A 72,089-nucleotide genomic window follows, 5' to 3' on the forward strand; every position below is an offset into this window, starting at 1 on the left:
TTTGTAGAGACATGGATGGCCCTAGAGTCTGTCATACAGAGTGAAGTAAGTCAGAAAGAGAAAGACAAACATTAAATATTAACACACACATGTGGAATCTAGAAAAATGGTACAGATGAGCCTATTCACAGAGCAGGAACAGAGAGGCAGACATAGAAAATGGACATGTGGGCATGGAGAGCAAGAAGGGGAGGGGTGCGTGGACTTGAGACAGTAGCACTGACATAAAGCCACTGCCATGTGTAAAATAGACAGCTAGTGGAAGCTGCTGTGCAGCACAGGGAGCTCAGCTCGGTGCTCTGTGATGACCTGGAGGGGTGGGATGGGGTGGGGTGGAAGGGAGGTTCAACAGGGAGGGGACGTAAGTATGCGTATAGCTGATTTGTGTTGTTGTACAGCAGAAACTAACACAACATTGTAAAGCATTTATACTCCAATTAAAAAAACAGAAGTGACTTATGAGCTGAAGAAGAAGCTAAGACCAGACGTAACAAAGAACACAATGCATGCTGCCCCTCCAGAGGGGCGTCTCCTCCTTGGAAACACTCACTCAACACTAGCTAATCTAACACCCGTGGGTGCTGAGCACTAAACGCCCAGTCTTCCACTCTGCAATGGCAGTAACACATAGTCAAAGCATCCAGGGGCCCTGCCCCTTTCTCCTGAGTGAGAAAAACAATTTGCATTGCAAACATCTTGGCTGGGGTGGAGGGCACTTTAGAGCAGGTGTTCCCGAGCCTAAGCATTTTATAATCCAATTCAAGGCTACTCCCATCTCTGGCCAAGTGAAAGCCAGCCTTTGACATGAGCTGTGTCAGGAAGGCCCATCTAACCCCCAAATCTCCTGCCAGAAAGAACCCTGTCATCTGCCTGGAGGTGGACCATGAGCATCATTCGGAGTCTTACTTTGAAATCCTAGTCTCCTGTGAAATGCCCCCTGATTGGAATCACAGAGTCTTAACCACAGGACCCCAGGGAAGTCCCCTCCTCTCCTAATAGTTGCTAAATATTGTCCCCATTTGGAGTCTGCTCTGCCTACACCTGTAAAGTGCCAGCCATGTCAGGGCACAGATGTCCCCAAACTCAGAACCCAGGCCTGCCTACCCAGGGTTCTGGAAAGATGGAACAACACATGGAAGGGAGCTGTTTAGCTGGGGATCCTTCTGTTCAGCTCCTGAGCCCAGGCCAGCCTTCACAGCTTTGAGCGGGTGGCTTAACCCTTTCCTCCTCGGCTTCCCAGTCTGTAGGTTGGGGCTAACACCTCCTCCAGACTTCTAGATCTGTCCATCCACAGTGGTTGCCTGGAAACTCTGAGAGGTCCTGTGGGGACGAGGGGCGGAAAACCATCAGCCCTCAGGGGACTTCCAGTAAAGCTGGGAGATGCTCAGACTAGTGCCCTGTTGGAGGAGGAACTTACACAGGGAGTGAGAAAGTGCTGGTATATGGTGCCCACTCTTCCTCTGGGGTTCTTTAAAGGCTGGGGGGATGGAGGTCTGGGGGAGTGACCCACAGTGGCTAAAAGAGTGAGGAAAGGCTCTCGCAGATCTGAGACGTGAGCTGTGGACTTTGTCATTCAAGGCCCCATGTGGAATCGGGAGCAACATGGGGTCTTCCTGAATTAGAGGTTAGCATGGGTCCTGTCAGAGGTCAGTCATTTAAGACTGACATAATCTTAAGACTTCCCTGGTGGTCCAGCGGCTAAGAATCCACCTGCCCACGCAGGGGACATGGGTTCAGTCCCTGGTTGGGAGATACCTGTGGTATGTGGTTGAGATCCCACATACCACGGGGCAACTAAGCCCACGTCTGAAACTACTAATCTTACGAGCTCTGGAGCCCACACACCATAACCAAAGATATCTCATGACGCAACGAAGAACCAGTGTGCTGCTGCAACTAAGGCCCGACACAGCCAAATAAATATCAATAAATAAAAATAAAATGAAGCATAACCTTAGAACTTCAGTGTCCCCTAATTCAGTGGATGAGACACCACCAGGCTCATTCTTTGCCCAAGGTCCCCTTTGCAGCCACCGGAGTCCCCTGTTGCCAGCTGTTCCCAGAACTTCTAAGAACTGTGGGCTACACGGCCAACATGTGTCCCCAAAGAATATTTGAGAAACACAGCACCTGAAAGGCCACGGATGCCCCAGCAGAGTAGCTAATCAGAGCTTCCTAGTGTTTTACACACCAAATAAACCAAAAAAAGCAAATAAACACTCCCAGTCTGGCCCATAGGAGAACAGATGAGGCAGTTATGAAAGATGGGATGTGACTCTTCCAGTACAGCTGGGGGAAAAACTCTCTTTCAGAGAGAATCATTACTTAGCTTGCTTGGTTTCCTGGGGGTGGGGGGTGGGGCAGGGAAGTGGGAGGACACATCAATTAATGATTAGTGATTGCAGGCATAAGCAGTGGAAATGGGACCTATACCTCCTAGCTAAACTCTCTCTACCCAGTTACTTGTAGCTACTCATCTGTCTCTATCAAATTGTACACTTTTAGCTGGTGCCTAAATAAACAAGTGGAAAAAGTTAATTTCCTGGCAGGAAATTCCTGTGTAATTAGTCAGCAGCTTCAGCCCCTGCCCTGTCACTCACCAGCACAGTCACCTTTATCAGAGCCACCTCTCTCCATCCCTGAAACCGTCACCTTAAGCCAGGCCACTGTGGGCCACACAGCTTCCTATTGATCTCTGTCTCTAGTTCTCTTCCCTCAAGTCTCTGCCACTCTGGAGATCTTCAGTATAGAGACCTTCCTAGATCCCAAATCTGGTCCACCCTCCCATGTTTAAAATCTGCAACATCTCTTCATTTACTCTAGGATAAAATTCAAACAACCTTGCACAACTTACAAAGCCATGCTCTGGCCCCTGCTTACCATTCCAGACTCCTATCCCCCCTTCCCCATCTGGAGTCTATGGGATCGCAAAGAGTCAGACAAGACTGAGTGACTGAGCACACACATGGCTAATTACAGAAAAAGAATACAGTCCAACAATAACCTGAGCTTGTCAACCTTCCTGTCAAACTAACACAGTAGAAAATTTCCTCTAGACATGTGACTTTACATCCACGACTGAATTAATTTATTCATTATATTCCATTTACTAGAAAATCCATTTTGTCTTTACTTTGGGAGAGCATGAAGAGAGGAATTATTCCTTAGACTTTGGTGCATATTAAACTGTAGACTGGGGCTCTTCCTTGGTGGCTCAGTGGTAAAGAATCCCCCTGCCAAAGCAGGGGACATGGATTCAATCCCTAATCCAGGAAGATCTCACAGGCCAAGGAGCAACTAAGCTCGTGCATGCTTAGTGGCTCAGTTGTGTTCAACTCTTTGTGACCCTGTGGACTGCAGCCCACCAGGCTTTCTCTCCAGGGGATTCTCCAGGCAAGAATGCTAGAGTGGGTTGCCATGCCCTCCTGCCAGGGATCTTCACAACCCAGGGATTGAACCCAGGTCTCCCACCTTGCGGGTGGATTCTTTACCATCTGAGCCACCAGTGAAGCCCAAGAATACAGTGGGTAGCCTATCCCTTCTCCAGGGGATCTTCTCAACCCAGGAATCAAACCAGGGTCTCCTGCATTGCTAAGCTACCAGGAAAGCCCAACTAAACTCATGCGCCACAACTACTGAGCCTGTGCTCTCGAGCCCAGGAGCCACAGCTATTGAGCCAATGAACCCTAGAGCCCCTGCTCAGGAACAAAGACCCAGCACAACCATAAATAAATAAACATTATCAACAGGAGACTGGACTAGCCACTCGCAAAAGTGAATCTTGTTCAGCCTCATATCTCCATGCTGATAAAAGCACTTGGTATGAGGAGGCTGCTGAATGATGATGAGGCTGCTGATTAAGGATGAGCTGAATGAATGAATGAAGGAGGGGGTTAACTCACAATACGAAGTGCAAGAACTAGGCTGTGTTTTACCTAGAATACCTCACTTACTTCTCACAACCATCTGTGATACAGGCTATGTAGCTACTTCCGATTGAAACCACTCTCTAGCATTCAAACATTGTTTCTTTCTCTTTCGCCAGGGAGCGAACCCAGACCTTCAGCAGGGAAAGTGCAGAGCCCTAACCACTGAACCACCAGGGCATTCCCTCAACACCTTGCTTCTCACTACTTGTATCATGGAGTCAGGGCTGATCTTTCACAGAAAGGAAAATTGTGGTATCATTTAATTGGCTAGAGAGAAGACTTTCACTGCCACACAGAATTTATCTTCCAATCGTTACAGAAATATGTAAATAAACTTTGAAAGGTACGATAAGCTGGTGAAGGCAATCTAGCTGAGATAACTGTTGAACAACAGGAACAGAATGAGGGCCAGGTATGCAGATGCCTTCAAGACCATAACTGAATATTTGCAATTCATGGATGAAAGAAATCCTAGTCTGGGAGATCAAACAAGATGTCAGGAGACAAAGAACCTCTGTTGTAAAAGAGAAGGCTCTGCATGTTAGCTCCCTGTCAAAGAGATGTATGTATATCAACCTAGGTCCCATTAGGAGGCAAAAACCGATGTCAACAGGAAATGTTTAACATAAAGAATTATAGGAACTTCCTGGTGGTTCAGTGGTTAAGTCTCCACACTGCCAACGCAGAGTGTGCAAGTTCAATCCCTGGTCGGGGAACTAAGATCCCACGTGCTGTGCATCATGGCCAGAAGATTTAAAAAAAAAAAAAAAGAATTATGAAGCTATGACAGGAGTGCAACTATAAGTTGTCAAAAGACCTCTAGAGTGTACTTCAAGGCTGAAGGAGAATACCCAAGAAAAGACAAAGGTGGAGGGGAGCTCCCCGCCAAAGGCTGGGCTTCTGATCTCGTTGGAGAAGCTGTGTTTGCAGCCCACTGGGTGGTGAAGTTCACCAGGCTGATCAGGCCAGAGTTGGTCCACAACTGCTGGGCAGGCAGGAAACAACTCCCCAGGGTGCCGGCCCGCTGAGGCTGGTGGACAGGAGGGCAGAGGAGCGTTGGGCACCACTGCAGGCCTGGAGTGGGCAGAACCAGTAGGGAGGGCTGCAGGAAGGCAGTCACTGGGCTGGAAGTTCTCCAAGAGACCAGATGTTCTGCGAACACTCTGAGGCCCAGCACCACTGTGTTCACAGACCTGCACCACCGACCATCCATGTAACAAGAGACAGAAAGGAGGGAATTCCCTGGAGAACCAGGGAATTAGGATTCTGTGCTCTCACTACAAAGGGCCCGGGTTCAATCTCTGCTCTGGGAACTAAGATCCTGCACGCTGCAACTAAGAGTCTGAATGTGAAACTAAAAAGGTCCCATGTGGCAAAGAAGATCCTGCGTGCCACAACTAAGACCAGACACAGCCAACCAAATAAAATAGATAAATAAATATTTTTAAATAAAGAATAAAAATTTAATTAAAATAAAAAGAAGAGCAGATGCCACAGTGCACTTAGAAACTAACTGCTCAGGACCCAGAAACAGAAATCATCATCATCATTAATATTTACCAGTGTCTATTCTTGGGATTCCCTGGTGGCTCAGACGGTGAAGAATCTGCCTGCAATGCAGGACACCGGAGTTCGATCCATGGATAGGCAAATGGCACACCACCCCAGTATTCTTGCCTGGAGAATCCCATGGACAGAGGAGCCTGGCAGGCTACAGTCTATGGGGTCATCATTATCATTAATATTTATTGGTGTCTATTTTTGGTTAGTTGTTGTTGTTTAGTTGCTAAGTCGTGTCCGACTCTTTGCGATTGTAGCCTGCCAGGCTCCTCTGTCCATGGGATTTCCCAGGCAAGAATACGGAGTGGGTTGCCATTTTCTTTTTCAGAGGATCTTCCCAGCCCAGGGATCAAACCCACATCTCCTGCATTGGCAGGTGAATTCTTAGCCACTGTACCACCAGGAAAGTCCAGCCATCCCCATTTTATAAGAAAGAAAGGCACAGCAGTGCACAGAGCTTAAACACCCAGTGTGACGTAACTCACACGTAGCACAGCCATGTCACTGAAGCATAGAGGACGCGTGGTTTCTGTCACCGCCTTAGGTACGCACAGGACTCTGTTCACCTTCTCTCACATGTAGCGGTGTGTGGCCCAGAGCAGTCGAGGTTGTGTTCTGCTCCACCTTTCTAGAGGTTTAAGGCAACTCACCTGAATTCTCCCCTTGCTGTTTCCTAATCTGAAAAACAAGAGGTGAAAAGAAGGGATTGTCATCAGAAATCGTCAGTTCCGCAGTGCAGAAGTGAGCCAAAGCTGCTCTCCATGTTTACCTCTCAACCAGCGGGGTGGGCTCAGACAGGCTCTGGTGCCATCTATTTCCGGAATTTGCCAGCCTCCACAATCCCACTGCATCCCCTGCAGCTAGTGACTTGGTTTAGTGCTTTGCTTTGGCATCTGATAAAAGTTAAATCCGAAAACTTTAATGCGGCATCATTGTATTTATTTTGGCTTCTAACTTACAAAGGAGAGGCTCATTTTATTTTTCCAAAGTCAGGTGATGAAGAGGAAAACGAGCCAGGCCACTCCAAGCTGAACTGACAGAGAGCTGGAGGCAGAGATGAATGAGTAGTATTAGCCCCCACTTAGGCAGCTGTCCCAAAGGAAGGTGGGATGGTCATGCAACATTTAACATGGCCACAGTCCCAGGCTCAGGTTCAACATCAGCCAAACCTATCCTGACTCACAAGGTGTGGCAAAAGCAGATGCTGCCTACAGGACAAACTGCGTTGAAAATAACAATATGAATTCAGAACTTTTCCCTCTTTAAAAAATATGCAAGGAAAGGCAAGCTGATAGGAACAGAAGGCAAATGACCATAAGGAAATCTATGGGGGTTGTTAGTGTTCTAAAACTGAATTATGGTATGGCTACACCAATTACCAGAGTAGAAAGAAGAAGGATAAAGTAGGGCAGGAGGTGGAGGGAGGGGAAGGGGTGTCTGGAACAGAGCCAAATCAGCCTAAGCTCCTAAATCTGCTAATCAACAAAAGTGAAATGTCCCAAACCGTTAGGAAATGGATCATATAACTCGCCCACTTCTAACTAGGGCTTCCCTGGTGGCTCAGATGGTAAAGAATCTGCCTGCAATGCAAGAGACCCAGGTTCAATTCCTGGGTTGGGAAGATCCCCTGGAGAAGGAAATGGCAACCCAGTCCAATATTCTTGCCTGGAGAATTCCACAGACAGAGGAGCCTGGTGGGCTACAGTCTATGGGGTCACAAAGAGTTGGACATGACTGAGTGACTAACTTTCACTTTCCTATAACTAACAATAAGCCATTTGGGAGATATTTGCCTCTATAGTTTTTCATCTCTCTTTGATATAGCCAATTATCACTGCATCCACTGTATTATAGTAACTTGCATACTTATCTTTTTACTCTCACTAGGCTGTAATCCTCTTAAGTGTAGGCACTGGGAGTAACTGGGTTTTATTATTATTATTATTATTATTATTATTATTAATTTGGCCGTGCTGGATCTTAATTGCAAAGGATCATTAATCTTTGTTGCAGTGCAGGATCTTTAGTTGCAGCATTCAAACTCTGAGTAGCAGCATGTGGTATTTATAATCATTCCCTGACCAGGGATTGAACCCAAACCCCCTGCATTGGGAGCACAGAGTCTAAGTTACTGGGACCACTAGGGAAATCTCAGATTAATTATTTATGTACTCCACAGTGCCTAGGTAACTGAAAATATTCATTCAATAGGTTATATTAATATTTACATATCACTTATTTTTATTTGTTTATAGGTAAATGTATTCACATTGTTCAAAACTCAAAAGTTACTTACTTAAGGGCATACATATATCATGAAGCGTTCCCTTTCCTCATCACCCCCAGATGTACTGGCAACAAATGTCCTCAGTGTTTGACTACGGAAGTCTTTATTTCTCCATTTTTAAAAATAATTGTATTCATTTATTTATTTTTGTCTGCTCTGGGATGCTCTCTAGGTGCTAGCTGTAATACGAAGCTTCTCATTGAAGAAGCTTCTCTCGTGGAGCGTGGGCTCTAGGGTGTACAGGCTTCCGTAGTCGCATCACGTGGGCTCAATAGCTGCAGTTTCCTGGCTCTAGAGCAGCAGCTCAATAGCTGTGGTGCACAACTCATTGCTCTGCAGCATGTGGGATCTTCTCAGACCAGGGATCGAATCTGTGTCCCCTGCATGGGCAGGCAGATTCTTAACCACCGGACCACAGGGAAGCCCCTATAATCAAACTTTTAAAAGGTGAAGACAAAGTTGAAAGCATCAAGGGAAACATGAATCATCACATACAGTAAGATTAGCAATATTATTGATCCTCAGTAAAATAAGATGATCAGTATAGTTCTCATCAGAAACTCTGGAGGCCAGAACACAGTGGACTGATATTCATATTCAAAAATGCTAAAACAACCACCACAAAGCTGTCAACTATGAATCCTATATGTGGCAACTGTCCTTCAAAAGTGAGGGAGAAACTGAGACATTCCCAGATAAACAATAGCTAAGGGACTTTGCGGCCAGTAGACCTTTTCTGCAAGAAATCTTTAAGAGATTCCTGTAAGGTGAAATGAAAGGAGACTAGATAGTAGCTAGAAGCCATACGGAGAAATAAGGACACCAATGAAAGTAAATACATGGAAAATTATAAAAGCTAGTACTAGTGTAATAATGTTTTGTAATTGTACTTTTTATTTTCTACATGAGTTGAGACTAATACATTTAAAGTAAAATATTGTGTAAAAGCTATTATTGCCATAACTTTGGTTTGTAACTTCAAATCTTGCTTTCTACATAATTTAAGAAACAAATGCATTTTAAAGAATTATTAGCTCATGTTTTGGGGCATACAACATATAAAGGTGTAATTTTGTGACATCAGCAACAGAAAGGACTGGGGACAGAACTGTAAAGAAGGAGAAGTTTTTATGTTATTGAAATTAAGCTGGTATAAATTCAAATTAGAGTGTTATAACTTCAGAACTTTAAATGTAATCCCCCCCCCAAAAAAATGTAATCCCCATGGTAACCAAAAAGACAATAGCTAAAAGGAAACAAGAAGGGAAATTAAACACTTCACTACAAAAAATCAACTAAGCACAAAAGAAGACAGCAATTGGGAAATAAGGGACAAAAAAAAAAAAACCCTAAAGCATACTGAAAACAAACTGCAAAATAACAGAAGTCCCTCCTTATGAGAAATTACTTTAAATGTAAATGGGTTAAACCCTCCAAGGACAGAGATTAGCAGAATGGATAAAATCACATGATCCAACCATGTGCTATCTACAAGAGACACACACGAGCTCCAAAGACACAGAGATCGAAAATAAAAAGATAGAAAAGACATTCCATCCAAAGAGTAACCAAAAGAGAGCAGAGATGCTATACTAATATCAGACGAAATAGATTTTAAATCAAATAAGTTTACAAAGAAAAGCATTATATGTTATAAAATGTTCAATACAGCAAGATGATGTAACAAGTATAAACATTCGCATGCCAAATGATAGACCATCAAAATAAGTGAAGCAAAAGCTGGCAGAATTTAAGGGAGAAATAGTTCTAAAAAATATTGGCAACTTCAGTACCCCACTCATAATAATGGATAGAACAACCAGACAAAAGTAAGGAAGCAGAGGACTTAAACCAAGTAACTCTAACAGACATAGTGTACAGAGCACCCTACCCAACAGCACACACGTTATTCTCAAATGCAGGCAAGACATTGTGCAAGCCAGGCCACAGATTCAGTCTCAGTATGCTATCTGACCATAACAAAGTTAGAAACTGGTAACAAAAGGAAAGCTAGAAATTGATGAAACTGTGGAGAAACCAAATGACACATTTTTAAACAACCAATGGATCAAGGAAGAAATCACAAGGAAAATTAGAAAGTAGTTGCAGGCGAGTGAAAATGAAAACACAACTCACCAAAACATGGAAAGTGGCCAAAGTGGTGCTTTGGGGGGAAATTGTAGTTATAAACATATTTTTTTTAAAAAGGAAGGAAAGAGGCGGAAAGAAAGGAAGACTAAAAACAGATCAAAGTACAGTACAATGATAAGAAAATAGTTAGGGATTTCCTTGGGGGTCCAGTGCTTAAGAATCTGCCTTCCAATGCAGGGGACTGGGGCTCGATCCCTACTCAGGGATCTAAGGTCCCACAAACTGAGGAGCAACCAAGCCGATGTGTCACAGCTGCTGAAGCCCAAGTAGAGAGTCTGTGTGCCGCAAGAAAGGACCCTTCATGCTGCAACTAAGACCCAGATGCAGCCAGATAAATAAATATTTTTTTAAAAAAGAAACAAAAAACCAGAAAACAGTAGGTTTTGCTGAGGATGTGGAAATTGGAATGCTTGTGCACTGTTTGTGTAAATATAAAGTGGTATGGCTGCTATGGAAAGTAGTTTAAAGCTTCTTCAAAAAATTAAAAATTATCTGTGATCCAGCAATTTCACTTCTGGGTATATACACCTGAAAGAATTGCAAGCTGGGTCTCAAAGAGGTATTTGTATACCCATGTTCATAGCAGCCTTATTCACAATAACTAAAACATGGAAGCAATCCAAGTGCACACTTAACAGATGAGTGGATAAGCTAAAAGTGGTCTATACGTACAATGAAATATTATCTTGTCTTTAAAAGGAAGGAAATTCTGCAATATGCTATAACATGGATCAACCTTGGGGACATTATGCTAAATGAAATACTCCAGTAACCAAGAGACAAATACTGTAGATTCTACTTACATGAGGTACTTAGACAAGATCATAAGGACAAATAGTATAATGGTGGTTGCCATGGCATTGAGGGGAGGGGAGAATGGGGAGTTGTTTAATGGGTAGTTTCAATTTTGCAAGATGAGAGAGTTGTGGGGACAGATGGTGGTAGCGGTTGTACAACAATGTGAATGTGTATAATATCACCTAACTGTATACTTTAAAATAGTTAACATGGTAAATTTTATGTGTATTTTACCACATTAAAGGAGAAGTGGGAGGGGGAAAAACCTGCCCAGGAATGTTTACAGCAACTTTATTCATAATTCCCAAAACTTGGAAGCAACATAGATGTCCTTTGATAGGTGAGTGGATTAACTATGATACATCCAGGCAATGGAATGTTATTCAGTCCTAAGAAACGAGCTATCATGCCATGAAAGCTAATCTCAATAGCTAGAGAGGTGGACCATAAAGAAGGCTGAGTGCAGAAGAACTGATGCTTTCAAATTGTGGTGCTGGAGAAGATTCTTGCGAGTCACTTAGACAGCAAGGAGATCAAACCAGTCAATCCTAAAGGAAATCAACCTTGGATATTCACTGGAAGGACTGATGCTAAAATTGAAGCTCCAATACTTTGGCCGTCTGATGTGAAGAGCTGACTTTTTGGAAAAGACCCTAATGCTGGAAAAGATGAAAGGCAGGAGGAGAAGGGGATGACAGAGGATGAGATGGTTGGATGGCATCACTGACTCAATAGACATGAATTTTAGCAAGCTCCAGGAGATGGTGAAGGACAGGAAAGCCTGGCGTGCAGCAGTCCATGCAGTCCCAAAGAGTCAGACACAACTTAGTGACTAAATAGCAACAAATATATATATATATATATACTGCATGATTCCAACCATATGACATCCTGAAAAGGGCAAAACTATGGAGACAGTAAAAATAGTAGTGGTTGCCAGGCTTTTAGGGCACAGGGCGGGATAAACAGGTGGAGCGAGGATTTATAGGGCAGTGAAAATAAAATATTCCAGTGGTAGACAGATACAAGTCATTATACATTTGTCCAAACCCTTACAAGGTATAATACCAAGAGTGACTCCTAAGGTAAACTATGGACTTCAGGAAATTACGATGAGTCAATGTGGCTTCACTGATTGTAAAGTATGTCCCACTCCGGTTGGGGATGTTGATAATGGAGGAGGTTATACACATATGGGGACAGCAACATATCTCTGTACCTTCCTCTTTATTTTGCTGTGAACTTAAAACTGCTCTTAAAAATAATTTTTTTGTATTATTATACAAAATAATACCGTTCAGTTCAGTCGCTCAGTCGTGTTCAACTCTTTGCGACCCCATGAATTGCAGCATGCCAGGCCTCCCTGTCCATCACCAACTTCCGGAGTTCACTCAAACTCATGTCCATCAAGTCGGTGATGCCATCCAGCCATCTCATCCTCTGTCATCCCCTTCTCCTTCTGCCCCCAATCCCTCCCAGCATCAAGGTCTTTTCCAATGAGTTAACCCTTCGCATGAGGTGGCCAGAGTATTGGAGTTTCAGCTTCAGCATTAGTCTTTCCAAAGAACACCCAGGACTGATCTCCTTTAGAATGGACTGATTGGATCTCCTTGCAGTCCAAGGGACTCTCAAGAGACTTCTCCAACACCACAGTTCAAAAGCATCAATTCTTCAGCACTCAGCTTTCTTCACAGTCCAACTCTCACATCCATACATGATCACTGGAAAAACCATAGCCTTGACTAGACGGACCTTTGTTGGCAAAGTAATGTCTCTGCTTTTGAATATGCTATCTAGGTTGGTCATGACTTTCCTTCCAAAGAGTAAGCGTCTTTTAATTTCATGGCTGCAATCACCATCTGCAGTGATTTTGGAGCCCCAAAAAATAAAGTCTGGCACTGTCTCCACTGTTTCCCCATCTATTTGGCATGAAGTGATGGGACCAGATGCCATGATCTTCTTTTTCTAAATGTTGAGCTTTAAGCCAACTTTTTCACTCTCCTCTTTCACTTTCATCAAGAAGCTTTTTAGTTCCTCTTCGCTTTCTGCCATAAGGGTGGTGTCATCTGCATATCAAAACTGCTCTTAATAATAATTTCATTTGGCTGTACTGGATCTTCATTGTATGATCTTCAATCTTTGATTTCATTATATGGAATCTAGTTCTCTGACCAGCAATTGAACCCCAGCCCCCTGCACTGGGAACTCAGATCAGCAGGAAAGTTCCCAAAATACTTTTTTTAAACCATAAGGATATATCAGAGTTTTGTTTGAAAATTAATTTCAGAATGAAACATAATTTTTCTAAAAGGGCTATTATCAGAATAAGTCTCAAACTTCCCCAATATGCACCCCTATTTGACATATTTTTAAATACTTTCATCCTTGTATACAAGTTGTCATTAAAATAATGCTTTATGTGCATTATAAAAACATACAGACATAGAAATCCAAAAAGGATGAACTTTTAAAAATAAATAGAAGTAAAAATTCCAGTATCTGCTGCCCACAACTCCTCGAGGTCAGAGGGAAAGGAAATGAGCCCTGGCCGCAGGCCACTGGCCATCGGGTGACTCAGGGAGTCTGCAGAGTCGGGGAGAAGGGGCAGGAAATGACTGCACTGCTGCTCAGTACCATAAACTCCAAGCCGACGTCAGACTATCAGTCTCAGGAAACACTCACTCTTCTTCCTCGCTCCTCCCTCTGGAACCCTACCCAGGTGACCAGCACAGAGGTGGCTCTGCTCTCTTTCCCATGTAAGCTACCGGCCTGAACTTTGTCCTGGCCGGGCTTTTGGCCTCCTTCCAGACCGCCCTTGGTGATCATACATCAGTTGGAGTTCACCCAGGCAAACACACTAAAGAGGTGAGCTGTGAAATAAGACTTTATCTGTACTCCTCCCAAGATAGCACCTGGAACCTGGCTGGGGACAACACTGGCATTGTTAGGAAAATTACACTGACCAGAGCCGTCTAAAATACATGTTTCTTCCTCAATGTCTTCTACCACGCTTCTGAAAAAAGGCGACTTCAGTCGAAAGCTGTTATCCTGAAAAACAAAAGATTTTTTTCCCCTTGCTATATGCTATGCTATGCTATGCTAAGTCACTTCAGTCGTGTCCGACTCTGTGTGACCCCATAGACGGTAGCCTACCAGGCTCCCCTGTCCCTGGGATTCTCCAGGGAAGAACACTGGAGTGGGTTGCCATTTCCTTCTCCAATGCATGAAAGTGAAAAGTGAAAGTGAAGTTGCTCAGTTGTGTCCGACTCAGGCAGGTATTAGAACTTTTTTGAAAAATAGTGTCTCCTTTTAAATTGCTATAACCTTGTGAGTACATTATAAAACAAACATAAACTTACACATTATAAAACATATACAAACCTACAAAGGTACACATACTGCCTTTAACTATCCTCAAAGGAAAAAATGAACAATCTGGTTTGTCACCAAGGTCCTCTCAACCCTAAAGTTCTGATTTGGGGTGAGGTTTCACATGAATATTAGAGCTTCCCTGGTGGCTCAGATGCTAAAGAATTTGCCTGCAATGTGGGAAACCTGGGTTTGATCCCTGGGTCAGGAAGATAGGAATGGCAACCCACTCCAGTATTCTTGCCTGGAGAATCCCATGGACAGAGGAGCCTGGCAGGTTCATGGGATCGCAAAAGAGTCAGACAGGACTGAGCTACTAACACTTCTACATGAATACTATGGCAGAGTCCAAACGTAAAATGTATTCATTTTCTAGAGACTTGCTGAAAATATAAAACTACGGAGGAGAGGAGAATCTTTTCCACTCCCCACCTCACCCTCAGTCCTTTGAATTCCACTCACATCAATGAAATGGACACAGAAGCCACAGATTAACTAGAATGTGATCAAATCTCTACTTCATTTTGTCAGTATAAGCTCACCATGCTAATTTCCTGAACATCCTTGGATGAATTTAAGAAATCATGGGGACTTCCCTGGTGGTCAAGTGGTTACGATTTTGCGGGAATGCAGGTTTGAAGCCTGTTTGGGGAGCTAAGAACCAAAAAACCCAAACATAAAACAGAAGGAGTACTGTAACAAATTCAATAAAGACTTTCAAATAGTCCACATTTTTAAAAAAAATCTTCAAAAAAAAAAATCACTGAAGATGTAGAATAAGGAATGAATAAGGAGTGACCACGCTGTGGTTTCAAAATGCCACGAAGAAGCTTTTCTGTTTCCTCAAGAAATGACTCATTACATCAAGTTACTGAAATAACAGATGCCAAGCAGCTAGCACATGCCTAGCACACAGCAGGCTCTCCAAATCCTTATGTAAAGAACCACAAACAAGCCATTACAAATACACAAATAGAAGCATGTCGAATTAGAAACCTTCTCATGGTCTCCATGCTCTTGACCCACCCAGAAAACACAATAAGGATGTTGGTTTGAAGTTGGCTCTGGAGGGAACAGCTTGAGTTGGGGAGTTTCAAAGAGGTTGGGTATTGGGCAGGAGCCACCTGTGGATTCCTCCCCTGAAAGGAATGTGTGGGAAAAGCCAGCACTGAAATCAGTTACAGTGGAGTTAGCACACCTCACCTGTATGCTGCTACCCCTCTTTTGGAACCAAAAAGACAATTCCTCATCACTTGGAGCTGAAAGACACGTCTTCAGTACAGAATGGACGAGCAAGTGACTCATTAGCTAACCAGCAACAGGCTTATTGGACAAAGGAGTGCGGGCTTAACAAAACTTGGTGATGGTGGTTTAGTCGCCAAGTCGTGTCCGACTCTTGCAATCCGGTGGACTGTAGCCCGCCAGGCTCCCCTGTCCATGGGATTCTCCAGCAAGAATACTGGAGTGGGTTGCCACTTGCTTCTCTAGGAGATCTTCCCGACCCAGGAATCAAACCCAGGTCTCCTGCATTACAGGTAGATAACTTACCAACTGAGCTATGAGGAACTAGATGGATATGCAGTAAAAGGAGGCTTCCCAGGTGGCGCAGTGGTAAAGAACCCACCTGCCAATGCAGGAGATGCAAGAGATGCAGATTCAATCCCTGAGTCAGGAAGATCCCCTGGAGGAGGAAATGGCAACCCCCTGCAGTCTTCTTGCCTGGAAAATTCCAGGGACACAGGAGCCTGGCGGGCTACAGTCCACGGGGTCACAAAGTCTTGGACACAACTGAGTGACGCACATCAGAAGAGGGATTCGTGGCTTAGCAAATTCACATTCAGAAACACAAGCATGCAGTGGGTAAGTGGTGATACGGGGGGGCGGTGTGTGAAAACATCAACAGTACCCTGAGGTTACAGACCGGGGTGGGCGTTGCAGGGGGCATCAATGGATGGCAAGGGACTTTATCAAAATCCCAGGAGGGAAGGGCAGGCTTTTGAAAAGAACAAAGCTGCTTGTGGGCTGAAAAGGAGGGAATGCCAGCTGGGACTGTAAGCAAGAGATAATAGAGGAATGCAACTTTTTCTTCTTATAACATCTGAATTTCAGTTTATTTTTATCTCCCAGTCCCCATCTTCTGGGTCAACCTAGTAGATCCTCATGAAGGTTGACACCTTCAAATACCTGAAGGTGGTTCTCATAGCCACCCTGACCCCCAGCCCTTCATCACTGTGGGCCAAATATCAGACAAAGAGCCCTTTAAATAGGCCACAGTGAAAACTTCCCATTCTGGGGTATTTTTCTCCCTTCTGCCATCTACTGGTGAAAATGAAAATATCATAGCCTCCCACCGAAGGAGGATCTGCAAGGATCTGGAAGTTTGGATCTGCAAATGGGTTTGAAAGCCCTTTTGTGTCATATACTTCTTTATTAGGTGGAATAAATTTTTTTTCAAAGGAAAAAAATATAAACGATGATTCGATCTTCAATCAGTAAGCACTTGCTGAATGAATAATATGAAATTATACATGTACACATAATACAAAGTGTATTTAGGATAAAGAGTAGAAACTTGGCATCAAATTGGGTCCCTTATGAGCTGTATGGCGAGCTGTATGGCAAGCTGTATGGGCAAGCTATTAATGCTTATCCACTCTTCATCTGTAATAATCCTAACAATAATGACAATCACAATGGCTAACACTTAGTAATCATTATAAGGAAGAGCCACAGTATAGTTCATTTAAACCTCACAAGGTAGCTTTATTACTATCCGTGTTTCTTCAGATAAGGACATTGAAACAAGAAAAGTTGAATACTTTGCCCAAGGTCTCACAACTGGATAGTCCAGCTCCTTAGCTTATAATGCGGACAATAATACCCACCTTTCAGGATTGTTCAAGAAACTAGAGACAAGTGAAGTTGCTGATACATAGTTTGTTACAGAATATGATAGATATTGAAACTTCTGTGTGCCGGGCTCTGCAGGATGTTAGGAATCACATCCACTAGAAGGCTGCGGTCCCTGCCCACTGGGTGAGCACAATCACAATACAACATTAAGACTGAGTTCAGCCCAGACAGCACCCAACTTTTCAGTATTGTCTTCCTGCTACCTGCCACAGTGGCTGCGAGAGAGCAGATGCTGGAAAGGAGAAAGGGAGGGGACAGAGTTAAAAAACAAATAAAACCCGGTTCAAGACTCTGTGAGGCAGGACTTCCCTGGTGGTCCACTGGTTAAGAACCCACCTTTCAATGCAGGGGATGTGGGTTCAATCCCTGGCCAGGAAACTAAGATCTGACATGGCTTGGCCCAACTAAGCATAAGGACCTCCAACCAGAGAGCCCACATGCCGCAACTAGAGAAGGCTGGGCACCCCAACGAAGACCCAGCACAGCCAAAATACAATTTTAAAAATTTTTTTAAGAATTTTTTTTCTAATTTTTAAAAAAGACTCTGTGAGGCAGACGGGAGAGATGCTCTTATTTCCGTGTTAACGAGAGAAATCGAGGGTCAACGACTCCACAAGGTCACAGAGCTACGATCAGTCTCTTGACGGAGACTGTGTTCCCACACTCCGCTGTGCTCCATGTCCCTCCAGTTTCTTCCAGTCCCTAGATGGCGCCCGTGGGTTAATGAAGGATGACATTTTGGGAAGGTACTGGGTGGACCATGAACAGACAAAAACTTCAAGAATATGAACAGATATGAGGTCCACCTCCTAGAGATTCTAGTCTCTATATGAGCCCATATTTTCCCCTCATCTCTCTTCCACTTGACACAAGTCAGCTCTTCACTCTAGGTGAGACTGCTTAGTACGATTTCTCAGAGTTCAAGTTTCTGCAGTTATTTTTAGCTGGCGTTTATAGTGCATACCTGGGACAGGTGAGGCATGAAAAGGAATGTGGGTGTGGGTAGCCCTTGAGTCTCTAGTGCCAGGGTCTGGGTCTCTTGTCATTCCAGCTAAAGAGGGGTGACTCACACCCTGATTTATTATCGGCCCTGAGGCTGGATTTCACCCTAAGAACTATGTGGATTAAAACTTGTCTACTCTCTGATTCTGCATTCAAGTCTTTGGAGCATACTTGCTTGATGTTATTTTGTTACCTGCTTTTGATAACGTGGATGCCTTCATTTTCTGTAACCAACACCACAGTCTGTGGTTCTTTCTGGTCTCATTCCTCAGGGCTTTGAAGGACCTGGGGCAGATAGTCTCGGATTTGGATTTGGGGCTAGATCTGTAGGTAGGAACTTACCTGGAAAACACTCTGGCTATAAACCAGATGTTCCTATAGAGTCAGCCAAGTTCCAGGAGATCCACTTTTCTTGGCTGCACTGGGTCTTCATTGCAGCATGTGGGCCTGGTTACCCCGTGGCAGGTGGCATTTTATTTCCCTGGTTAGGGATCGAACCTGCTGTCCCCTGCATTGGAAGGTGGATTTTCAATCACTGGACCACCAGGGAAGTCCTTCATCACATTTTTGAAGGGCTGGGAAAATAATAATCATAATCCAGTTGAGTCTAGATCCCTCCCAGCAACTTCTAGAATCCTCTCAGACGGCCCTTAAATTCCAGACAGCCTGGAATTCTGGGCCTGCTTTAAGCTTAGAACCACCTTCTCGGCTGAAACCCCAGCACTGGGATCCTGTGTTGTTCAGTTTCTAACTCATGTCTGACTCTGTGACACCATGGACTGCTGCACACCAGGCTTCCCTGTCCTTCACTATCTGCTCGAGTTTGCTCAAACTCATGTCCACTGAATCAGTGATGCCATCCAGCGATCTCCTCCTCGGTTGCCCCCTTCTCCTCCTGCCCTTAATCTTTCCCAGCATCGGGATCTTTTCCAATGAGTCGGCTCTTCGCATCAGGTGGCCCAAGTATTGGAGCTTCAGCCTCAGCATCAGTACTTCCAATGAACATTCAGGGTTGATCTCCTTGCTGTCCAAGGGACTTTCAAGAGTCTTCTCCAGCACCACAATTTGAAAGCATCAATTCTTCGGCACTCAGCCTTCTTTACAGTCCAACTCTCACATCCATACATGACTGCTGGGAAAAGCATAGCTTTGTTTGGGATCCTAAGACCCCTCCCTTCATAAGGTAAAGATACTTTCCTCATTTCACTTTGGCTCAGCACGGAGGAAGGAAGTAAAACTAGGTTGGTTAGTATCATGAAACCATGATACAATGAATACTGTATAAAGTGGCTCTATGATTCAGACGAGAAATAAGGGAGAATTTTCTCTGGGGCAGCATCACTGACTACTGCAAGATAATCCCTCTAAGTCATATAAGTTAGGTGTGGGAATTGATTGCAACTGGCAGGCAGGGGAAGATAGTTAATTATTTTAAAGCCCTCAGTGTCCTAAATCAGGAAAGCAGAACTAAGAAATTACACCAAGATGGGACTAGAAGAAAGGCTAGAGGCCTCCTTCCCCACTTCTAAAACTAGACCCTTTGGGACCTTTACTGCAAAGACAATTTACATTTAAGAGGATGTCACTGTAAATTTCTGTACTTCTAGCCATCCTCCCATTTCTGAAGACTCGTGTGCATACATACTCAGTACTGTCTGATCTGCAACTCCGTGGACTATAGCCCACCAGGCTCCTCTGTCCATGAGATTTCCCAGGCAAGAATACTGGAGTGGGTAGCCATTCCCTCCTCCAGGGGATCTTCCTGACCCTGGGATTGAACCCACGTCTCCTGCGTTGTCAGGTGGATTTTTACCACTGAGCCACTGGGGAAGCTACTTCCTGTCTTTTCTCCACTTTCTTTGTAATTAATTCTACCAGTTGAATTCCACAACACAATCTTGTCAGTTCAGTTCAGTTCAGTCACTCAGTCGTGTCCGACTCTTTGTGACCCCATGAATCTCAGCACGCCAGGCCTCCCTGTCCATCACCAACTCCTGGAGTTCGCTCAGACTCACGTCCATCACGTCCATCGAGTCAGTGATGCCATCCAGCCATCTCATCCTCTGTCATCTCCTTCTCCTCCTGCCTCCAATCCCTCCCAGCATCAGAGTCTTTTCCAATGAGTCAACTCTTCACATGAGGTGGCCAAAGTACTGGAGTTTCAGCTTTAGCATCATTCCTTCCAAAGAAATCCCAGGGCTGATCTCCTTCAGAATGGACTGGTTGGATCTCCTTGCAGTCCAAGGGACTCTCAAGAGTCTTCTCCAACACCACAGTTCAAAAGCATCAATTCTTTGGCGCTCAGCTTTCTTCACAGTCCAGCTCTCACATCCATGCATGACCACAGGAAAAACCGTAGCCTTGACTAGATGGACCTTTGTTGGCAAAGTAATGTCTCTGCTTTTGAATATGCTATCTAGGTTGGTCATAACTTTCCTTCCAAGGAGTAAGCATCTTTTAATTTCATGGCTGCAGTCACCATCTGCAGTGATTTTGGAGCCCAAAAAAATAAAGTCTGACACTGTTTCCACTGTTTCCCCATCTATTTCCCATGAAGTGATGGGATCAGATGCCATGATCTTCTTTTTCTAAATGTTGAGCTTTAAGCCAACTCTTTCACTCCCCCCCAAAATGTAGCAGTCCAGAAAGACAGTCTGTACCGGGTTGAAGTGTCTCCCCAAAATCCATGTCTACATGGAATGCAAGTATGTGACCTTATTGAAAATAGGACCTTTGTAAATATAATGAGTCAAGATGAGGTCATACCAGAGTAGGGTGTGACCTAAATCCCCAGTGCTGGGAAAGATTGAGGGCAAGAGAAGTGGGTGACAGAGGAGGAGATGATTGGATGGCATCAACGATTCAATGGACAGTTTGAGCAAGCTCCAGGAGATAGTGAGCGACAGGGAAGCCTAGTGTGCTGCAGTTCACGGGGTCACTAAGAGTCAGATACAACTTAGCAACTAAAAACAGCTAAATTCAACTACTGCATCTGTACAAGAAGCCCATGTAAAAGCACAGACACACAGAAGGGAAGGTTATGTGAAGACGGGGGCAGAGACTGGAGCTACGTTTTCACAAGCCAAGGACCACCAGCAAGCACCAGAAGCTAGCAGAGAGGACAGACCCTTCTCGAGAGGCTTCAGATGCAGCATGGCCCTGGTGACAGCTTGATCCTGGACCTCTAGATTACAGAACTGTGATCCAGCAAACTGCTGTTCTTTTAAGCCCCCCTCTGTGGTACTTTGTTACATGTACATTGTACTCTGTGACCCCATGGACTGTAGCCCAGCAGGCTCCTCTGTCCATGGAATTTTCCAGGCAAGAACACTGGAGTAGGTTGCCATTTCCTTCTCCAGGGAATCTTCCCAACCCAGGGATTGAACCTGGGTCTCCTGCATTGCAGGCGGAGTCTTCATTGTCTGAGCCACCAGGGAAACTCACTGTTACAGGAGCCCCAGGAGACTCAAGACTTCACAATCTTGCCTTGGCGGACAGGGAGCATGAAAAACAGCTTGATTAGTGATATAAACCCACAGCTTCGTCCTCATTTGCACCTGAATCACATTCATTTCTGTGCCTGCTGCCCTTCACAAGGATCTCTCTACTCATTCTGCCTGAGACTCTATAGTTTATGGTCTGGACCCACCAATATGCCTGAAGACACATCATCCACCTTTCTTCCCTTAGTGGCCCATCTTCCCAACCTAGCAAAGCATACTCTAAAGTACTTCAGAGAAAGCAGCCAAGCTTTAGAAGGTTTCTACCCTTTTTAGTCTCTGCAGAAATATGCATGTACCTGAAGGGTCCACAGACCCTAGGTTTGGAATCCTATTTAAAAAGTTCAGACTTCTTCAGAATAATTCATCTCTTCTTACACACCACCCACAAAGTGCTCAGTCGTGTCTGACTCTTTGTGACCCCATGGACTATAGCCTGTCAGGCTTCTCCATCCATGGGATTTTCCAGGCAAGTATACTGGAGTGGGTTGCCATTTCCTTTTCCAGGGGATCTTACTGACCCAGGGATCAAACCTGAGTCTCCAGCACTGCAGGCAGACTCTTTACCATCTGAGCCACCATGGAAGCCCACCACCCACAATCTGATTCAAATTAAGCCTGCTTCTAAAGTCTTCCACTGAGTTGAAATAGCAATCATCCATTGGCTTTTATCCACTGGCTCAGAGGGAGACAGAGCTACCAGTATCTAAGCTGCTCTGAGAGTCCCAACAGGAAATACACTAATGGAGAATTAGCCCCCAGTGGTGGGCACCCCACCCACCATATTTACAAAGATCTTCCTGCAATCAACGGTCCACACTTGATTCCCACAGAGAATTTTACTGACATCTACTTTTCACTTACTGAACACTTCAACTTTAAGAAACACAACACGCACTTTCCATTAAGATGTACATCGAAGACTTCCCTGGTGGCACAGTGGGTTAGGAATCTGCCTGCCATTGCAGGGGACACAGGTGTGATCCCTGCTCCGGGAAGACTCCACATGCCTTGGAGCAACTAAGCCCGTGTGCCACAACTACTGAGCCCGTGAGGTGAAACTACCGAAGCTGGGCACCTAGAGCCAGCGCTCTACAACAGGCAAGGCCACCGCAACGAGGAAGCTGCGCACCGCAGTGAAGAGCAGTCCACACTAGCCGCAACCAGAGAAATCCGCGCACAGCAAGTCTTCTCCTATGAAGTCTTTACCACAAAAAGGTCTTGAAGGAGTCTGAACTTTTTTATAATAATATTTAAATTTATTATTTCCCATTCAGAGTCATGAAACACAAGCTGAGACTGCTTGAGTTCCACTGTTTTTTAGATATAAACATCCCTTTCCTTTGCAATTACAGGCTGAGGGCTTCATTAGCCCAGTCCTTGATTTGCAGCTGAAAAAAGCACAGGTCTGTGTGAAGGGTGTGAAGGGACAGGAGAGCATGTGCTCCTCATGTCAGGAACGAGTAACCACAGTGGAAGGCCAGTCCGAGTCTCGACATCAGCTCTGTGACAATGTCCCACAGCAACAATGCTTGAACACACAGACGGGGGCCCAGTACTGTAGGAGCAGGGCCGTCTGGACACGTGCTGACGGACTGGCCTGAGGAAGAGGTCCCGTTCTCTCCTTCAGTCATCTCCACAGCACAGAAGGCAGAAATCAAGTCTTTATAAAAGAGATTAACGGCCTTTCCGTTTCTTCATTTTTCCTCCAGCCACCTTGTTCCTGACACCGATCGCACCCTCCGTGTCATCATTGTCCCCAGCATCCTCCCGTGAGCGCTTCTTCTTCTCTCCATGCTCCCTTAACTCCTGCAACAAACAGAAAGGACGGGCTTGATCGTGAACTGCTGTCACTGAGGGGAACACACCCTGGTCTCCACTCCATCAAGTCAAGCCCTCTGCTTCCCTGGCGGTCCAGTGGCTAAGAGTCCCTGCTTCCAATGCAGCAGGCTCAGTTGGATCCCTGGTCAGGGAACTATTAATAGACCTCACATGCTGCAACTGAAACCTGGTGTAGCTGGCAAGCTAGATAAATAAAATCTTGATAAATTAAGAGAATTCATTTATTTAAAACAAACAAACCAACCCTAAGTAATTCCCTAACACCTCACATTAGCAAACAAATAAAACCAAAATCCCAATATACAAAACTGTCATCAAAGATAAAAAAATGAAAACAGGGAGCTACTATTTTCATATGGCAGACTAGCAAAGATTTAAGAGAACGGTAATACCTAGAACTGGTCAGGGCAGTGGGGAGACACAGACACTGTCCCGCGTACAATGTCACATACGTCGTGTAAGCTGCTATAGCTTTCCTGGAGAGCAACTGGGCATTCTGTATGAATTTGAACTGTGTGTTCTCCACTCAACAATTTATTCTATGGAAACAAGTGTGCAAAGCTGTACATAGTAGGATGCTCAACACAGTTATTAACTAAAATATATAAAACTGGGAAAAGCATGAACACATATCAATGGAAAGCACGTTATATATTCATAACAGAATCATTAAGAAGGGATGGCATGAGAATTTTAAAAAGCTAGCATTTAAGGTAACATCTCTAAAACCTACAAGTGGTGCTGTTTTAAAAAACTGAATTCATCCTCCTCAGACTACTAATTGTCTAGCACACATAATCTGGCCCCTTGCCAATTGAAGGTAGTGAAGGAGCTCTCAGTGACTCTAAGAAATCAGTCATGCCGCTATGTTTAGGCAAGTTTGGTAACTGAATCAAATGAACGCTAACATGCAGCCTAGATGAAGATTTTTGAATAGAGTTTAAAATGTGAAAGAAAAAGAAAAAAATGTGATCACATGAATCTAGATTAGTTGAAACAGAAAAAACAATACACATTTAGATAAAAGTCATATACAAATTGGAAAAAGTCTCATTATGGCTAAAGAAAAACAGCCAAATGTAATCAATGGTTTTGTGTATTTCACTATTTTAATCCTTTCTGTATTTTCTAAAAAATGTTTTCCAACACACATCAAATTTTCTATAAACAAAAACACCAAGACTTCCATATGGGCAGAAAAACAAGCCCATACCTCAGCTACTCAGAAAGCGCTCCGTGCACTAAGTCTCTTCACCCCTCAGAGCAGCACTCCTGGGATAATAGGGCACTGGCAAGCGTTCTCCTCTAGACCCTTCCATCTCCAGTGCTCCCCCTACAGCTGCTCTCAGGAACTACACTGTCCACCCGACTTATCTGATGCTCATACACCATGTCTCCAAGGTAACTACTCTTCCTGATCTGCAGGTGAGGGACTGACTCTGAGAGGTCAGACACCTTGTGCAAACTCACAGCTGCATCTTCTCAAGTTCAAAGGTTTTCCTGCCTCACCATTCCTGCCACCACAGACGGTGGCTGGGAATGAATGTAGTCACTGTGATCAGACTGAGTCCAAACCCTGATTTGACCATTTAGTTACAGGGTCAAAAGCAAACTGCCTGCATCTCTATGTTTTAGCATACTCATCTTACACTTGGAATAAAATAATACCGTTTATTGAGGATTAACACGATAAAGTGTCTTGCATGCAGTTAAGTTGCATAGAAGCTGGTGAGAAAAGGCATTGCAGGGGTTTCCCTGGTGGCTCCATGGTAAAGAATCTGCCTGCCAATGCAGGAGACATGGTTTCGATCCTGGTCCGGGAAGATCCCACAAGTCTCAGAGCAGCTAACCCTCTGCACCACAACTACTGAACCTGTGCTCTAGAGTCCATGCATCACAACTACGGAGGCTCGTGCACCACAGAGCCGATGCTCAGCAACGAGAGAAGCCGCCACAATGAGAAGCCCTCATATTGCAACTAGAGAGCAGCCTGGGCTCGGTGCGACTAGAGAAAGCCTGTCTTTCAACATTGAAAACCCAGCGCAGCCAAAAATAAACAAATGAACGAGTTGCACACCATTCGGGCAAATCTCTGGGCCTCGGTCACGCGTTCTGTCAGCATCATGACTTCGTCGTCCTGGGTTGGAAAGACAGGCAGTTTCTTCCCAATCAAGTGCTCTATGCGCTGGAAGAGCTCCACGTCATACCTGAGGAAGGAAAGTTGACACGGCTCTGGCTGGCTGACAACATACACGTCCATCTGTTCATCCCAAAACGATGACACAACAGGAGCCACGGTTTTTAGTAATATCAAACCTATTATTCCTTTTCAGAACATTGATTAAATGCAACCTGCTGTGCAGAGTCCAGCAGAAAACCACCCACCACATCCCTGACTCCCGAAAAGCCTAGGACACGTGGCTGTTTGTTCCTTTAAAAACAAAATCAGAAGAACAGTTACTGTAATATGGTGAGCTGAGGGAATGGTCACTGTTCTCTGGCTCCAGACGTTAAAAGAACAGGGTTTTGGTGTGTGTGCTTTTATACACCAAGGACTCCGCTACACACATGCAGTATATGCTCTTTCCATATACGTCTTCAGTCTTCATTAAAACCCTGCAAGGTTGGTGTTACTATTTCCATTTTACAAATGATGAAGGTGGGATGAGGAAGGCTTAGTGCCTATTACAGTAAAAGGTGAAGTCAGGTTCCAAGTGAGTTGGCCCCAGGGTTCTGCTTCTTTCTCTACATTGCTCTGCCCTGAAGTCGGGTCACTTACTGTGTGACAAAGGTAATAGCCTTTCCAGAGCGCCCAGCTCGAGCCGTCCGACCCACTCGATGGATGTAATCCTGAAACACAATGGGCAAGTAACTCTGAGTCAGCTGGAATATGAATTAAAAACTCTGTATGTAAAGTCTTCCCGCCAACCTTTGAAAGAAAACAGATCTGTCCTGGAATGTGGAGAAACAGACTGGCAATCCATTGAAATATGTCTGCCTCACTTTTTAAATTCTCCTCACAGCACAAAACTGACCCCCGCTTTTCCTTTCTTTTATAGAAAGATGAATCCACAAAGCACACCTCCACAGACACAGACAGAGGAAAACGGCCCGGGTCTAGAGGTAGACCTGGGTCCCAGCTCTGCTTCCCCCCATCCCAACCCACAACACAACTGTCTGCAAGTCCCAGAACCTCTCTGAACCATGGTTTCTGTCTATGAGTCAGGGGCACAACACACTGCAAACTCAGCATTACTGCGAAAATCCTATGCGAGAGCACCTTGTCTACAGCAGTTTAATACAAAGTCGAGACACACTAGTTGTTCTCAACTGGGGGTAGCTTTGTCCTCCCCAGGGAGCATCTATGAACTGTCTGGAAACATACCTGGTGGCCACAGTCACCTGTGGGTAGGGGCCAGGAATGCTAAGCATCCTACAGTGGAGAGGACAGCCACACAACAGAGAACTCCCGGCCTGAGGTGTTAATGAGGCTGAGAAACTCTGGGATCGCCGAGGACCACAAGCTGCCATTCTCATCAGTTAGACCAACAGAGGTCAGCATGTGAAACATCTGCTCCTCTGATGGTGAGCACCTTGCCCCTCTCCTGGGTTCCTTCCTTCACGTTCATTGACAACACGTCCACAGGCATGTGCAAGATGAGGAGAATGAACAGATCAAGAGTTTCCTAATTTCTGATACTTAACTACCCAAGGACACACATACACACCCAAACACACACCCCAAGACTGTAACTAAAGGAAGACAAAAAACATTAAGAAATGCACTTTGGGGGCTTCCCTGATGGCTCAGATGATAAAAGAAACACACTTTGGATACAATGGACTATTATTCAGCCATATAAATGAATGACACCTTCCTGTTTGTGACAACACTGGCTAGACCTTGAAGGTATTTGACTCAGTAAAATAAGTTAGACAGGGACAAATACAGAGATCTCACTTATATGTGAAATCTAACAACAACAAAAAACTGAGCTCACAGATACAGAAAACAGGTTTGGTGGTTACCAGAGGCAGGGATGGGTGTATGTGAAATGGGTGAAAGAGGTCAAAAGGTACAAATTTCAGTTATAAAATAAGGAAGTCATGGGGATGTTAATGTACAACTTGTGGACAAGAGTTAAAAACACAGTACTGCACATTTGAAAGTTGCTAAGGGAAAATATCTTAGAAATTCTCATCAAAAGAAAAAAAAAAGTGCAACTATGAATGGTGACAGATGCTGTGACCATTTTGCAATATATGCAAATACTGAATCAACACATTTTATACCTAAACTAATGTAATGTTACATGTCAATTACACCTCAATTCAAAAAAAAAGAAAAGAAAGGGGAAAGACAGAATTAGAGAGGAGGAAAGGAAAGGAGACGGGAAGGAGAAAGGAAAAGAAAGAAAAAGAAAAGAAAAATATTTGGGGTGAGAAAGTCAGGTCAGCAACAAGACTCACCTTGGAATGGGTAGGAATGTCAAAGTTAACCACTACATCCACATGGGGTATGTCCAAACCGCGGCTTGCAACATCAGTTGCTAGAAGAATGGAACGAGCCTTCGCCTTAAATTTATTAAGGGATCCCAGGCGCTTGCTCTGAAACAATGAAAAGAAATGGAATGAATTTTCATCTTGAAAATCTAAGGAATCTTGGAAATCCAAGACACATAAACTAGACACATTAAATAGATACAAGAACCAAGAAAGAAATTTTTTAAATGATGTTTCCCCTTCAGTCTAACTGGGCTTCACAGGTCAAAAGGAAACATGAAAGCAAAAAAAAAAAAAAAAAAAAGGTCCAAGACTAAAACTAGAAAATACTAACATAAAATATTGTCAAACATGACAGAAGGGTAACTGGGAAATAATTTACCACAAGGGCTGAACAAATCGGGCTTCCCAGGTGGTGCCAATGGTAAGGAACCTGCCTGCCAATGCAGGAGATGTAAGAGACCTCCTCCAGAAGCCCTGTCATGGCAACCCATTCCAGTACTCTTGCCTGGAGAATCCCATGAACAGAGGAGCCTGGAAGGCTACAATCCACGGGGTAACACAGAGTCTGACACAACTGAAGCAACTCAGCACGCACACATGCTGAATAAATCAACTCTACAGCTTCCATACTAGACAACTACCTGTGGAATATTCTAACTGGAGCCTCTGCTATCCTGAAAGGAGGAAGCAGCATTGACGGCAACACTTTAAAGCCCGTAACAGCAGGACAACTGCGGAAGGACGCATTAGTGTCACATGCCGCTACTGCAGAAACCTCCTGCCGTGAGGTTTATCTTTCTCACCAATGATGCTGAAGAATAGTTACCTGACTCATCTGTCCGTGGAGGGGAATGGCAGTGAATCCAAGATTTCGGAGTAGCAGAGCTGTCCTCTGAGTGTTGTTACAGGTGCTGCAGAATATCATAAAGGAGTTCCCGGCCAATTCGTTCAGAATATAAACCAGGTAGGTATCCTAAGTCACAAAGCCAAAACAATATATGTAACTGAACCTGGAAGAAAGTCAGAGTCCTGGGCATATAAACTACATAAAAGACTAACCCTCTAGCTGCTTCTCAATTACCCAGATGCTCAGCTGGCAGCCCTGCACCCCTTAATCAGCTTTATCATAATCATCTCTGAGAACCATGGGTAACACAGAGCCTGACACCAAGCACAAGGCGAGCTGGGCTCAGCAAGCACACAAAGCCCTTACATCTGAGGACAAGACTAGGGTCCGCTGCCCACAAAAAAGCCACATAAAAAGCAGACCAAAGAAAAACTACCTCAAGGATGGGGTTAGGAAGGGATTATATCATGACTTCATTACTCTGGTTTAATACATTGTGAATTCCCGGAATGCTCGGCGTTATCAGTGATAAATGTAAACACGGCATGAGCTCTAAAACAAACAGCACTTAGCTAATCAAGAGCTGACACTTTCAGACACTGTGGTGAAGGAGGGGAGGGAGAGGAAGGAATGATCAGAGTAAACACTCTACCTTGAACTTGGAAGGAATAAAAAGATAATACTGCTGCAACTTCTCAACCGTCTGGTACTTGGAGGAGACGGCGCATTTCACAGGGTTCTTCAGCGCCGCTCGCTGAAGTTTCTGCACCTGGAGAAGGGATATCTAGATTAGCACGTTGATTCCTAAGTGCTCTGGTTTTACTCTTGTTACTGGGACTGTTTCTACTTATCAGTTCTCATAAAGAAGAAAAGAGAAGTCCTAGAAAAGCTCACCTTCTTGGTCATCGTAGCAGAGAAGAGAAATGTTTTCCGATCTCGGGGAATCACTTTGAGGATCTTGTCAACCTAAGGCAGAAAGAGCAAAGGATACCAACATGACATTTACACTGGAAACCTGCAAATGTATTTTGTGAAGGAGATAAGGGATCACAAACTAAATACATCACACTGGGGATTTGGGAACTCAAACCTTCGATTCAATTCAGCTAAAACTTACTGAATATATACTGTCAGGTAGCACATCCGATGCTATCAAAAAATAATGCTAATCAGGGAAAAGAACATTTTAAATCAGTACAGTATAGCTAATCTAAGAGAAAAGAAAAGAATAAGCATTAATCAACTAAGTAAGTTATGAAGAACTTCTTGTTAAAGAAAAGATAGAAGAGGTTGAAATCAAATGAAGTAGAAAAGAAAATCTGGTTTTGATATTTCTTACCTCTAAAATCAAAGTCAGACTACATATAATATATATGCTTTTTGCCCAACTATTTGTTTTTTAGTTGAAGAATAGTTGATTTACACCATTTCAAGTATACAGCAAAGTGATTCACATACATATACTTTTTCAGATTCTTTTCCACTGTGTGTATGTGTGCATGTGTGTTAGTCGTGTGTCTGACTGTCTGTGACCCCATGGACTGTAGCCTGCCAGGCTCCTCTGTCCATGGAATTCTCCAGGCAAAAACACTGGAGTAGGCTGCCATTCCCCTCTGCAGGGGATCTTCCCAACCCCGGGATCAAACTCACGTTTCCTGTATTGCAGGCAGATTCTTTATCTTCTGAACCATCAGGGAAGCCCCCCCAGCACAGCTTATTACAAAATACTGAATACAGTTCCATGTGCTATACAGTAGGTCCTGTTGTTTATTTTATATATAATAGTCTGTATATGTTAATCCTAAATTCCTAATCTATCTCCCCTCAAAAGTCAGACTATATTCTTAAGAGGATGCTGAGACTATTTACAATAGCCAAGAAATGAAGGCAAGCTAAATGTCCATCGACAGATGAGGGATAAAGTGGCGGTACATTATACAGCGTAATAGTACTCAGCCATTAACAATGAAACATAATACTCCATTGTGTATATGTACCATAAATTAAAAAAATAAAAATAAAAAAAAATAAAAAATAAAAATGAAACAATGCCATCTGCAACAACACGGATAGACCTAGAGATTATTATCCTAAGTGAAGTCAGACAAAGACAAATATCCTATGATATCACTTACATGTGGAATCTAAAAAACAGTACAAATCAATTTATTTATGAAACAGATTCACAGACATAGAAAACAAACTTAAGGTTACCAAGAGGAAGCGGGGGAGATAAATTAATAGTTTGGGATTGGCAGATGCAAACTACTGTGTATAAAGTAAATAAACAACAAGGTCCTATTATACAGGACAGGGAACTATTTTCAATATCTTGTAAGAAACTATAATGGAACGGAACGGGGAAAAGAACATGCACACACACACATATACACACATAGATATATGTATAACTGAATCACTTTGCTATATACCAGAAACGCTGTAAATCAATAATGCTTCAATTTCAAAATTAATTAAATTTAAAAACAACAAGGATATATTGTACCAGCATAGGGACACAGAGTCATTATTCTGTAATAATCTTAAATGGAGTATATGGAGCATAATCCACAGAAATACTGAAGCACTATGTTGCACTCCTAAAAGCAATATAATATTGTAAATCAACCATCTTTCAACAAAAAAGAAAAGCAGCAGGTATGTTAAATTAACTGACAGTAGTAAGTGCTCCAAAAAGCAAGTGAGCTATGAATCAGACTTTGAAACGGGGCACCTGAGAAGTTCTAAGAGGAGGAAAGATGTTAAGAGCTCACCTCTGTCTCAAAATCCATATTCAAGATTCGGTCTGCTTCATCCATGACCAAGTACTTGAGGGCTCTTAAGTTGAAACCTTTCGTATTTTCCAAGTGGTCAATCAGTCGGCCAGGAGTTGCTAACAAGAAAGGTTGAGGACGTGTTTAAGAAAAAGGACAGAAAGGGAGTAAACTCCCACTCCTAATAATTCCAGAAATTAAAAAAAAAAACCATTAAACAGGGTTACAGACAGTCACTCTTCGAACACTTTCCGCACAAGTAAATTACACCTAGCATCAGTAGATTTTTCTGAAATTCATCCTCACCAGCACCTTTTACCGGTGTCAGTTACTCACCTATCACTATATGTGGTTTTTTGGCCAGGGCCAGAGATTGGGACATTGAATCAATTCCACCTACAATGACAGCTACAGAAATAAAAAGAATATTAAAAAGAGATCCTTAATTTTGTTTCCATGATGCACTAAACATCTTTTAAAGCCAATGCCAGATTTCTACTTTCATTTCTCTTCCCTTACAATGACAACTTTCCCCAAAGCTAAAATACCCAATCAGCTCTTTAGGTCAGCGAACTTATATTAACACTTGCTTTCATTCCCTTTCACATTCATGCTCAACCTGTGAAGAAACTGTGAAGAGTCCTTTCCTCCCAACACTTACCACACTGCACCCCAATCGAAGACCCCAGGGCTTCAAACTGCTCTGAGATCTGAAAGGCCAGCTCCCGAGTCGGGGTGAGAACTAAGGCAAACAGACGCTGGGGCGTCTCCAACAATGCGTTGAGAATGGGCAGAGCAAAGGCACCGGTTTTCCCAGAGCCGGTTTCTGCCAGCCCGATGATATCACGACCTAGAAGACAAAAAATATACATAATAGCAAAGAAATGCTCTCTGTGCCATTCCCATATTGGTGGGAATATGACTAAATGCTGGGCACAATACAGACCATGAATAAATATTTGATGAATTGAGGGGAAGAGGAAGTTGATCAGACAGAAGACATGGTCTCTGTCCTGAATAAGCTCAAAATCCACACAATACATAATAATATGATAGGTCCCTGTAGGACAGGGTGAAAAAGGAAGGAGGAGTCAGGAAAGGCTAACAGAGGTGACGAGCAAATTAAATCTGGAAGTCAGCAAAGAAAGGACAGTCTCATGTGAGGAAAGAGGCTTTAAAGAACACAGAATGAGTAAGGAGAGGGAAAAGTACAACATGGCCAGAACACAGAAGTCAAGGGGGAAAACGGAGAAGAATGAGGAAACCCACAGCCATGCTAAGGAGTTTGGATGTCTTCCTTTAAGACAGAGGAATGGAAGGATTTTAGGCAGGGAGTATCATGACCTTTAAGTATCAACACTCTTTAAGACTTCCCTGGTGACTCAGATGGTAAAGAAGCTGCCTGCAATATGGGAGACCTGGGTTCTGTCCCTGGGTTGGGAAGATCCCCTGGAGAAGGAAATGACAACCCACTCCAGTACTCTTGCCTGGAAAAATCCCATGGACAGAGAAGCCTGGCGGGCTACAGTCCGGGGGTCACAAAGAGTCGAACGTGACTGAGCGACTAACACATGACATGAAATGACTCTTTAAGAAGATAAACCCTAGGCCTGATGGCATAAGGAGAAGCCAAGGAGCTTAACAGTAATCACTGTTTATACTGCTCCTCCTGAGGGAAGAATGCCAGATTCCTTAAGAATGGTCTGTTATTGCCAATCAAGCCATAACTGAGAAGATCTGGCAATTAATTCCCAAGCCAAAACCACTGTCTCTAGGTTCGCTGTAGCCCCCAAGGCAGCGATCTTTGGCCTGGGCCAGAGACTGGGACACTGAATCAATGTCTCAGCCCCCAGCGGAAAGGTTTCCTTGAAGTAATGACCGCCACACTTGATTGCTCAGGATTCCTCACCTAGAAATTTTCCCTGACGCAACTTGAACGTGACTCTCTTCCTTACACTCTAAAGTGACCTCAAGGGCCAAAATGGGGAAAGCACAGGAAAATGAGACCTCAGAGAGGATACAAGGGGAGCTATGATGGTAGCCTGAATGGAGGCCAGGTGAAGTGAGAGACAGAAAGTAACAAACAAAAATGAACAGTCACTGTAAATCAACTATATTTCAATAAAATAAAAATAAAAGACAGAAAGTAATGAAAGAAAATCTGATTGGCACAGAGGTTTCTACCTGGGGAAACTCAAAGGCCATAAACTGAGATATAGGCTACAGAGAAATTAGTTCTGGTGAGAAAAATAAAGACTCTGGTTTGGATCCAGGGAACTTGAGATTCCTGCAGTAAGCCTGGAAATAAGTGTCTAAAAACCAGTTGGACAAACTTGTTTGTGGAGTTCATCCGAAAAAATATGGGCTAGAAATACAGATGTGGGAGGCAAGAGCATCAGACCAGTGGTGCTCCCCCAGGGGCAGACATATCAGAGTAAACCATGAAGTTTTATATCTGTATATGCCTAGGTCCCACACCTGGAAATTCCAATTCAGGAGGTCTAGGCTGGAGCCCAGAAATCACTAGAGTTTTATAAGATCCACAGGTGATTCTAATGAGCACTGGCTGAAACTCACTGATGCAGCCAGCATTAAAGCTTCAGGACTGGATGAGATATCTTAGTAGAATTTTACAGTGAGGGTAAAAAAGGATGAAGCTAGAATTAACACTGCAAGGCAAAGGAAAAGAACCAGAAGAAACTGAGAAAGAAATGCTGGAAAGACAAAAGACAACAAACCACCTTGCAGAAAGTAAGCTCATTAACACTGCAGAATTACTTTTTAAAAAGCCAAAAAAGCCACAAACTTTTTATCTTTACTGACCATACTTTATTTCACTTGAAGTAAGCAAAGCAATAGCTCTCAAATGTGGTAAGTATTTAACTGAGTAGGTGCAACTTTACACTGAACCTGAAACAGACCACATACTTAATTTCAACCTACCTTGTAAGGCCAAAGGAATAGCTTCAATCTGGATCTTTGTGGGCTTTGTCCATCCCAACTGGTCACAAGCTTCACACAATACATCTGTCACACCCTTGGAATTCAGAAAAACACAGTTTAGCAAAGAACAACACACACTCGCCCCCCATACAACTAAAGGACTGTCAGGGCAGCCTTGCTGGTGACACATGCATCTCCTACATTTTGATTCAAAAGGTATTTATTGCAGATGGTGACTGCAGCCATGATATGACTAACCTAGACAGCATATTAAAAAGCAGAGACATTACTTTGCCAACAAAGGTCCATCTAGTCAAAGCTATGGTTTTTCCAGTAGTCATGTATGGATGTGAGAGTTGGACTGTGAAGAAAGCTGAGAGCCGAACTGATGCTTTTGAACTGTGGTGTTGGAGAAGACTCTTGAGAGTCCCTTGGACTGCGAGGAGATCCAACCAGTCCATCCTAAAAGAAATCAGTCCTGAACACTCACTGGAAGAACTGATACTGAAGCTGAAACTCCAATACTTTGGCCACCTGATGCAAAGAACTGATTCATTGGAAAAGTCCCTGATGCTGGGAAAGATTGAAGGCGGGAGGAGAAGGGGACGACAGAGGATGAGATGGTTGGATGGCATCACCGACTCAATGGACATGAGTTTGAGTAGACACCGGGAGTTGGTGACGGACAGGGAAGCCTGACATGCTGCAGTCCATGGGGTCCCAATGAGTTGGACACCACGAAGCGACAGAACTGAACTGACTCAGTCTCCTCCTTAATTGTGAGTACTGGGACAGTAACTCAAGGCTGTCATCACTCTTCACTCACCAGGGACCAAGCCAACAAGTTCTTTACGTGGGTTACTCCATTTAATCTTCACAGTTCTATAAGATACTTATCATAATCCTCAATTTACAGAGGTGGAAGGTCAGGAACCGAGAGAACTTGCATCTAGTAATGGGTCAGAATTCAAACCCGGCTCATCGGAATTCTAAACCCAAATCGGACAGGTCGCACTGGACAATATCCTGCACAAACACAGCGTTGCCACACCAAGTGGAGCTGAAATGGGCAAATGGGGCTCCTGGGCCCGGCCTCCTTCCCACCACCCAAACTCGGAGTTGAGGGCGGGCCCTCGTCCTAAACCTGAGCCTCGGGTACCCTGGGGGAAATCTGAGCTAGGCCCCGGCTGCTTCCGCACACCACAGGCCTAGATGGAAGGCAACCGGACTCTGCCCGCGCCTGCCGCCGGAAGAACAAAGGGAAGCTGGCATCATCCACTCTTACCAGGTCTTTAAATGTTTTCGTTTCTTCCACCTCCACCGCCGTCTGGGGCGCCTCCATGCTTTCCAGGGAATCGTGCTCCACGGACGCCGCCATGCTGTCCGCGAACTCCGGAAGTGGGTCGGCGGACACAGGATTCTGGGAAACGTAGTTTTAGCTCTCTCCGGCGGCGGCGGCGGCGTGTTGTGGGCGCCCCGCTGAGGGTTTGGCCAGGATTTGCACCAGCCGGCCCGGCAGGCGGGGATTCGCGGACAAGTACATATGGAGATCCAACCAGTCCATTCTGAAGGAGATCAGCCCTGGGATTTCTTTGGAGGGAATGATGCTGAAGCTGAAATTCCAGTACTTTGGCCACCTCGTGCGAACAGTTGACTCATTGGTTAAGACTCTGATGCTGGGAGGGATTGGGGGCAGGAGGAGAAGAGGACGACAGAGGATGAGATGGCTGGATGGCATCACTGACTCGATGGACTTGAGTCTGAGTGAGCTCCGGGAGTCTGTGATGGACAGGGAGGCCTGGCGTGCTGCGATTCATGGGGTCGCAAAGAGTTGGACAAGGCTGAGTGACTGAACTGAACTGATATATATTAAAAAAAAAAAAAAAAAAAGGATGGATATAAACTTTAGGACTTGTGGAACTGAACCAAAAGCAGAAGGACTTGATGACCAGGGTCTGCAGTCAGCCCTCCTTTTTTTTTTTTTCAGTCGCTAGGTCGTATCTGACTCTCCGCGACCCCGTGGACTGCAGCCTGCCAGGTTACTCTATCCATGGGATTTTTCAGACAAGAATACTGGAGTGGGTTGCGATTCCCTTCTCCAGGGACTCTTCTGGACCCAGGGATTGAACCCAGGTCTCCCGCGTTGCAGGCAGATGGGCTTCCCTGATAGCTCAATTGGTAAAGAATCCGACTGCAATCCAGGAGACCCTGGTTGGATTCCTGGGTGGGAAGGTCTGCTGGAGAAGGGATAGGCTACCCACTCGATTATTCTTGGGCTTCCCTTGTTGCTCAGCTGATAATCCGCTGGCAACGCGGGAGACTTGGGTTCGATCCCTGGGTTGGGAAGATCCCCTGGAGAAGGAAATGGCAATCCACTCCAGTTCTCTTGCCTGGAAAATCCCATGGATGGAGGAGCCTAGTAGGCTACAGCCTGTGGGGTCGCAAAGAGTCGGACACGACTGAGCAACTTCACTTTCATTTTCACCCACTCCAGTATTCTGGCCTGGAGAATTCCATGGACTGTATGTGTATAGTCCATGGGATCACAAAGAGTTGGACAGGCTTTCATTTGACTCTGTGCTAAATAAATCCTGTATCTGGTGTTTACCCTTACAACACTCTTCCCCTTATAGTTCTTCTTTTTACATATCAGAAAGAAGGCAGCAGAGACACCGAAATACCAGATTCAGTTACTGGATTACTGATGCCAGCCTATGACTGTCATTGAAACAATGCAAGAGGAAGAAATCAAGATCCTAATACCTTTGTTCCTGATTGCCAACTCCTGACCGGGAGCCCTCCTCTTATAGAAGCCCTAGACTCTTCATGGAGTGGGGTACAGTTTTTGAGACAAGAACCTACTGTGTTCCCCTCTCTGCTGGCTGAGAATTAAAGCCACCTTTCTATTTCTTCCAAATTCTGTCTTTGTATTTCTTATTCGGCTTCGGTGGGCAGAGAAGACCTAGGTTTTGACCGGCAACACTCCTCCTGTTATGAAAAAACAAAATTCACCTGAGTATTAGACAGGCTAGGACCTGGGACCTGGGACCCTTTGCTGCAGTCCTGACACCTTCGTTTGTTGAAGAAGAGACTTTCAGAAACATCATTTTCCATGATAACAAGCAACTTTTCCCAGCACAGAATTCCTCTGCCATACAGATTTTTCTGTAAAAGCAAAGAGAGAAGGATTTACTTTGCTTCCCTGAGGCTCATGCTGATTTCACATAGGCGAATGGAATGGAATTAAAAGTTCTGGGAGAAGGTGGAAGACTGTATTGGAAAGTTCGAGACAGCAGAGCAAAGAGGCCTGGAAAGGGGAGCCAGATGGAAATGATCGAGAGGACTGTATATAATACAGGGTCTAAAGTTATCCAAGTTTTGTTAAAATGTGTTACAGGAACAGCAACAACAAAAATCACACAAGATTTCTGGGGCTCTGTCGTTCAGTTGCTAAGTTGCGTCAGACTCTTTTCGACCTCATCAACTGCAACACACTAGGCTTCCCTGTCCTTCAACATCTTCCAGAGTTTGCTCAAGCTCATGTTCATTGAGTCAGTGATGCTGTCTAAGCATCTCATCGTCTTCCATCTCGTTCTACTCTTGCTTTCAATCCTTCCCAGCATCAGGGTCTTTTCTGGGGCTCCTCTAAAGGGAAATGGATTCAAACCAACAAGCTGCTATTATCATAGCAAATTCTGCCCACTTTACCCAAGGGAAAAGCGCTTCTGTGTTCTTTTTTGTTTTGTTTTGAACTTTTTATTTTGTATTGGAGTATAGCCGATTAACAATGTTGTGATAGTTTCAGGTGGACAGCTAAGGGATTCAGCCAGACATAGGCAAGTACACTTCTGTGTGTTCTTGGATAATTCAGACATGGGCTCTTTTTCAAACTTCCTCTGGTGCCAGCACCCACCTTGATGACAGAGTTCATGTCAGATCAACAGGGTGAGCACAGGCGGGTCCAGTCAAGAGGACTGTGGGCTTTTGACTATTCCTAAGTCTGGAGTAGTTTGGATATTCACATTCTGGTCATCGAAATAATAGAGGTCTGTTCTAGTAACTGAACCGTGTCATATCCTGTACTTTCAGAACAATGAGAAACGTTAAAGAGGAAATCCCAATAAACACTCAAAATAAGGGGCAAAGCAGCCCTGAAACAATACACTGGCTCCAGGAGGAGAGGTCAAAGTGACTGATCCCACCTCCCTTCCCCCGGAGAGGTTTTTTCTTTGCTTTCAATTTTTTTGGTTGAAGTACAGATGGCTTACAATCTTGGGTTAGTTTCAGGTATACAACAAGTGATTCAGTTTTATATGTGTATGTGTATATATTTATATATATTCTTTTTTAGATTCTTTTCCATTGTAGGTTATTACAAGATATTGACTCTAGTTCCCCATGCCATACAGTAGATCCTTGTTGTTTATCCTGCTTTATATATAGCAGCGTGTATATGGGTTTTTTTTGATTGGAGGGAAACTGCTTTACAGTGTATGTTGGTTTCTGCCGTACAACTTGAATCAGTCATCATTACACACACACACACACACACACACACATATAGCCCCCTCTTGAACCTCTATCTCCTTCCCACCTGCTTCCCCCCGCAGGTCATCCCAGAGCACCAGGCTGAGTTCCCTGTGTTACACAGCAGCTTCCCTCCAGCTGTCTGTCTTACACATGATAGTATACATATGTCAGTGCTACTTACTCAATTCTTCCCGCCCTCTCCTTCCCCTGTATCTGTTAATGTCACAGTCCTAATTTATCCCTCTCCCTCCGAAATGTTTTCCAGGCCTTCATGCACCTCTTCCTCTACACATGCAAAAATATATATTAAAAACTATAGCTTATGGCTATATTAACATAAACATGTTAATATTACATATTAAAATATTTTCTTTGACTTAAAAGTTATCTTTTTCATTTGATATTTTAAAAGAAATGAAACCTTTATGTGGGCCTCTAAAAGTATAGTGGGCTCCCAGGCACAGTGGCTCCTGCACCTGGTGGATAAGGGAAGGGTGTGAGGACCACAGGGAAGCCTTCAACAGGCCAGTGACATGGGCTGCTGTGGGGTGAAAGCTTGCGAGGATAGAGGTGGCTCCCGGACCAAAGTAACACAAACTTTTCATTCAAACAAGAATCTGTTCTTAATCAGTTTCTGCTCAAGCTCTTCCCAGGAGCTACATACCCTGTAGTCTATTTTGGAGAAAGCTCCTTCTAACACAGCGCTCTATACTCATCAGGAAGCTAGCAATGCAAAATTTAATCTATCAAAAAGTTATCTTTAACTTATGAATTCTTTTTTTTTTTTTTAATTTTTTGGCTGTCCCCAAAAAATCTTGAAAATCTTTGGCATCTTGAAGAATCTTAGTTCCCAGGCCGGGGATCAAACCAGTGCCTTGTGGAGTGGAAGCATAGAGTTCTAACCATCAGGGAACTCCCCATAACTTATGAATTCTATAATTCTGTTATGGATATGTATGTCCAAGGGAAGAAAGGACACTAATGATGTAATAATGAGGACAGAGAGAGATTTCAGTCTCCATGGAATCAATAAAAAATGACGTATAAAATACTTTGTTATCTAACCAATTTGTGTCTAGAGAAAAAAAAAGATAACTAGTCCTGGTTATTTATTTATTTCCTTCTTCTTTTTGCCTATAGTTTCAAAAGTTTTTTAAAATATAGAAAAACTGTATGTCTTTCTTTATGTTTAACAAACATTCTCAAACACTATGGCAGACTGTGGACCACACACTAGGAACTGGAAGTAAGCATGAAATTTGTATCCAGTGAGGGGGGACAGCCTATGTTTTAAATAACAAAAGTAAGTAAATAAATAAATCTTAAGGGGGAAGAACAGAAACAAAAGAAGGAATCAAAAGTGAGATGCATGGTTAAAAGGAGAAAAGCAAGATACTACAGCAATATATGATGGGGTGAACTGGCCTTCCTCTGCAAAGCAGGGACATTTTCCCCCTAGAAGGGACTTTTAAACTGAAATTTGGAAGATGAGCATCATTGACTGGCTGTGCAGAGAGCTGTTTACAGGCAGAAAGAATCTTCCAGGCTAAGCTTTGCAGTGGAGAAAAATCAAATGAAACTTATAGAGATTATAATATGATGATTTATGATGATGATGGAGGTATAAGTGGGGACCTGAATATTTAGGGCCTTACTTCCCTGGTGGCTCAGACGGTAAAGAATCTGCCTGCAGTGCGGGAGACCTGGGTTCGATCCCTGGTTTGGGAAGATCCCCTGGAGAAGAGCATGGCTACCCACTCCAGTATTCTTGTTACTGAGGCCAAGCTCTATCTGCTCACCACACGATGGGCCAATGAATCCGAGAGACCAGAGTTTGAGGTAAGGAAGAGACTTTAATCAGGGAACCAGCTGACTGAGAAGATGGCAGGCTAGTGCCTCAATATTACCATCTTGTTGGGGTCTGGATGCCAAGTTCTTTGATAGATCAGAGATGGGGCGAGATAGGAAGCAAAGTAAAAAGGCCATGAATCTTGCAAACATCTCCCAGAATGACCAGCCTCAAGCAAGGGATGTGCTAACTTCTTCCTTGCCACCTACTGGTGGATAGAGTTCTGAACAAAGGTACTTCAGTTTACTAGAGGCCAGGATTCTCTGAGGCAGGCTGTTCTGGATGATTAGAATAACAAAAGCAATGAAAAGCAAGTCAAAGAAGCAGTTCTAATATGCAGTCAGGATTGGCTTCTTCTCTGCAACTTTCTTGCCTGGAGAATCCCATGGACAGAGGAGACTGGTGGGCTACAGACTGGTGGGCTTGTAAAGAGTCAGACACAACTGAGTGACTAACACCTTCACTTTCATATTCCAATGAACATTAAGACATGAGCATCTGGCTTTCTCTTCCACACTTGTTTCTCTCTGCATCTCTCAGCTTCCGCATCAGCAAGTGCTGTAGACTCAGCTGCCTAAATTTATCTTGAGTCCCTTTACTTCTGCCTTTCCATCACTACCACCACTGTTGAAAATGAACTTTATCATTGTCTGATTTCTTAGTAGATTTAAACATTAGGAGAGCAGTGACTCATTGGTGGTCACTGCCATTCCCAGTGCCTTGCACAGAACAGGCATTCAGTAAATTGTTGTTCAATGAATAAATGAGAATGGTTTGTAGATTAGTCTCCTCGGAAAACGAAGATCATGGCATTCGGTCCCACCACTTCATGGGAAATAGATGGGGAAACGGTGGAGACAGTGCCAGACTTTATTTTTTTGGGCTCCAAAATCACTGCAGATGGTGACTGCAGCCATGAAATTAAAAGATGCTTACTCCTTGGAAGGAAAGTTATGACCAACCTAGATAGCATATTGAAAAGCAGAGACATTACTTTGCCAACAAAGGTCCATCTAGTCAAGGCTATGGTTTTTCCTGTGGTCATGTATGGATGTGAGAGTTGGACTGTGAAGAAGGCTGAGCGCCGAAGAATTGATGCTTTTGAACTGTGGTGTTGGAGAAGACTCTTGCGAGTCCCTTGGACTGCTAGGAGATCCAACCAGTCCATTGTGAAGGAGATCAGCCCTGGGATTTCTTTGGAAGGAATGATGCTAAAGCTGAAACTCCAGTACTTTGGCCACCTCATGTGAAGAGTCGACTCATTGGAAAAGACTCTGATGCTGGGAGGGATTGGGGGCAGGAGTAGAAGGAGACGACAGAGGATGAGATGGCTGGATGGCATCACTGACTCGATGGACTTGAGTCTGAGCGAACTCCGGGAGTTGGTGATGGACAGGGAGGCCTGGCGTGCTGCGGTTCATGGGGTCGCAAAGAGTTGGACACGACTGAGCGACAGATCTGATCTGATCTGAGCATGCTTGGCATGAATATCCCCTGAGTTTATTTATTTGCTAATTGGATGAATCATAGGGAATTTCTGAATCACACACACACAAAAAAAACGGAGAAACTGACCTTGGAGTGTGGTCATTTAACAAGGCAGGCTGCAGCCACTCTTACGGTAGGCACCACCCCATCCTCAGTGGCCAGGAGCAGCTCACCGTGGCAGTAAAGCCAGCTTCTCTACCTAACTTGTCATTTGGCCCCTGGAACATTAGTCAGAAACCCTTGGTCCACTACCATCCTTAAGTCTTTAAGATAAAAGATTTTCACGTCCAGCACCTGAAAAAACCTGATGTCTGAGGTTTGGGGAGTTAAAATGATGTCATAGATATACCGAGATGTAAATAAAATCTGGGGAAAAGAGGGTTTAGCCTGATGTCAACAACAAGCAGGAAATTCAAATGTTATAGTTCTTATAAACCACAAAGGCTAGAGTTTCAAGGTCACTTCTTACTATGGAGTGGGTGATAAAGGAAAGGCAACTTTGACTCATTTCCTGATTTCCTGGTTGTTTGGTATTCTTTCATACAAGTGTTCTTTTAAATGCATACACAACTTTTTAGAAAACAAATTGCTAGAAATGGAGGTGTTTAAGAGATTCCTTTGGAAAAGGAAATGGCAACCCACTCCAGTATTCTTGCCTGGAGAATCCCAGGGACAGAGGAGCCTGGTGGGTTGCCGTCTATGGGGTCGCACAGAGTCGGACACAACTGAAGCGACTTAGCAGCAGCAGCAAGAGATTCCTTGGGACATCTCTGGTGGTGGTCCAGTGGTTAAGAATCGCCTACCAATCCAGGAGACACAGGTTCAATCCTTGGTTGGGGAAGATCCCACGTGCTGCAGGGCAACTAACCGCATGCACCGCAACTACTGAACCTGTGCTCTAGCTCCCTCAAGTGGCAACTACAGAGCCGACGTGCGGCAAGGAAGAGCCCATGAACTGCAACGAAGACCCAGTGCAGCCAAAAGTACATAAGTAAAAAGTCAATCCAGATATCATTGCCACAATGAAATAGTAAGTATAGGACACGGCAGCTTCCAGCCACACTTTCCAATGGAAGCCTTTGAATTTAAGTAAAAGGGTTTGATGTCTAAATGTTCAAAATAAATAGATAAAATAAAACGTTAACTGCTATCCTGGACAATTTCTCATGCTTGGTGATAGCCTGACATCTTTTGAACAGTTTTCCTGCGATGAGCAAAATTCTCCCAGTTCAAGCCCACTAGAAACCAGAAATTCACTCTCCCACCCACCTTTGCACCTAAATGTCTCTACCGAGCAGACACACCTCTCCAGAGCAATACAAAAAAGTGGATCCTGGCATTGGCATAGGTGTCCAGCTTGAGGGGGCAGCCGTGGCAAAGGGTCTGGTGTCCAGCATGTGTAAGGAACATGCACTCCAAGGTGTCCTCACTTAGTGGCAGCAGCAGTGGAGTTTCTGCTGGCGTGCTGATCTCCAGGTTTGGGTGTTGTTCTTGACTACAAGGCCCCCAGACTTGACCTTCACTTTCTTGGAGATTCTTCCTCATTATGCTTTAATAAATTAACAAACAATCAGTTCAGTTCAGTTCAGTTCAATTCAGTCACTCAGTCATGTCTGACTCTTTGCAACCCCGTGAACTGCAGCACACCAGGCCTCCCTGTCCATCACCAACTGCTGGAGTCCACCCAAACCCATGTCCATTGAGTCGGTGATGCCATCCAACCATCTCATCTTCTGTCGTCCCCTTCTCCTCCCGCCCTCAATCTTTCCCAACATCAGGGTCTTTTCAAATGAGTCAGCTCTTCACATCAGGTGGCCAAAGTATTGGAGTTTCAGCTCCAACATCAGTCATTCCAATGAACACCCAAGACTGATCTCCTTTAGGAGGGACTGGTTGGATCTCCTTGCAGTCCAAGGGATTCTCAAGAGTCTTCTCAAACATCACAGTTCAAAAGCATCAATTCTTTGGCACTCAGCTTTCTTTATAGTCCAATTCTCACATCCATACATAACCACTGGAAAAACCATAGCCTTGACTAGATGGACCTTTGTTGGCAAAGTAATGCTTTTGAATATGCTATCTAGGTTAGTCATAACTTTCCTTCCAAGGAGTAAGTGTCTTTTAATTTCATGGCTGCAATCACCATCTGCAGTGATTTTGGAGCCCAGAAAAACAAAGTCAGCCACTGTTTCCCCATCTATTTGCCATGAAGTGATGGGACCGGATGCCATAAAGGCTAAACACAAATTAATAAATTTCCTTTCTGCTTAACTGGTTGAAAGAGCTTCTACTGTTTGAATGTAAGAAACCTGACTAGCCAATCTGCTGAGGGAAAGGAAGTGTGCTTCCCTAATGATACATCATAAAACACCTGCCCCATACCGCCCCTCTGTAAGCGGCCTTTCATGTTGCCTGGCAAGCCCAGGGCGTTCCTCAGCCCACTCTCTCCCTCTCTCTCCTGAACGTCCTCTCAACCATCCAGTGCTCCTCTTCCACTGTCACTTCCATGATATCACTTCCTATTTCATGGGGAAATGAAGGAAACTTTGTTTTCCAGTACAAGTAACCACGCCCATCTGATAACATGCCCTACCTTTCCTCTCATTGAGTGGATGTATTTGGGGGCAGGGGGTTTGGTTGGTTGGTTGGGGTTTTTTTGTAATCAAAGGGCCCTAAAAGTGGAAGAAAGGCAGAAGGTCAGAGTGGCACAGTAGGGAAAGATTCAACTGATCATTTCAGGCATTGGAGAGAGTGGAAGAGGGTCACAAACCAAAGAATGCAGCAGCCTCTAGAAGGTAGAAAAGGCAAGAAAACGAATCCTCTCTGAGATCCTCAGGATAGAATCCTAGCCCTGTCAGCTACTTTATGTTAGCCCAGTAAGACCCACATTGGACTTCTGCCTGTAAGAAAATTAGTTTGTGTTATTTTAAGCTGCTAAGCTTGCAACAACTTGTTACAGCAGCGATCATAAATGAATACATACCATCTCACAAACCAGACATTTATTTTCTTTATGTCTGTGCTCCCTATCATCACTAGAATACAAAGTCAAGACATTTGACTGTTTTTGTTCACTACTCTGTGCTCAGTTGGAGAAGGAAATGGCAACCTACTCCAGTATTCTTGCCTGGAAAATTCCATGGACAGAGGAGCCTGGTGGGCTACAGTCCATGGGGTTGCAAAGAGTTGGACACAACTTATCGACTGAGCACGCCTGGAAATAAACTTAGCAAATAGTTGGCAAATATTTCCCCAATAACTATTTTGTTGAATGGAGGAATATCCATGTTGTCCGTAGTGTGTATGCAAGGGGATGAGAAAGGCCAGATGAACCAGCCACCGTGATACGGAAAGGCCATAGGCTTGTACGTAAAGGATATCATAAACTAAATTGGGCTTCTGGAGCAGGTTATCACCCTGGGCCAAGATTGCTCATCCCTCGTGCAGACAGAAGAGCAGCTTTCCAAGTGTAAGGCAGTTGTGTAGTGACAAGCTTCAATCTGACGGTGGAAAAGAAAAACCTCTCTTGGCAGCTCTTGCACATGAATGTCCCCTGGTCCTGTTCTGAGAGGTAAATGTGGATCAGCAACTTAACAAAGCTTACAGAACTGGTCATACTGGAGAGGAGGGACTGGGTAACCCGAGTCACTCTAAAGGCTTCTCCTTTTCAGATAACATGCCTTTAAAAGGAGGCCTCCCAGGAGAGGAAGGCTATTGGAGGTCAGGAAGTTAATTGTCAGCACCATAGATTTATGATTCAGCTGCAGAATAGTGCTGACCTAAGGCTGGGCACGTATTCTATTTTTTATGCCAACCACACAGGTTTAAGAGCCTATGAAAGTAAGACATCAATTTCAACTATCTTTCCTTGCTGCTTCTGTTTCTCACCATCGAAGCTCCTGCAAACTGGTTGTGTGTGGTGATCTGATTCTTCCCTCCTGGTCACTCAAAGCCATAAAACCTATAGTTTCATGGAGGACATTCCCCTAGTCACTGCCCATCCTGCTTATTGCTGCTGCTCACCCTCTGCTTTCTACCTTCCTCCCCCTCCCAAGCCTCCCCTCAGCCCTCGCCCCTGCCACCCTCAGACTTCTAGATCTGGCCCTTTTTGTAAAGTCCATAAACTACTTTATTTTTCCCATTAAAACCACAGGATTAAGTTCATCTTAGCCCTTCACAACATCACCTTTCATAACCCACTGTTAAAATGAAACAAACATCACAGAAACTCATCTCTGGGGTGTGTATTCAGAGTCTTCTAAGAACTAAGTAGTCAACAATGTCTATAGAAACTACAGAAAAGTTAGAAAAAGTAAAAGGCCTATTATTGACCGTCTGCATGTTTTTCTTTTTTCTTTATTGTCTGTTAAAAAGAAGGCGAATCTTTCCATGAAATATAAATAAATCTGAAATAAATGAAAGATAAAGTCATTTTCTTTTACTACTTCACATTTTTACAATGCCACCTAAAACATTCAATATACCCTAAAATTCTCCTTAGGGGCAGAAAGTCTTAAATGTAAATTAAATTGTAGTTTAAAAGGTTAGGAGGGCTTCCCTGGTGGCTCAGTGGTAAAGAATCTGCCTGCCAATGCAGGTGACATGGGTTTGATCCCTGATTCCAGGAGATCCCACATGCCCTGGAGCAACAAAGTCCGTGTTCCACAACTCTTGAGCCTGTGCTCTAGAGAACGGGAGCCACAGCTACTGAGCCCACGTGCTGCAATTACTGAAGCCCATGCACCCAAGAGCCCATGTTCCACAACAAGAGAAGCCATCACAACGAGAAGTCGACACATTACCAAGAACAGTACCTCTGCTCACTGCAACTAGAGAAAGCCCACACAGCAACAGTGACCCAGCACCGGTAAAAATAAAATGAATCAATACAATTTAAAAGGTTAGTAAAACTTTCTATATGGCCACATCAATCTTAAGATATCTGCTTCAGATTTTCCAAGACTTCAAGCCCAGTCCTGCTCCAGTACTTTTCTTTCTTTTTTGGCCATGCCACGTAGCTTGCAGGATCTTGGTTCCCTGACCAGGGGTCAAACCTGGGCCATAGCAGTGGAAGCATGGAGTCCTAACCACTGGACCATCAGGGGATTCCCTCCAGTGATAACTAGATGATGGTAGATGTGAATACCTGAGGTACTCAAACATCAAAGAAAGGTCCTTTGAGTAACAGAAAAACCAATAGAAATGCCTTCCTTGAAAGGTCTTGAAAATTAATAAAAAATGGTTGTTGGGAAAAAAAGGCGTGAAAATCCAACAGTAGTGTTCTCCATGCAAAATCTCAGGAAACTGTGTTAAAAACAAATCATTCGAAGACAAAGCATTATTATTTTGAGTAATTTTATTACTATTGTTTTTTTTCTAGACTTCCGTTTATTAACTTGCAGAAGGGAATCTTTGGCACCAGAACTGTTAGACCATCAGCCCAGGCTTCTCCTTTCAGATGGATAGAGTCATGGAGAGTCTCAAATTACACATCGGAGGTTGGCATCATGGTATGTACAGAGTTAGAATTAGAGACATTGGGTACTTTTAAGGGCTTTTTCCATGAATTTGCATCAACACAATGAATTGTTCTTATATACTTCAGGTATTTGCCTACACAAATGCAACAAAAACCAAACAGTAGTCACACGGGATACTATAAAGTAATAAGAATAAACAAGTTACAACAAAATAACAAAAGTGACTCTCACAAACAGAAAGTTGACTAAAAGTAGGCAGACACAGACACGCATAGATTATATAATGCATTATTTTATTACTATTAGAATCTTATTCCTACACACACTTGTCTACTCACCCACAAGTGTCTAGCCCTTTTAGTCCATAGCCACCATTCAGAACTTGAGTACACACCCCTATCAGGAAGAAAACTGACAAGCAGTTTCAGTGATAGTTTCGATGGAATGACCACAAGAAGTTTCATTTTCAGAGGTTTTTATGCAGGATCTGGAAAGGTCTATTGAACCAGTAATTCCTTTATTCATGTCTGTGTGGTCCCGGCCCACACCTTCTGTCTCAGCATATCAGTAGCTAGCAAAATGCTCTTATTAATCACATCCTTTTATTTCAGGTGTTGTATTCACAAGAATCTTGCCATGTTTTGGACATTTGGGGCAGGGTTACAAAATACCTATGCACAAATTTTTACAATCAGAGCTGAAGTTTCATCATTTTCAAATTGGCCCATGTTGCTTTTAGCAAATACTAGCCATTTGAAAAACTACATTCTAATTTCTTTTTAAATTTATTTTATTATTTATTAGGGGTTTTCCTGATGGCTCAGACAGTAAAGAATCTGCCTGCAATGCCAGAGACACAGGTTTAATCCCTGGGTAGGAAAGATCCCCTGGAGAAGAGAATGGCAACCCACTCCAGTATTCTTGCCTGGAGAATCCCATGGTTGTTTGTTTATTTATTTATTTATTATTTGCCAAACCATGCGGCTTGTGGAATCTTAGTTTCCTGACCAGGAATTGAACCCAGGCCCTCTGCAGTGAGAGGTCGAAGTCTTAACCACTAGACCACTGGGGAATTCCCCTAATTTCTTATTGATTAACCTACTGGCATCATCAGGGTATTAGTTCAGTCACTTAGTGGTGTCCAACTCTTTGCGACCCCATTGACTGCAGCATGCCAGGCCTCCCTGTCCATCACCAACTCCCAGAGCTTACTCAAACTCATGTCTATCGAGCTGGTGATGCCATCCAACCATCTCATCCTCTGTCCTCCCCTTCTCCTCCTACCTTCAATCTTTCCCAGTGTCAGGGTCTTTTCAAATGAGTCAGTTCTTCACATCAGGTGGCCAAAGTATTGGAGTTTCAGCATCAGCATCAGTCCTCCCAATGAATATTCAGGACTGATCTCCTTTAAGATGGACTGGTTGGATCACCTTACAGTCCAAGGGACTCTCAAGAGTCTTCTCCAACACCACAGTTCAAAAGCAAGAATTCTTCGGTGCTCAGCTTCCTTTATAGTCCAACTCTCACATCCATTCATGACTACTGGAAAAACCAGAGTATAGCCCACCCAGATTGTCAGGGCCATAACATCTAGAGTCCTGTCTGTATTGCTCCAAATGGCAGTGGGAGATACAAGGTGAACACTCAATAAATGTTTTCTAAATGAATGAACCTGTCAGACTTGTAACTAATGTTGTCACTCTTGTTAGTTTTTACTTTATATTAGGAGTAAACTTACTCTCAGAAGAACTAAGAGTATAACCCTGGAGTCAGGCTGCCAGGATTCAAATCCTGGAGCAGCCTTTGCTAGCTGTACAACCTTCCAGTTCTTTCTTTTCTTTAATAATATGGGGTAATTATAGTGCCTACCTCAAAAGATTTTTGTAAATGTGGTAATCCACATCAAATTGTACTTAGGACACTACTTAGTAAATCTTCCACAAATTTTAACTATGATTAGTATTTTCAAAAATCCACATTTATTTTATAACTTTGTTACCTAAATGTCATTTACTTAAGTATTTAGGAAAGTATTGTTCTTTAATGAAATTTTGACAGAGCAGGTTTTTTATTTTTATATTATTGGAGTATAGTTGATTTACAATGTGGTATTAGTTTCAAGTGTACAGTAAAGTGATCAGTTATACAGGTACATATATTCATTTTTTTCTAGATTCTTTTCTCATATATGTTATCCCAGAATACTGAGTAGAGTTTCCTCTTTACAGTAGGTCCTTGTTGGTTATCTATCTTATATACTGTAGTGTATGTTCATCCCAAGCTCCTGATTTATCCGTTCCCCACCATGTTTCCCCTTTGGTAACAGTAAGTTTGTTTTCAGTATCTGTAAGTTTGTTTCTGTTTTGTAAATAAGTTCAGGGCAGGTTTATAATAAGGTCTTGTGTGCATGCCTGCTCAGTCACTTCAGTTGTGACTGACTCTTTGTGACCCCATGGACTGTAGCCTGCCAGGCTCCTCTGTCCATGGGATTCTCCAGGCAAGAATACTGGAGTGGGTTGCCATGCCCTCCTGTAGCAGATCTTTCCGACCCAGGAATCAAACTCCAGTCTCTTATGTCTCCTGCATTGGCAGGCGGGTTCTTTACCACTAGCGCCACCTGGGAAGCCAAGCAACAAGGTCAGTTTTACTAAATGTCCCCATGTCAACCAGGGAAACTGGGAAAAGAAATCTGGGGCCTAAAAGAAAGATTTTAGATATCACTACCCATCTCCAATTCCATGTACACCAAAAGTTTCTCCCAATTACAGCTGTTTTGTTTAATTTAGCAACTGGATCCATACAAGTGCTGGCACAAGTCCTGTTATGGGTGCCCTGTACGCTTGGGAGGCAGAAACCTTGGCCATGACTCACTGCTAAAGTTCTGGTGAAAATCAGCTTGCAGACCTGCCTGCACTCCCGCCCCGTGGGGTTGTATTGGAAACGTTAATATAAATGGGAGTAAACATCACTCTTTGCCAGTGAGCTTCATATGGACAAGCTTTACCTGTGCAGGCAGGACCACGTCGCAGGGCCTGCTCTCCACTACCCTGTGCTAATGCCAGTCAGAGTCTGAGGATGCTGAAGGTCCCTAATATTCATTCCTGGGCCCTGAGAGCTTCATCAGCACACTTCCCCCTCTCCTAGCAACCTGTTGTTTGCTAAGAGATTATTTCCATATTTTAGGACTCACTCTTTGTCCTAGTCAGAACCACAGCAGGGTTTACTTTCCCACTTAGGAGTTTGCCAGGAGCAAAAAGTAACAACATCCCAACCCCCTGTCAACTCAACAAGGAAAGATTTATTGCAGTTAACTAAAAGGATACTTGTTATGACAGGAATACCGTATGCTTCAGCAAAGATAGAATCCAAGCTTATGGCTGGCCTTTGCAAACAGCCAGGATCCAACCTGCCAACACAGCCCTCTTTTGTTTGTTGTTGTTGCACAGTCATTAACAGTGCAACATCCGGACCCAGGGGTGTTTCCAAGGTGGGGATTCAGGTTGGCACTCAGATAATGAGATTACCTTCAGCAACAGTTCTCAACAGACTGCAGCAACCACTATAGGCTCGTTGTTTGGACTGCTGGCCTCTTCAACCAATGTCCATCCTCCTTTTCGTTAATTACAAACAGAAACCTAGGTATTTGGGGAACAGTTAGTTCTTAGCTAAAGGTACTATATTTCCCAGCCTGCTTTGCACAATTAAAATTAGTGACTTGCCAGGTGAAGACCACTGGAGACTTCTGGGAAAGTTTTGCCATCCTGATGTAGAGGCTGTCTCTTGTCCTCGCTCTCTACCCATCTCTAATGTTTGGGTTTTCTGAAGCCTGATGTGCCTGTGAGAGCTGAACCGTAAGGAAAGCAGAGTGCCAAAGAATTAATGCCTCCTAACTGTGGTGTCTAGTCAAGGCTATGGTTTTTCCTGTGGTCATGCATGGATGTGAGAGTTGGACTGTGAAGAAGGCTGTGCGCCGAAGAATTGATGCTTTTGAACTGTGGTGTTGGAGAAGACTCTTGAGAGTCCCTTGGACTGCAAGGAGATCCAACCAGTCCATTCTGAAGGAGATCAGCCCTGGGATTTCTTTGGAAGGAATGATGCTAAAGCTGAAACTCCAGTACTTTGGCCCCCTCATGCAAAGAGTTGACTCATTGGAAAAGACTCTGATGCCGGGAGGGATTGGGGGCAAGAGGAGAAGGGGACGACAGAGGATGAGATGGCTGGATGGCATCACTGACTCGATGGACGTGAGTCTGGGTGAACTCTGGGAGTCGGTGATGGACAGGGAGGCCTGACGTGCTGCGGTTCATGGGGTCACAAAGAGTCGGACACGAATGAGCTACTGAACTGAACTGAACTGTGGTGCTAGAGAAAACACCTAAGAGTCCCTTGGACAGCAAGGAGATCAAACCAGTCAATCTTAACAGAAATCAACCCTGAATATTCACTGGAAGGACTGATGCTGAAGCTCCAGTATTTTGGTCATCGGATGTGAACAGATGATTCATTGGAAAAGTCCCTGATGCTGGGAAAGATTGAGGGCAGAAGGGGAAAGACGGTGTCAGAGGATGAGATGTCTGGATGGCATCACCGATGCCATGGATATGAACTTGGGCAAACTTCGGGAGGTGGTAAGTAAGGGACAGGGAGGCCTGGCATGCTGCAGTCCATGGGGTCGAAAAGAGTCAGACACAACTAGGAGACTGAACAACAAGCATTCTTTTCAATTACTTCTCAGATTGTAGTTATGTTCAAAGGTTTGAAACTGCTGGAAGTCTTATTTTTAGATAAGAGAATTCCTGTACATGAATTGATTAATCTTTAAAAATTGATTTATACAGTTTGATGCGGAATATTCTAAGTTAAAATGATGAAACCCCTACCTTTCCTCAAAGTTACTAATTTATACAGAGGCAAACATGAGATTAGGTAACTAATTAGAGGAAGATCAAGAAGTTTGAGTAAATCAACTCTACTTCAATAAAATAAAAAGATTAAGAATCATACAAATTTTTTTGAAAAGAAAGAGAAATGGGCAATTTATTTCAATAAAGGGAGAGGACTGATTTTGCTACAGTGGGGGAAAAAATTAGGAGGTTACAAACTGCTGAATTTAAATGTATCCCATTTCTCTCTGCACAATAGCTTTATCTCAGTGTCTCCATTCCTTCTACTTGCACTTCATACCAAGGCATCGACTGTGTAATATATCAAGTTGACAAATTGCTTGACATATCTGATCTAGGGTGGCTTCTACATCACTTTTCTCTTTTTCCTCCCAATAAATACTTTGGACACTGACATTTGCCACATTGGAAATGACAGGCACCTGAGGACAAACGCATCAAAGTGATTAGGATCAGAATGTCTGTTAAGGATTACTTTTTTTAATAGAGTAGAATGTAGTTTTATTGAATCCTTGAGATGCAGAACCAAAAGAAACTCCTTTCTTGTGAAAGAAAACAATCCAAACGATTGTAAACCCCGGAAACCAACAGAAGCACTTAAACCTTCAATATGAACGTGTTTATTTTTCCAACTCGGATATTGTTCTGAAGTACACTTGTAATCTAAATACCCCTTTCTCTCCTTCCCTTTACAACATACCATTTCAGTCTGTTTGTTTACAGAACGATGGCCTTAAGGAAAAAGCCTTATTCACATTCCCACAAAAGAAATAAATAAAATACTTGTCTCTAGGATCCATTTAACTAAACTTGACTTAAATCCTGGTAGAGGCTCCCATCTCTATAACAGACACAAAAGAGGATGAATGATCTTTCACTATCAAAACAAACTCCTAAATAGAGCTAAAGTTTATTAAATTATTCAAATACATTTACTGTGCTCCTATAATGTGCAAAGTACTGTTCCAAAATAGACACCCTTCCTTAGATGTACAGTAGGCCACTAAAATAATAATTTCAGGAGCTTAAGACACTGGTACAGTCAAAATACCCTAATGATATGAAATGGTCTCTGTTGCTGCTGCTTCCAAAATTGCCCGGTTTATTTCTAAGGAACAGCTCAGGCATTTGGAAGAATAATTCAAACTTAAGCTTTAATACAAGATGGAGTTAGGCAATGATTGTACCTTCAAACATAATATAACAGTATGAAGTACATTCTGGTGATCTAAAATGCTAGCATCTGTGCAAGGTAACCTAAGAAATTTGACACCATTTTTTTTTTTTAAGGTACCAATTTCAAAATAAATCAAAATACAAATCAATTGCCATTTTAGGAAAAATAAAAATATAGGCACGCCAACTCCTCTCCCAGCACTGAAATTACACTTCCTCAGACACACTGCCATCATTGGTAAGCATGGGGGATCAACTGGGTAAATTTAAACACATTAGATAATCACATAATTCAACCTAGCTTGGGTATATGTGTGATCCCAAAGACTTTTCAACATATTTTTCAGCAATACAGTGGTAGCAATAGAAATTGAAGAAACTGGAAGTATTTTCTTAGAGACAGCTTACAGATATCTTACAGGTTCCAAAGTGAAAATATAACACATCACCATCGTGACACAAGCTACTTTGTCGCTCCTAAGACCCAACTTCGCAGGACATCAGGCTTCCTAGTGTTTCCTTCATATGCCTCTACTTGGGTTTTCTTTCCCCTGAACTAAATAGGGAGGGCCTTTCAGGTCAAGTGTTATCTGCTGGCCAGTTACCTTCAGGATAGATATGCTTGCATCATTTCTATATTGACAAGTCAAGCCTCCATTTATGAGGCTTAAATTCAGCTCCTGGTCTCTTTATTCAGAACTTCCCTTATTTACTTATAAAAAGAACAGCAACCAAAAAAAAAATCCAAGAGAAAAAAAGAACTACCCTCATTTACTTAAAAGGATCATTCAAAACACTAGGGAAAAAATTTCCCTCTGAAGGAGACTTATTTAAGGAACACAATACTGTTTACAGCTCATGGCCCACCTTAGAAAGGCAAACTCAGCTAAGTCTCCTGAAAAGAATCTCAGTAGTCTCCCATTTGGAAACTTGCTATTCCTATTATTTTCTAATGTGGTTAAATAAAATTAAATGTTAATAATAAACAGTAATTAAATAATAAACTTAAAATAAATAATAATTAAAAAACATGGTCTGGAGGTTTTTAGAAAAGGTAATAAAGGTCAATTTTCATTAAATTCACATTCCTTTCTGTACCAGTTTCTACAATGAGCAGGCAACACTGCCCTCTAACGGGCTGATTCTGTTACATCTCTTAGTTCAACTGGTGGGAAATTGCTCCAGGAAGCATTGACACAAGGCCCCCACGCACATTCTTTCTTTTACTTCTGGGACACAGTCTGTCCTTGACCGTCTGTGAATGACACTAAAGACGGAGCAGCCCCTAGAGAGGCGATAGACTTAGAGAACGCTCATCAGGGGATTACAAACTAACACCCATTGCAATGGTGTTCAAACTTCAGCAGGCATCAAATTACCCCCAAGGGCTTGTTTAAACACAGCTTGCTGAGCCCCACCTGTGTTGCTGACTCCTTAAGTCTAGAGCTGAGTCCAAGAATTGGCCTTTCTGAGAAGGCGGGGCCTGGTGGGCTGCCGTCTATGGGGTCGCACAGAGTCGGACACGACTGAAGCGACTTAGCGGCAGCAGCAACAAGTTCCCAGGTGATGCTACAAGCCCAGAGACCACTCTTTACCACCCAGACACTGTGCTTGGCTTTATCTTACTCAATACTTCCCAATAAGGTGGGGTTTTAGCACCCATTTTACAGACTAGGAAGCCAAGTCTCACACAGAATAAACCCAGGACTAACTCAAAAGCCATTGCTCCCTTCTCTACAGTATGAAGTCAATATACGAAGCTGTTAACCATTTCCCTTTCCTTCAATTTCTTCCGTAAGTGGGGGGGACTTAGGTGACGGTTTAGTGGATTTCCCCTCTCAGAGCACCTTGGAGGTCTGGCTATGAAGTCACCTAGGAAGGTCCACTCCATCCCCAGGTTGGATCTGTGAGCAGGGTACGCTGAGAGAGGAGGGGGTGCATATCAGCGGGAGGTGCCTCCCTTGGGTCCTGAACCCTCCTACACAGTTCAGAGAGAGTCTGATTAGCTCTAGATTCTGGAGTTCTTCGTACTCAGAAACTCTGCCAGAGAGGTTTTTAAGCTAGTGTCTCTTCTCACGGGTGTTTCTGAGGACCTCAAAGCCTAATGGGGCTCGAAGAGGACCCAGAGGGTGGGGGTGTCCGCACCGTTCTCCAGCCTCGGCTCAAATCACCCGCCGAGGCAGGGACAGGCACGTGGCAACAACTTTAAATCAGGAGTGCCCAAGGAAGGGTGTGAAGACCGAACGGTTATGATAAAATATAAAATACTTTTCAGGTCATATATCCCACCAGGATCAGGCAGGTAGAAGTCCCTAGCACTCAGCCCCTGGCAGGATGTCAGCGATAGGTAAAGAAGAGTTGGGAGAACACACCCCCACCCCCCATCCTCGAATAGTTTTTCTCATCCTTCGCATTCAGCTCCTAGCCCAACTTCGTGTTTTCCTGAGGGAGATACAAATATGGAGCATCCCATGGGGATGATTTTCTGGCTTCGGTCATTAGATGGGAAAAGATGTTTTCAGAAAAACTGCCCCGTGGGCCGGTCAGCCGAGATCTTGAGGTCGTGGCCGCGGCTGCTCTTCGTGTAGAGCTGGACTCTGAACTCCAGCTGCTCGCTCAGCTCGTCCAGAGCCCGGGTGCAGGACTCCAGGCTCTCGGCCAGTTTCTGAATCTTGGCCTTTAGCACGGCCTGGCTAACCCTGGTGGCCCCCTCGGCCCGCCTGGGGACGAGGAAGCCGCGGGAGCCAAAGAAGACGATGAAGTATACCGAGTTGTACAGCGCGATGGAAGCGTTCCTCCCGCACTGCAGCAGCTGGCGGTCTCCGCCGCCCTGCCCGCGGCAGAAGAAGTCGAGGCAGCTCAGCATCTCGCGCATCTGGTCCTGGCAGGTGGCCGCGATCTCCTGCACGCGCCGCAGCTCCCGGGAGTTGCAGAAGATCAGGGAGAGGTCAGACGTGATGGTTACGGCCCCGCCGGCGGTGGCCACCCCCAGTCCCACGGCCGAGGCCAGCAGCGAGACCCCCAGGGTGACGGGGCTGAGCGAGAGTCCCACGATGGCGGCCACAGCGCCCGCCGCGCTCAGCGAGCTGCCGGCCACGTTGGCCGCCAGGGAGCGCCGGCGTAGGCGCTCTAGGCGCCGGGCCACCTCGCGCAGACGCAGTAGCTGGCCGTGCAGCCGGCCGCGGCGGTCCAGCAGCAGCCCCTGGAAGCGTCGCAGAGCATCCGCGCCCTGCAGCTCCCGGGCCGCCGGCCTCTCCATGTCCTGCGGGGATGAGACACGCGGTTAGCCCGAAGTCGAGCGCAACAGCTACGGCCACCCAAGGGGAAAAGGGTCATTTTCCAATGAGTCATATGTCAGGTTCTCAAAGACCCGTTCTGTCATCTGGGACGAGTCCTCCACTTCCCAGGACCTTAAATTTGAGTAAGCCAATAGGAATAATGCTCTCGTCCACTTTTCTCCCAGGGAATGCCAAGGATTGATTTTTTTTTTTTTTAATCTGTTAAATAAGGGAGTGTTGGAGAAGAAACGGCAACCTACTCCAGTATTCTTGCCTAGAGAATCCTATGGACAGAGGAGCCTGGTGGGCTGCTGTCCATAGGGTCACATAGAGTTGGACACGACTGAAGCGACTTAGCATGCATGCATGCATGCATTGAAAAAGGAAATGGAAACCCACTCCAGTATTCTTGCCTGGAGAATCCCAGGGACAGAGGAGCCTAGTGGGCTGCCATCTATGCGGTCGCACAGAGTCCCACATGGCTGAAGCGACTTAGCAGAAGCAGCAGCAGCAGCAGCAGCTATTAATATTATAAGTCTACTGCAATTACTGAAGGGCTTCCCAGGTGACTAAGTGGTAAAGAATCAGCCTGCCAATGCAGAAGATGCAAGTTCGATCCCTGGGTGGGGAAGATCTCCTGGAGAAGGAAATGGCTACCCACTCCAGTATTCTTGCCTGCAGAATTCTATGGATGGAGGAGCCTGGCAGGCTACAATCCATGGGATCAGAAAGAGCCGCCCAGGATTGAACAGGCATGGAATACTGAGCCCTCATCTCTGAAAGATGACATGTGGCAAGCAGTAGGTTGTACCCCTTTACAAAGCCCTTTCCTTACAAGAAGACTAAGATCTTAAGAGTTTTGCAATAGTTTTTTCCCCTCTCTGATGAGTGAAAAAGACAAATCACCAAAAACTCAAAAAGCATCTATCAAATGTAAGAAACTAATTTTTCTAAGTTAGATGCTCACCTGAAGCAACTCTTCTGTTTGTTATTTTTCCCAGCTCTTATCTTAGAATCACTATTTCTTTTAACTAGAGCTCATCAGGTCTTCAGAAATCTCACTCTTTGATACATGCTTAATTAGAAGTAAATTACACTAGCACCAGTATGTCCCTTTATGATGAAAGCTCCCTTTAAAAATGAGTAACAACTGAACAGAATTTTAAAAGGGGCCACAATTTTTGTTGAACAGCTCACTGAGGGCTACCCGTACCGAGCTGAACGGAAGCCAATTGAAGATGACTAACAGAGAAAACTGTACATCCTGAGTAAAAGTACATCCTTTCCAGTTGCCAAAGATTTCTCCCTTCATAGCCATTGTACTTTTCATTATTAGGAACGTCTCAAAAGTGACAAAGTGATAGAAATCCACCATTTCACTACTGTGAGATATCAGAACAGAAATCATTATTCTCATGTGGAAGGTGAGGAAATTGAAAGACAAGTTCTACCTGCAGCTGATACTTCACAGAGCCCAGTGTAGAATCTTGGTCTCTAGACGCCTAGATCTTAATTTTATTAGCATGCCTCCATAACTGTACCCACCACTGACAAACTGCCAGATAAAGACACCTCTGAGCAAAAACGAGGCAAAGTTACTCCAAATATATTACGGACCAAGGATACAACCCCAGTATTACCAGTCCAGTGGCTATTTTTTCAGATAGCATCCCTCTGGTCTCCCCACTTACCACTCACTTCTGGCTATCTCCAGGAAAGAAGAATCTGAGGCTGTTTCTGGATGAGCAAGCTTTATAGTTCCAGAGAGCCAATGACGGCCCTGGGAAAGCCTTGTCTTATTCTGAGAATTTGCCATTTCCTGTCCTGGCCCCTGCTGCCTTCATCCAGAAGGATATGACATGGTGGAAAATGACCCGCCAGCCTCGCAGCACATCCCGTATTTAGGAAATGAACATTGTGTGTTCGCTTTCCCCCAAACGCAGGAAAAGAACCACAGGCTCTTCCCCAACTTGAAACAACTGCTGTCATTGTCCCGCGGGCATACTCTGCCTTCCCTTTCCTGAAAATAGCTAATGACGTTATCTGAGAGGACATAAAACGCACCCCAGGCTGACCAATTATAGTGTTTCTTGGGAGGCCACCAGTACACAACCACTTTTTAAAAAGAAAAAGGGAAGAGACTCTTATTATCTGATAGAGCCACTCACAGTCCACTCCCGTATTTTTTTAAAAAAGCATCGTGAGTCTGAGCCTTTGAAACACGTGATTCAGTAGGGCGCAACCATCAGAATGCAAAGCCACGCCCACAGGAAGTGCTGCGTGCAGTTTTGAGCATCTCCAGCTGCAGAGAAGCTCTTGGAGGTCTCAGAAAGGGCACACCTCGGGCCAAATGCGTCAGAAAAATCAGTGGGGTCAGGCTGCACGAGGAGCTAATTATACACTTTCAATAGCAGCGGGGATTCTGTTTCCTGGGTTTTCATGGGAAGCAACCACTGTAGCCCAGCCAAGAGTTATATGAGTGCATTCTACCCCCACGGAGTGAAGCACCGGCTGAAGGGCAATATTCTGGATCATTCAGGAGAGGAAAACAAGGATAGCGTCTGTGGATGCTTTCTGGGACATTCAGATAGGTGTTGGCCGTTCAGCCAGGAAGACTCCTGCCACAGGTTCCCAGATAGGAGTTATTGTCTGAATTCTCTGGTTTGTCTGGAAAGCCTTAGCAACCATATCTTTCTTGAACACAAGTCCCCCACCTTTATAAGTAGACATGGTATTGAGGAACACAACCCAGTTTTTTGCTACTCACAATCATGGGCCTTTGAACTTGCTTTTTCTGAATCTGACCCATGTCCAAAAATTCTGGTTACAGCTCCTCAAAGGATAAACATAACCCTCAGTCAGACACTTTCAGTGCCTGCCTGTGCTTTTGAGGTAAGAGGTGGGAAAATGTCTTCCACTGAACCCACAGACATAGTCATTTCCAAATGGAATGTAAAGCAGGGTGAATTGGGCAGGCGGTCAGGCAGTGGTAGAGTAGGCAGGGAGTGAGACAATGTACCCTGATTCTTCAATTCCCATTTGCTCCTCCAGCTTCTCTGGACATTTTCTTGTGTTTGGGGTTTTGTTGTTGTTTAGTCACTGAGTGGTATCTGTAGCGTGCCAGGCTCCTCTGTCCATGGGATTCTCAGGCAAGATTACTGGAGTGGGTTGCCATTTCCTTTCCCAGGGGATCTTCCTGACCCAGGGATCGAACCCTCGTCTCCTGCATTGGCAGGCAGATTCTTTACCACTGAGCCACCAGGGAAGCCGTGTTTGGGGTTTCAGTTCAGTTCAGTTGCTCCGTCATGTCTGACTCTTTTCGACCCCATGAATCACAGCACGCCAGGCCTCCCTGTCCATCACCAACTCCCGGAGTTCGCTCAGACTCACGTCCATCGAGTCGGTGATGCCATCCAGCCATCTCATCCTCTGTCATCCCCTTCTCCTCCTGCCCCCAATCCCTCCCAGCATCAGAGTCTTTTCCAATGAGTCGACTCTTCACATGAGGTGGCCAAAGTACTGGAGTTTCAGCTTTAGCATCATTCCTTCCAAAGAAATCCCAGAACTGATCTCCTTCAGAATGGACTGGTTGGATCTCCTTGCAGTCCAAGGGACTCTCAAGAGTCTTCTCCAACACCACAGTTCAAAAGCATCAATTTGGGGTTTAGATGAACACAAATAAATATTTCATGAATGGGTGAATGTTGCTGGGATACATCATCTTCAGAGCATCAATAATCATAGTACAGAAGCAGCGTGTAGAGGAGAAGGTCCAGGAGAATGGGCAGCACTGACCTCAGCCAATATCCAAGAATTCGTTTTTCTCTATTATAAATCCGTTTTCTTTGGGTGTTTTCTTTTTTTTAATGCAACTAAAAGAATTCATTCATTTAACAGTTTGGGTTTGTTGTTGTTTTACCGCCTATAAAAATCCGGTACTTCACATCATTTTTAAAAATGGACACATGAACATAATACTTTTGGCTCAGTATTTATTTACTTTCATATATTTAAGCACAATAAGAAATTTGAGGAATAATTGAAGGTATTTTGATCAAAAGTATTATTGAGGCTGTTCCCCCAACATCTTGGGGACTGAACCCTCAAATTTATTTTTTAAACTGTTTTCTGGGCACCTGTAACCCATCACCCCAGACACGTTACATTGAAAATGGTGACTGACCTTCAGATTAAACGTGCAACCAGGGCTGTGAACCACTGCTGTAGAAGCTGTGAATTCTCTGACCACTGGTTACATCGCAGCAGAAACAGTACGGCTAGTAGATAGCAGTTTGTGAGTCAGGTGTTTACACAGTTAAGTTATTAACAACTCATGAGTCTGGGGCCCCCAGCTAAAATTACCACATTTTAAAAATAAAGTGATAACTATGTTCTGGGCCTCCCAGAGTTCTAGAAAGGTCTGGGCCACCTCTATTTTTTTAAGGGTCTCAGTGAATTTTTTTTTAAAGAAGAAATTTTATAAACGAGAAGGTCCTATTGTATAGCACAGAAAATTATATTCAGTATACTATGAGAAACCAAAACGAAACAGAATATTTTTTAAAAGAATGTATATATAGGGCTGGCCCAAAAAGTTCATTCGGGTTTTTCCATAATATCTTACAGAAAAACTCAAACAAACTGTTTGGCCAACCCAGTATATGTATAACTGAATCACTTTGCTGTATAGCAGAAATTTTTTAAATTAATTTTTATTGGAGTCTAGTTGGTTTATAATGTGTTTGTTTCTGCTGTACGGGAAAGTAAATCAGTTATGCATAGACATGTATCCACTGTTTTTTAGATTCTTTCCATATAGAGCATTACAGAGTATTGAGTAGAGTTTCCTGTGCTATAGAGTAGGTCCTTATTAGTCATCTATTTCATACATAGTAGTGTGTATATGTTAGTCCCAGTCTCCCAATTTATGCCCTCTTCTTTCCCCTCTTGGTAACCATAAGTTTGTTTTCTACATCCGTAACTCTATTTCTGTTTTGTAAATAAGTTCATTTGTACCCTTTTTTTAGATTCCACATACAAACAGTATCTATGATATTTCTCTATCTTACTTCACTCAGTATGACAGTCCATCCATGTGGCTGCAGCAGAAATGAACATAACACTGTAAAGCAGCTATACTTCAATCAAAATAAAATCAATAAAAAGAAATTTTAAAATGAGATATAAAAATGTGTGGTTTCTTTCTTTTAATTGCCATATGACAGATCTTACAATATCACTATTTCTCTATTCATAAGATAATCACTGATTTATAAAATAGTACATTACATTGGCAGTGTGACACAAATTTAGGGAGCTCACACTTGGTGCTCTGTGACAACCTAGAGGGGTGGGATGGGGTGGAAAGTTCAAGAGGGAGGGGACATGTGTATGCCTATGGTTGATTCATGCTGATGTATGGCAGAAACAAACACAATATTGCAAGCAATTATCCTCCAATTAAAAATAAATAAAAATTTTAAAAATGTAATATTTATTTATTTGGCTGTGCTGAGTCTTAGTTTCAACACAAGGGATCAAGGGATCTTCAGTCTTCACTGTGGCATGCAGGACCTAGTTACCGGACCAGGGATCTAATCCAGGCCCCCTGCACTGGGAACATGGAGTCTTACCCCTGGTCCACCAGAGAAGTGCCCAGTGATGGCTTTTTTTCTTTTAGCCTTTCTTGGTGTATCAGTGACTGTGAATAGAACCCTTTTCGGAGACAATATCAAAAGTATAAAATAGAGACAATTTGTGAATGTGAGATTTAGGCCAAAGGTTTTTCAGACTTTCCTTTGTACTAGGTCCTAATGTGTTCAGTTCAGTTCAGTTCAGTCACTCAGTCATGTCTGACTCCTTGCAACCCCATGAATTGCAGCACGCCAGGCCTCCCTGTCCATCACCAACTCCCGGAGTTCACTCAAACTCACGACCATCGAGTCAGTGATGCCATCCAGCCATCTCATCCTCTGTCATCCCCTTCTCCTCCTGCCCCCAATCCCTCCCAGCATCAGAGTCTTTTCCAATGAGTCAACTCTTAGAATGAGGTGGCCAAAGTGCTGGAGTTTCAGCTTTAGCATCATTCCTTCCAATGAACACCCAGGGCTCATCTCCTTCAGAATGGACTGGTTGGATCTCCTTGTAGTCCAAGGTACAGTTATCCAAATAAACAAAAGTAAGTTAAAATAATACCACCACTGCCTGAGGATCTTTGCCCACTTTTTTTTTCTTTTTTTTTGGTAAATTGCATGAGCATGTAAGTGCTATGGCACATAATTAGACTCAAATCACTTGCTGAATGTGAAGTATTTTGTTTTCTTAAAGAAGTGTCATTATTTTCATAATAATTTGATGAGAATTATGATCCAGTGGTTAAGAATCTGCCTTGCAATGCAGGGGACACAGGTTCAATCCCTGGTCGAGGAACTAAGATTCCATGTGCCTCAGAGCAACTAAGCCATGCCACAATTAGAGAGTCTGTGCGAGCAACAAAAGATACTGAAAGATCCTGCTGGACATAATGAAGATCCTGAGTGCAGCAATTAAGACCTACACAGCCAAAAAAAATTTTTAACGTTTTTTAATTAATAAAATAGATATCTATGTTGCATGAGATCTAAACTATTAATGCCAGAAACTTATGGAATTGCACAGGAAAGAAAGTATTGAGCTCCAGCCATTTTCAATTTCTCCAGATTAGCCTCTGATCATTAATGTATACACACATCCTTAACCATTCGTGTTTAAACACTGGCCTGTGTTCTTCTCTCTACTTAGCGTTCCTGCAGATACACACTTCTCCATGTTGACATAGTCCTCACCTCTGTCATTTTTAATAGCTCTGTTATAATCCCATTGTTTGCTTAGTCATTTCCCTATTAGACACTTGGATTGCCTCCAGTTTTTTTCACTAGTTTAACTAGAGTTACCGGGAACATCTGTGTAAATTTTCCCCCTTGGGATCATTTCTTTGGGGAGTATTCACAAACAGGAAAATACCAAGTAAAAGAGAATGAACATTTTCATGGTTTTTGTTGCATGTTGTTGTATTGCTTTCCAAAAAACCAGTTTATTGATATAATGCAATAAGCTTTGTAAGAATTCCAGCTGCAGGCTATGAGACTACTCAAAGACTACTTAATTTGTTTGGTTTATTTCAGCTCCACAAACATGTATCAAATACCTGGGTGTGTCAGACACCACGCTAGATTCTGAGAATAAAAAGCTGAGTAAGATACCATGTCTGCCATCCAGAATGAAGACAATCCACTGGAGAGAAAAATACAGAAGAGATCATTTCAATTCTATGTGGAAAGTGCCAGAGGTGTGTGCACCAAAGAAGCACAGAGTCCTAAGAAGCACTAGTTAGGACTTTCTAGAAGCACTGCTATTGAGCTGAAACTTGAGAGTGGAACAGAAGTGGTTATTTGCATAGAAGTTAGGAGGGAGAGGAGAGCAAGCTAAGGGAACAGAATGGACAAAGGTGTGGTACGGCATTTAGGATGCTTTAGGCAGTTTTCTCGGAGAAGGCAATGGCACCCCACTCCAGTACTCTTGCCTGGAAAATCCCATGGACGGAGGAGCCTGATAGGCTGCAGTCCATGGGGTCGCTAGGAGTCGGACACGACTGAGCAACTTCACTTTCTCTTTTCACTTTCATGCATTGGAGAAGGAAATGGCAACCCACTCCAGTGTTCTTGCCTGGAGAATCCCAGGGACGGGGCTGCCGTCTATGGGGTCGCACAGAGTCGGACACGACTGAAGTGACTTAGCATAGCATAGCATAGGCACTTTTCTATGGCTGAGCATAAAGTGGATGCTGTGGGTGTCCAGGAATGAGGCTGAAGGGATACACAGGAGGCAAGTCACCTGAAATTTATTTATTTTGGGGGGAATCAAATCATTTTATTGAGGGGTTTCAGGGGAGGGTTGAAAGGCTGGGAAGACAATGAGATCTGACATCTGTCTGCTGGCCAGGACCTCCCCAGCTTCACAGCCGCTGAAAGAGGAATTTGTTACAGTGCATGGTGGGAGTTGGGGCTTCCCTGGTGACTCAGATGGTAAAGAATCTGCCTGCGATGCAAGAGACCCAGGGTTCAATCCCTGGGTTGGGAAGATCCCCTGGGAGAAGGGAATGGCAACCCACTCCAGTATTCTTGCCTGGAGAATTCCATGGACAGAGGGGCCTGACAAGCAATGCAGTTCATGGGGTTGCAAAGAGTTGGACACAACTGAGTGACTAACACTTTCACTTTTAAGATGAGAGTTAAGCTCATTTTTTTCCAGATTAATCCCTTTTAAAATAGTAATATGTTTTTCTTTTTTTAATTAAAAATTTTTTTAATTAATTAATTAATTTTACTTTACAATATTGTATTGGTTTTGCCATACATTGACTTGAATCCACCATGTACATGTGTTCCCCATCCTGAACCCCTCTCCCGCCTCCATCCCCATCCCATCCCTCCGGGTCACCCCAGTGCACCAGCCCCGAGCACCCTGTATCATGCATCGAACCTGGACTGGCAATTCGTTTCATATATGATAATTTACATGTTTCAATGCCATTCTCCCATCCTGCCCTTGCCCTCTCCCACAGAGTCTAAAAGACTGTTCAATACATTTGTGTCTATTTTTCTGTCTCACATACAGGGTTATCGTTACCATCTTTCTAAATTCCATATATATGCCTTAGTATACAGTATTGGTGTTTTTCTTTCTGGCTTACTTCACTCTGTATAATAGGCTCCAGCTTCATCCACCTCATTAGAACTGATTCAAATGTATTCTTTTTAATGGCTGAGTAATATTCCATATTACACAGGAACACACAGGAATACATTCCTGTGTATATGTACCACAGCTTTCTTATACATTCATCTGCTGATGGACATCTAGGTTGCTTCCAAGTCCTGGCTACTATAAACAGTGCTGCGATGAACATCGGGGTACACATGTCTCTTTCATTTCTGGTTTCCTTGGTGTGTATGCCCAGCAGTGGGATTGTTGGGTCATATGGAAGTTCTATTTCCAGTTTTTTAAGGAAATCCCCACACTGTTCTCGGAGAAGGCAATGGCAACCCACTCCAGTGTTCTTGTCTGGAGAATCCCAGGGATGGTGGAGCCTGGTGGGCTGCCATCTATGGGGTCGCACAGAGTCGGACACAATTGAATCGACTTAGCAGCAGCAGCAGCCACACTGTTCTCCATAGTGGCTGTATTAGTTTGCATTCCCACCAACAGTGTAAGAAGGTTCCCTTTTCTCCACACCCTCTTCAGCATTTATTGCTTGTAGACTTTTGGATAGCAGCCATTCTTATTGGCGTGAAATGGTACCTCATTGTGGTTTTGATTTGCATTTCTCTGATAATGAGTGATGTTGAGCATCTTTTCATGTGTTTGTTAGCCAGTAATATGCTTTTCTATAGATGAGTTATTGCTCTGTGTCTTTTTCTTTCCTTGATCTGTTACTGTTGTTTACATCTACTTCTAGAAACTCTATTCTATTTTACTTATCAATTTACCTTTTTAAATTCAAGATAATATTATTTTGAAAATCATTGCCTCATAGTAACATTTTTATTTTTAAAGGAAGAATCTATCATAATCACATTTTCCTGGAAAATTTTACTTGCTTGTTCTTCTGGACAAATCTGACAATGGGAGCTCGTTGGCTGCTGTAACCTTGCTAATATGATCAACTGAAGCTGATTTAAGTTTGTTCCACTTCCTCCTTCACAGGTGTGCACACTTGCACAGAACACCTGGGATCATGTGGGTGAAACATTCATTACATCATTCACATAGAAGCATTGGCCCCACAGGCTCTATTATAGTATAACTTCTTTACCATATGCCTTTTCCTCTGGTGCCACAAAGACTACAGCTGAGTCTACATCCCTTTGGTAACCTAAAGCTTCTCTTATCTCCCGGGACACGGGCAAACTATTACCTTGGTCTCTTCCTTTCCCAGACTTAGTCATTTTCTCCCAAGTTCTCAGGCATTCATAACAATCATTGCAACCTGGATCCTAACCCCTGCTTGTTCTGTATGTAGAGAGGCATCAGAAATCTTCAGGGCTCCCTCAAATCTCAGATATTTGAATAGTTTCATTTTTAGCATGTGTCTTACAGGCGAGAGAATGTTAGATATTGGTCTTCCTTTTTAACTTTGTTTAAAGCCTATGTTTAATAAGAAGAATTCAGTCATTTCACATCAGACATTACAGTGAAGCAAGAGTGTATGCTGCTATACTCTGAAAGTTGATTGTTTTTGTTCTAGTTATTTGCTTTTTAAAAAATAAATGGTTACTATTGAGGGTTTTCAACTTTATTTGCTTTTGAATTAGATGAGAAAATAACTTTTTTGTAGTCTACTTTTCCCCCTAAATTTAGCACTTTAAAAATTATTTCTGGGACTTCCCTGGTGGTCCAGTGGCTAAGACTCCGTGCTCCCAATGCAGGAGGCCCAGGTTCTATCCCTGGTCAGGGAACTAGATCCCATATGCTGCAACAAAAGATCCTGTGTGCTCCAAACAAGACTTGGTGCAGCCAAATAAATAAACAAAATATTATTGTAATATTAAAAAAGCATTTCTGCCTTTACTTTCTTTTTTAAGTTAAAATTTTTATTCTGAGAAAAATATACATTCACATGTAAGGAAGAACACAGAGAAATTCACTATCCTTCACAGTTTCCCTTAATGGTAAAACTTTGCAAAACTATAATAGAATACCACCAGAATCGATGTCAGTACAACCCACCCATTTTTTTTTTTTTTTAATTTGAACAAAATCTGTATTTTAGTCAGTAGTACTGTATTACATGTTAATTTCCTGTGTTTGTTTTTACAACAGAGTATTTCTTTATATTCTCAGAATTAGATTAGAAGTTTTTCAAGTCTCATTCAGGTTTTTCTATGCTAAAAAAAAAAAGTTAAACCACCTTTGAAAAATAGGGAAAACAGATTCTATAAGGTAGACCTCTGTGTATACAGTGATAACGTGGGGCTTGAATCCTGAGTCTACATCTCCTGTGTGGTGTTAGGCAAATCACTGAACCTCTCTGAGACCTTACAAAGTTTTCTTGATTAAATTAGAAAATGAACATTGAATCCTTTTGAGATCTAGGAATTTGGGTACAAACCTGAGTTATTGGTACCTTTTTCCAAACCAGTGACTACTTGTGATTTCTGATGACTTTTAAATAGTTCAACTGTTTATACTTTATTATTTTGATAGTATATTATTTATCAGCTGATTTTTTTAATTAGCATATTATCATAGACTTTCTAAGGCTCTCTCATAAATATTTGTATTTTTCAGCTATGGGGCCATTCAAAAGTGATTTTTAACTTATCAACTTATAATGTTCTTGCCCTTTTTGCAACTGTCTTAGATAGCTTGAGTATTCTTGTCTAGCAAATCCTATGGACAGAGGAGCCTGGTGGGTCCATGGGGAACCTAGTCCATGGAGTCACACACAGTGTGACACATCTGACGTGACTTAGCACACACACTCGCAGAGCAGAGAAAGTTTGTTTGCTGAGGAAAAGAAATAAAGAGACAAGACCTGAAAGGCAAACAGAAAGAAAGTCTAAATTTTTATTTCTTGCCGTCCTTCTGTTCCATGAGTCATCCTATATCCTTATTTTTTAACTCCCCTTTTATTATTCAAATGATCTTGATTTGCTTTCTGATCTTTGCAACAGAGAACTCAACTAACCAACACTACAGCATATAAATTTGACTCTTTAACATTAAAAAATAATAACAGACTTTTGGAGGTGTTTATGCAGTACCAGCCAGTAAAGATTCTGCCTGCAATGCAGGAGACCTGGGTTCCATCCCTGGGGTGGGAAGATTCCCTGGAGAAGAAAATGGCAACTCACTCCAGTATTCTTGCCTGGAGAATCCCATGGACAGAGGAGCCTGGAAGGCTACAGTCCATGGGGTTGAAAAAAGTTGGACAGGACTGAGTGACTAACACTTTCACTTTAAGTGAATTAACTGTTTCATAGCCATTTAGGGGTTCTTGGCTGGAGAAGCCCAGGCACGGGGGAGCCTGGTGGGCTGCCGTCCATGAGGTCGCACAGAGTCGGACACGGCTGAATCGACTTAGCAGCAGCAGTAGGGTTCCTCTACCTTTGTCTTCATCTTAGGCATAACAGCACTTTCTTTTCATGGAACATGTACTTTATTTTCCTCATCACAAAAGAAATACTTCTTGTAATAAATTCACATAGTATAAGAACATAGAAAGTTAGGTTTTCCCTCTCCATTTGTTTTCACTCTCCAGAAGTGGCACCAAGGTTTACAGTTTCCTATGCATTCTTCATAATGTTCACAATTATATAAATATGTGGTTATGATTTTCTTTTACAAAATAACTTAGTGTTTCTGGATTGCTAGGCAACATTTTTTCCACTGAAAAAATACGATATAAATATCGTGCTAGTCACTCCCTATCTCCATATATTAGTTTTTGCCCTTTCTCTCTGCCTGCTCTGTGCCCCAGCAGGTTGCCCTACTCACGCTCCATCACATCTGACTGTGTCCAACCCATGGGGAGGTACCAGCAAGAGATGGGAGCCTAATGGGAAAGAAGTAGATCAGAGTATTCCTTCCCTGCTTTCCCTCGCTTCAGCTCTGTCTTTTACAGTACAGGCAGCCCCTCCATACCCACAGGTTCCTCATCCCTGTGAATACAGAGAACCAGCTGTAAACGACAAGACCATCTGCAGATTTTGGTAACCTTAGGGGGTCCTGAGACCAATCCCCCTTGGATACGGAGGGACAACTGTCACAGATTCCCTCATGGGCTATAGTTTCACTGCGTGGCCCTGCCTCTATGTTCCAAATTTCACCACACTCCTTTTATTATTTTTTATTTTAGTTTTTAATCAAAGTATAGTTGATTTAGGGCTTCCCTGGTGGCTCAGACAGTAAAGACTCTGCCTCCAATTCAGGAAACCCGAGTTCAATCCCTGGGTCAGGAAGAGTCCCTGGAAGAGGGCACGGCAACCCACTCCAGTATTCTTGCCTAGAAAATCCCATGGACAGAGGAGCCTGGTGGGCTACACTCCATGGGGTCGCAAAGCACTGGACATGACTGACACTTTCACTTTCATAGTTGTTTACAATGTTGTGCCTATCTCTGTTGTACAGCAAAGTGACTCACTCATACATATTAGGCATTCTTTTTTTTTTTTTGGCTGTAACCTGTGTCATGGTGGTGGTGGGGGGAGTCTTAGTTCCCCAACCAGGGATGGAACCCATGGCCCCTGTATTGGCAGCTGAGTCTTAACCACTGGACCACCAGAGAAGTCCTCTCATTTTTTATACTCTCCATTATGGTTTATCACAGGATTTTGACTATAGTTCCCTGTGCTACACAGTAGGACTCGTTGTTTAATCTATCCTATATGTAATAGTTTGTTCGTGCTCAGTCACTCAGTCACGTCTGACTCTTTGGGACCCGATCTCTGTCATGTCCAGCGCTTTGGGACCCCATGCAGCGTAGCCCGCCAGCCTCCTCTGTTCATGGGATTCTCCAGGCAAGAATACTGGAGTGGGTTGCCATTTCCTCCTCCAGGGGATCTTCCTGACCCAGGGATCAAACCCACCTCTCCTGGGTCTCCTGAACAGCAGGCTGATTCTTTACTGCTTAGCCACCTAAGAAACCCACATGTAATAGTTTACATCCATTAATCCCAAACCCCTAGCCCTTTCCTCCCCCTCCCCACTTGGCAGTCCTTAGTCCTCAGTCAGTTGCTTAGTCGCGTCCAACTCTTAGAGACCCCATGGACTGTAGCCCACCAGGCTCCTCTGTCCGTGGGATTTTTCAGGCAAGAATACTGGAGTGGGTTGCCATTTCTTCCTCCAGGGGATCTTCCTGACCCAGGGATCGAAACCTCATCTCCCAAGTGCCCTGCATTGACAGGCAGATCTTTACCACTGAGCCACCTGGGAAGCCCAATGTATAATAGTTTACATCTGCTAATCCCAAACTCCTAGCCCTTTCCTCCCCCACTCCCTCCCCCTTGGCAACCGCAAGTCTGTTCTCTATGACTGTTTCTGGGAGAATGTTCTCTCCCTTGTGCCTTAAGCCCTAGAATGTAGTAACTTTCCACTGTTGCTAGTCTGTAGGTTTGTCCTCCTCCCTTTGTTTGTTTAACACTGCCCAACCTTTGTAAGTAAACTCTTCCTTAAAAGCTCTTCACTGAACCATCTAGGCTGAGTCCTGTTTCCTTCTGGGACCCTCTCTTACACAAATGTTTTGCTAAGGTGATACATGTAGCCGTCACTCATCCTATGGACAAGTCATGATTTATTTAACCCTTCCTTTATTGATGGACATTTATCACATTTTCTTTCTTTAATATTTATTTATTTTTGGCTGTGCTGGGTCTTCGTTGCTGCGCACAGGCTTTCTCTAGTTGCCGTGAGCAGGGGCTACTCTTCATTGTGATACACGGGCTTCTTGTTGCAGTGGCTTCTCTTGTCGGGCACGGGCTCCAGGCACATGGGCTCCAGTAGTTCAGCACACAGGCTCATTAATTGTGGCATTCGGGCTTGGTTGCCCCACAGCATGTGGAATTTTCCTGAACCAGGGATTGGACTTGTGTCTTCCACATTGGCAGGTGGATTCTTATCCACTGTGCCACCAGGGAAGTCCCTGTCATATTTTCAATTGCACTGTTTACTACAAACAATGGTGCAGTGACCATCCTTGTGTGTGGGTATGTGTATATGTGTGTGGGTATGTGTATATGTGTGTGGGTATGTGTATATGAGTGTGGGTATGTGTATATGAGTGTGGGTATGTGTATATGTGTGTGGGTATGTGTATATTTGTGTGGGTATGTGTATATGTGTGTGGGTATGTGTATATGTGTGTGGGTATGTGTATATGTGTGTGGGTATTTGTATATGTGTGGGTATGTGTATATGTGTGTATA

The 72,089-nt window shown here is 43.6% G+C and overlaps 2 protein-coding genes across 2 annotated transcripts; both read right to left on the reverse strand.

The window, feature by feature from the left end:
* Window positions 1–22,329: 22,329 nt before the first annotated feature.
* On the reverse strand, window positions 22,330–35,851 carry DDX47 (DEAD-box helicase 47). Its single transcript, XM_019961531.2, has 12 exons — window positions 35,707–35,851; window positions 34,422–34,515; window positions 32,140–32,328; window positions 31,815–31,886; window positions 31,479–31,597; window positions 29,599–29,670; window positions 29,357–29,473; window positions 28,684–28,830; window positions 27,822–27,959; window positions 26,131–26,201; window positions 25,429–25,558; window positions 22,330–23,318 (listed from the first exon to the last, which is right to left on the reverse strand). Exons 1-12 carry the CDS (start codon window positions 35,797–35,799, stop codon window positions 23,187–23,189), a joined length of 1,374 nt encoding a protein of 457 aa, XP_019817090.2. The 5' UTR covers window positions 35,800–35,851; the 3' UTR covers window positions 22,330–23,186.
* Window positions 35,852–53,276: 17,425 nt separating this feature from the next.
* Window positions 53,277–59,143, reverse strand: APOLD1 (apolipoprotein L domain containing 1). Its single transcript, XM_070790060.1, has 2 exons — window positions 58,818–59,143; window positions 53,277–57,110 (listed from the first exon to the last, which is right to left on the reverse strand). Exon 2 carries the CDS (start codon window positions 57,105–57,107, stop codon window positions 56,367–56,369), a length of 741 nt encoding a protein of 246 aa, XP_070646161.1. The 5' UTR covers window positions 57,108–57,110; window positions 58,818–59,143; the 3' UTR covers window positions 53,277–56,366.
* Window positions 59,144–72,089: the final 12,946 nt, after the last annotated feature.

The sequence above is a fragment of the Bos indicus genome, chromosome 5 (assembly GCF_029378745.1).
Source record: "Bos indicus isolate NIAB-ARS_2022 breed Sahiwal x Tharparkar chromosome 5, NIAB-ARS_B.indTharparkar_mat_pri_1.0, whole genome shotgun sequence".
In the NCBI taxonomy this organism is placed as follows: Eukaryota; Metazoa; Chordata; class Mammalia; order Artiodactyla; family Bovidae; genus Bos; species Bos indicus.

Coding starts and splice junctions, on each gene's coding strand:
- APOLD1 (XM_070790060.1), bottom strand. CDS start 57,107: ATGGAGAGGCCGGCGGCCCGGGAGCTGCAGGGCGCGGATGCTCTGCGA.
- DDX47 (XM_019961531.2), bottom strand. CDS start 35,799: ATGGCGGCGTCCGTGGAGCACGATTCCCTGGAAAGCATGGAGGCGCCC. Junction 34,516..35,706: donor CGAAAACATTTAAAGACCTG/GTAAGAGTGGAT, acceptor CTGAATTCCAAG/GGTGTGACAGATGTATTGTG. Junction 29,474..29,598: donor CTGCTACGATGACCAAGAAG/GTGAGCTTTTCT, acceptor TCCCTTCTCCAG/GTGCAGAAACTTCAGCGAGC.